Consider the following 72089-nt stretch of genomic DNA (forward strand, 5'->3'; position numbering starts at 1 on the left):
GGGTGGCTCATATTGATTATGGTTGTGAACCTATCTATCTATGCTATGTTCTAATGCTTGTGATGTGATTATACTTGTTGGCCATATATGGTTGGTGTTATGAAATATGTGTATAATGAATGTTTTATGACCAATCTAAATGCTCAAGGCCATGAATTAAATGTGTAATATGGAAATAAAAATGTGAAGGATTAAGGGTAACTTAAAGGCTTCGAAAATTGACTAAGTGTTGGCCACACGAGCTGAGACACGGTCGTATGTCTCAACCGTGTTGGGGACACGGCCTTAGCACACAAGCATGTGGCTTGGCCGTGTGGTCCAAATTATTCGCTGACGTCATTGTCACAGAGTTACACGGCCTGAGGACATGGGCGTGTCGAATGCACATGGGCGTGTCCCTGTGCCCAGACGGGCGTATGACCTTGTGTCATGGAAAATTTTTCTAAGTTTTCCCAAAACTTTCTAAAGTTTTCGGTTTAGTCCCTAACTATTTTCAATGCATGTTTAGGGCTTCGTAGGCCCGTGTACGGGACATTATGCATGTGTATGAAAAGTTTTGATATGAATGAAATTTTATGGTTCGGTTTTTACATGTTTGTGAATGATTAAGTCTGGTAATTGCTTTGTACCCTGTTTCGGCGTAGGAGACGAGTAAGGGGTGTTACATTTAGTGATATCAGAGCTATGGTTTAGTCGATTCTCGAACTAACCTAGCATGTGTAAGAGCCTAGCTATACATGCCACAAATTGGTAATAGTGTGATGTCTCCTGTCGCGAATAAGAACTATCTTGTTTAGATAAAGGTACTCTCCAATCAAGCTATACCGAGCACGTAGATAGTGATACTAAAGTATTCTAATAAAGTGCAGTTATGAGGAGTTAAAACTCGGAAAAGTACAAATAAGAATTCGTGAAATGTTTATGTAAATATTTGTGATATAAAAAAACATGAAATAGAATGTGTACATGGCATAATGAGCTTATATATGTGATCGCGTGGTTTTGTGATAGGTTTTAAATATTTATAATTAATCATTCTTGAAACTAACTATTATCGCAATGTAGGCAAGTGTACCTATCGAACAGTAGTATAGTTTTAGCAAGATCGGATTGTCGAACCCAAAGGAACTAAAAGTACTAGTAATGACTGTCTTTTTATTATCTAACCTAAAAATAAAGAGGTTTTGTTTTAATTAACTAATTATCTAAACAAAGAACTCATAGAGAATGAAATTGGGGAATTGATTTTTGGGAAAATCGATTGAATTAAGACAATACCTAAGGATAAATCCACCTAGACTGTACTTATTATTCTGGCTCTGAATCGGACGATTTATTCATTTAACTTGTTCCGTAGAGATCCCTAAGTTATGTTATTATCCCTATTCAAGACTAATAACGTCTAATCCCTAGATTGAATAGTTGAGACCTTTCTCTAATTAACACCCTAGGGTTGCATTAACTCGATCTATGGATCCCCCTATTAGGTTTCACCCTAATTTGGCAATATCTTGTCACCCTATGTCTAGGCGCGCAATCAACTCCGCTTAATTATGACAAATGTACTCTTAAACAGGGTCTATTCCTCCTCTAAGTAAGAGCTTATCTTGAATCAGTATCCTAGGATATCAACACAAGAATTAAGAACACATAATTAAGAACAAGTTAAATATTTAACATACAATTCAGAAAATAATAACAAGATTCGTCTTAGGTTTCATTCCTCTTAGGTATTTAGGGGTTTTAGTTCATAACTAAATAAGAAAACATCTCAGAATAATAAAGAATACAAAACATAAAGAAAACCCAAAACTCCTGAAGGGGGAATTGAGGCGGGATTTCAGTCTTGATGATGAATCCGGCTTCTGAGATGGATCAATCGGCTTCTTTGGAGTAATTCCTTACTCCCTCTTCTTCGTATCCCTTTTCCTCCTCCTCTAGGGTGTATTTATAGGCTTTGGAATGCCTAAGAACCCTCAAAATTAGCCTTTTCTGAATTGGACTCTATTTGGGCTCGGCAGGGGCACACCCGTGTGACACGCCTGTGTGAATCGTGCTTTGAAACTGCCAAATTGACACGACCATGTGGTTTGCCCATGTGAGGAGGTCCAGGCCGTGTTGATTTCGTATTTTGGCCCATTTTCTCAGTTTTTGGCCCATTACTCATCCCTTTTGCTCCCTTATGCTCTCCTGAGTATAAAACATGAAATTAAAGCATTAGGAGCATCGAATTCACCAATTCTAATAGGAAATCATCCATAAAATGCGTTAAGCCAGGGGTAAAAATATGTATAAATTACGGTTTATCAAATACCCCCACACTTAAGCATTTACTTGTCCTCAAGCAAAATTCTCAACTCACAATCAAAATAAATTCTTCTCAACTTATAATTTCTATCGATAATATCTCAAATTAATCCGTAGGTAATCATACATTGAGAATTCAACGAAAAGAACATAAAAGTTTCAAACATTCGAAGTTGAGCATTTATTCCAAAAACTTAGGTGTCTCCCCTCATCTAAGTAATTATCTTCGATTCAGAATATCACAGAGTTTCACATGCTCACTAAAGATTCACTCAAATCACTCGAGGTGTTTAAGGACAATAAATGAAACACTCAATAGCCAATAATGAAAAGTCATTACCATAGGCTTGTATGAAAATCAAATCTCCATCACTGTAATTTAAGATGATACATCAATCAGAAGGTCTTTAGAGGGTTGTAATGAGGGTTGGTTAGGGGGTGTGGTCGCAAGCTGAAAGAAAGGGTTAGAATCAAGATTGACTTGAAAAATTGCCTAACTAGAAAAGGAGTTAATCATCACTTGCGTACAACAGAGTTTCTTCTCGAATATGGAATTACTAATATGTATATATAGTTTTTTTTTGAAGAACAAGTTAACTAACATAGACTAACTATTAAGAACAAAACATAGATAATCAATTTATTCAACTCAAATCTCGACAAAAAAATAGGGATTAATTTAAGGGATTTCAACAATAATGGGTTAAGGGTTAATATTATGGGTAATTCAAGGAATGGCTTTGTTATGCTCAAGGGGGTTTACTAGGGGTTAATCATGGAGGTAGGCTTTTCATGGCATGAGTGGGTTAATCCTAAGTGCCTTAATCATTTTGACATATCAAATCAAATGGTGTGGTCTCGACATGCATAATCAAGCAAGTTCTAGAATAACAGTTCAATACTGACGCACTCAAAGCAATAATAAAGGTGAGCATGAAAGAATTAATAGATGCTCAAAAGTCTCAAAAGTCTCAAAAATCTCACAAAAATTATGGCTTTTTAATGTTTAAAACTTGTGAATTCTAACTCAAAGTAATACCTAAACTTTAGGTAAATAACCTAAGATTTTAAATTCTTAAAAATCAACTTATCCTGCTTGATTCTCTAATGTCTGGAGGTTTAAACAATCAGTGCAAAAATTCCTATGTTTTAATTCAATATATATCAACAAAAATCATAAATAAATCAAAATTTATCCTAAATATGATATGAGAGCTTTTTTAGAGAACAAGGCAGTTATTCAGGGATTTTTCTGATAATGAAATAAATATCCCCTCCACACCTAAGATGTACATTGCCCTCAATGTACAAAGGTAGATACTAGAGTATAAAAATAAGATAGGGGGAGAAGTGAAACTTCCTGTATGATGAATTCCTCGAACTGGAGTTTTGGAGAGTAATTGGTTCAAGAGTGGAGGAGGATACTCTGGCTGTCGTAGAGGTTCATTAGTCCATAAGTCCTGTGCCAAAAGAATATTATATCTAGTGGTAGCTATGGTCGTGGTCGATCAGGACATGGCAGTCATGGAGAACCTTTCCCGGTGAAGTTTTTAGTTCCTATGCCAAGATGAGCTTAAGAGCTCTATATAACTGTGATAAAATAAGGAACTTTTTAGGAGATATAAGGAAAATTAATTACTCATAAAGAGATAACTAAAATTGATAATTAAAAATAAAATTCTAAAATCTACTAAAAATAAAAATAAAAATAAAAATAAAAATAAAAATAGTTTTAATAAAAAATAAAAACATAAAATAATAAATAAATGTTTTTAAACATCTTCATCGCTGGATGGTTCGCGAGGTGGGACTGGCAATGAGATGTGGAGGTGCTGACAAATCTGCTATAGAGTAACATCAATGTTGTCAAATTGTTGAAAACACTGCGACTGGAATCGAGTGAGGCACTCAGAGATGTCAGCATATAAAGCCGCCGCATGAACTAGACGAGAGGGTGGTGGTGGCTGAGTCAGTGGGTCCTCGTGTTGTGGGGAGACATCATCAGGAATATCCTTGTAGGCCTCCTCCTTGGTAGATTGGGCGAGACGGTATTAGGGAGGGTAGGTTCCTCGGTGTCTCTCGATCATCCTCATGCTAAGCATGCTTGAGATGCCTTGTGGAGACATCGGGCCGATGAGGGTAAGGGATGATTCTTGGGCCGCGGAGTTGAGGAGCCCGAAGTGTCAAGCCAACCGAGTAACATAGGGGCCAATGGAGATGACCCCCTTCCTATGCCGCTCCGTCTGGTGTTGAATCGCGAGGGCGATGAAATAGGCAAGGTCGATGACGTGACCGTGTGACATACACCATAAAAAGTAGGCATCGTGAGTGTTAATGACGCCAGTGCTCTCTCACCTCCCTGTAATCGTGTGAGCCAAAATGGCGTGTAAGTACCTCAGGAAGGGAGGGAGAGCTGATGTCTTGGAGCGGCTGGGATTGTAGGTGGCCCCACCTGGTACTAGTACATTCCAGCACCGTGAATGAGAACGATGGATATGGCGGTTGAGAGTATCTAAGTCATTCTCCTCCATGAATTTCTCCGTATATAAACCCAGTGTAGCACCAAACTCTAGGATGCTGAGCTGGTGGACTAACCCGCCTAGGCGAAACTAGACCGTGCAGGGATCATCGTAGTTTGTCATTACAGTCTGAAGATGAAACGTTGAGCATAGTTCCATCGTGAGCTCGAGGTATGTTGGTTCGATGATCCCAAAGAACAGCTCCCAAGGGTCGGTGGTTAAGAGGGCCCGAATCATATCAGCCAACTGAACTTGTTCTACGGTAGCCCAGTCGATGCAGCGGCCCGTAATTAAAGGTCAGGCCCGAAGGATTTGGAAAAGTTCTTCTTGGGGCCCTCGGGGAAACTGAAGGAGAGGGTGACTAATTTTCGTGGTTGGACCCACGGAGGATGACGCTCCCTTCCTCTTCTTCAAAGCAGGGACAGCGGCCTTCTTTCCTCGTGAAGACAACATTAAAAGCTTGTAATATAAAGAATAATAATAATAGATAAACGAATAATGATAATAAGTAAATTAATTCAAAGAAGTAAAAAGTCATGAATTTGAACTAACTTATTTCGACCAAGACTACTGATATAAAGCAAACTCAACCATAATAACAATGAGAATGAGAATAGAAATGTAATGGGTACTTTCCTAATCTCGATTTAACACGGAATGTATGATAACTAATCTTAGGAATGTAAATTAAATGATAGACATTGGCATGGTAATAGCATGAGAATAAGCATAGTAATGTCATGACTAACCTAAGAATGCAAATTAAATGATAGAATAATGAGCAAAATGAAAAATAGTTCAAACGATATGAAGATTATGTTGATACTAAGCATTAGAAATAAGTAAAATAAAAGTGAAAGGAGTAAACAAACGCTAGGGGAGAGAGATTGAGCATCAAAAATGGAGTGGGAAGCGGCGCACGTGCATGGCAAGGAGGGCGTATGGACTTACAGCGGCTAGGTTTAGGGTTTTTGAATGGGGAAGAAAGTGAATAGTGCAGGGTATTTATAGATCTTGGGGCACACGGCTAGGGAACACGCCTGTGTTCCCCAATTTCAGCCTGTGTGATTCGTGAATTTTGAAATTGGGCGCGTCTGACATTTAATACACACCCGTGTTCCTTGGGCGTGTGGGTGCACACGGTCGTGTCGCACAGCCGTGTCTGGCATTGTTCGCTTCTCCCACGCCAGTGTCTAAAGACCCACGTCCATGTCAATCTAACAGGTTCGATCACGGGTGCTAGCCACGGGCGTGTCGTACGCCCGTGTTGTTTTGGCAGGCTCGACCATGGCCATGTCGCACGGCCGTGGCATTTTATCATAGCCCGTGTTTGGGGGAACCGTTGCCTTGTTTTCACAAGGCCATAAGCACGCCCTTGTGCTTGGCCATGTCTCTATGGAAAACCTATATTCAAGTGTTCTGTTAGTAAGTTAGATGTCAAATACTAAATTTTAAAGAATTTAATACAGTTAGTGCTCAGGTTACCTCCCGAGAACCGCTTATTTATAGTCTATGCTCGACTTACCTCTTCCTTGAATGATCATGGTGGTTTGAGGAGTTTATACTCCTTATTCTTGCTATCAATCTCATCAAAATAAGGTTTTAAACGTGTGTTGTTTACCTTAAAAGTGCCGAACTTGGGATGACTCACGTCGACCGTATCGAATGGGAAAATGTTGAGTACCGTAAGAGGGATTTCTTCATTTGGTGTGGTAGCGACAATGTGGGGATCTGCGGCATCGAATAAGACTCTATCTCCAACCTTAAGTTGATTTGGAAAGGTATTGAGCTCGTTCTGGGCCGTGGCATTTTATCATAGCCCGTGTTTGGGGGAACCGTTTCCCTGTTTTCACACGGCCATAAGCACGCCCTTGTGCTTGGCCGTGTCTCTGTGGAAAACCTATATTCAAGTGTTATATTAGTAAGTTAGATGTCGAATACTAAATTTTAAATAATTTAATACAGTTAGTGCTCGGGTTACCTCCCGAGAACTACTTATTTATAGTTTATGCTCGACTTACCTCTCCATTGAATGGTCATGGTGGTTTGAGGAGTTTACACTCCTTATTCTTACTATCAATCTCATCAAAATAAGGTTTTAAACGTGTGTTGTTTACCTTAAAAGTGTTGAACTTGGGATGACTCACCTCGACCGTACCGAATGGGAAAATGTTGAGTACTGTAAGAGGGATTTCTTCATTTGGTGCGGTAGCGACAATGTGGGGATCTGCGGCAGCGAATAAGACTCTATCTCCAACCTTAAGTTGATTTGGAAAGGTATTGAGCTCGTTCTGTCGTAGATTCAGTTTTTTGGGTGTTCTTGGTTTATGCGTCCGCCATTCATCTAGCTCCTTGATTTGTAATCTTCGATCTTCATGAACAGGTCCTTTACTATTTCTTGAGAATGACTCGTGCGCTTCCTTCAAACTCATTTCCTATAAAGTAGGTTGTACCATACTCTCAGTTTTAGGACAATGGGTTAAACGATCACCTTCAATTCCCGATGGGTTGCCAGAATTGAGAACTTGAAGGGTGATTGTTTCATCTCCCACACGGAGTGTGAGTTCACCTGTGCCAACATCAATAACCATTTTAGCAGTTTCTAAAATGGGCATTCCTAGAATTAAAGGAGTGTTGCTATCCTCCTCTATGTCTAGAACAATGAAGTCAACGGGAAATATGAATTTATCGATTTTAATTAGCGCATCTTCAATAATACCCCTAGGGAATCTTATAGTTTTATCTGCTAATTGAATGCTCATCCTAGTCTGTTTGGGTTTCCCGAGACCTAGTTGCTTAAACATTTTATAAAGCATGACGTTGATACTAGCCCCTAAATTAGCTAATGCATTATTAACATCTAAGCTACCAATTAAGCAAGGAATCGTAAAACTCCCTGGCTCTTTTAGTTTGTTCGGTAGCTTATTTTTCAGAATAGCTAAGCACACTGCGTTTAGCTCCACATGCGACACTTCGCCCAAATTCTGCTTATTTGCTAAAAGCTCTTTTAAAAATTTCATTGCGTTTGGCATCTACGATAGGGCCTCAATAAACTGTAAGTTAATATGTAATTTTTTTAAGAGTTTAAGGAATCTACCAAATTTTTCATCTGACCGGTCTTTCCTTGTTGCGTTGGGGTATGGCACACGAGGTTTATATTCGACATTCACTGATTTGTTTGTATTTTGATCTACCTCACCTTGACCTTTGCTTACCACAGTTTCTTGCCTCGGTTTTGGTTCAGGCTCCACAAATCCTTCTTCATCTTGAACATTAATCGTGTTGAGCTGTTCCCTTGGGTTGGGTTTAGTATTACTTGGCAAACTACCTCGTGGTCGTTCGGAGATTAGTTTGGAAAGCTGACCTATCTGAGTTTTGAGCCCTTGGATCGACACTTATTGATTTTTAAGTACTGTCTCGGTGTTCTGAAAAAGGGTTTCTGACACCGATAAAAACTTTGAGAGCATCACTTCAAGGTTCGGCTTATTTTCCTGTTGGTAGGGTGGTTGCTGAAAACCCGGAGGATGTTGTGGTCTTTGATTTCTTTGACCGCCCCACGAGAAATTGGGATGATTCCTCCAACCTGCATTGTAAGTGTTACTAGATGGACTGGTTTGAGGTCGAGGATTATTACCCATGTAATTTAATTGCTCGTTATCCATGTTGTGGCCGTAAGGTTGGTATTCTGAATGGCTTGTTCCACCTCCACTTGCTTCGCACTGCATCACTGGTTGAACCTGTGAAGAACTAAGAAAACCATCATTTTTCTTATTCAAGAGTTCTACCTGATTAGAGAGCATGGTGACCGAATCAACGTTATAAACGCTGACTATTTTCGTTGGCTTTGTCCTCATGACTTGCCACTAATAGTTATTCAGTAACATCTCTTCTATGAACTCATAAGCATCTTCAGGTGTTTTATTGTTGATGGTTCCGCCAGTAGCTGCGTCAACCATTTGCCGAGTCGAAGGATTCAGACCATTATGGAATTTTGAACTTGGAGCCAAAGTGGTAACCCATCGTGAAGGCACCTTCTCAGTAAGTCCTTGTATCTCTCCCATGCATCGTAGAGTGTTTCTAAATCCATCTGCACAAAAGAAGAGATATCGTTACGTAATTTAGCCGTTTTAGCCGGCAGAAAATATTTTAGTAAAAATTTTTCGATCATTTGTTCCCAAGTAGTAATTGACCCTCGTGGTAACGAGTTCAACCACTGTTTAGCTTTGTTCCTTAATGAAAAGGGAAACAACCGAAGACATATGGCATCATCAGAAATGCCATTGATTTTAAATGTATCGCATAGTTCTAAGAAGTTGGCTAAATGAGCGTTGGGATCCTCATCCTGCAAACCATCAAACTCAACAAGTTGCTGTATCATTTGAATAGTGTTAGGTTTCAGTTCAAAGGTATTTGCAACTATAGCAGGTCTAACTATGCTCGATTCAGTTCCTGTTAAAGAAGGTTTAGCATAATCATACATAGTGCCTGGAGTAGGATTTTGATTAACCGCAATTATAGGAGGTAGCTGATTGTCTTGGTTCTCAGCCATCTCTTCGGTTGGGGGTTGAGTATCATCCCCTTGCTCGTTCTCTGTGTATCTTAAGCTTCACCTTATTTCTCTTTGGTTTTTACGAACTGTGCAATCGATTTCTTCGTCAAAAAGTAGTGGTCCTGACGGGTTTCTTCTAGTCATAAACTATAAAAACCTGCCAAGAGAAGGAAAAATAAATTAATAAGTAATAATAAAATTAAATTAAATTGCAAGAAAAATAAATGGCTAAAGTAATAAAAATTGAGCGTTCCTAATATCTTAGTTCCCTGGCAACGGCGCCAAAAACTTGATCGCGTGATTTCGTGATAGGTTTTAAATAATTATAATTAATCGTTCTTGAAACTAACTATTATCGTGATGTAGGCAATGTACCTATCGAACAGTAGTATAGTTTTAGCAAGACCGGATTGTCGAACCCAAAGGAACTAAAAGTACTAGTAATGACTGTCTTTTTATTATCTAACCTAAAAATAAAGAGGTTTTGTTTTAATTAACTAATTATCTAAACTAAGAACTCACAGAGAATGAAATTGGGGAATTGCTTTTGGGAAAATCGATTGAATTAAGACAATATCTAAGGAAAAATCCACCTAGACTGTACTTGTTATTTTGGCTCCGAATCGGACGATTTATTCATTTAACTTGTTCTGTAGAGATCCCTAAGTTATGTTATTATCCCTATTCAAGATTAATAACGTCTAATCCCTAGATTGAACAATTGAGACCTTTCTCTAATTAACACCCTAGGGTTGCATTAACTCGATCTATGGATCCCACTATTAGGTTTCATCCTAATCCAGCAAAATCTTGTCACCCTATGTCTAGGCACGCAATCAACTCCGCTTAATTATGACAAATGTACTCTTAAACGGGTCTATTCCTCCTCTGAGTAAAAGCATATCTTGAATCAGTATCCTGGGATATCAACACAAGAATTAAGAACACATAATTAAGAACAAGTTAAATATTTATCATACAATTCAGAAAATAATAACAAGATTCATCTTAGGTTTCATTCCTTTTAGGTATTTAGGGGTTTTAGTTCATAACTAAATAAGACAACATTTTAGAATGATAAAGAATACAAAACATAAAGAAAACCCAAAACTCTTGAAGGGGGAATTGAGGAGAGATCTTTAGTCTTGATGATGAATCCGGCTTCTGAGATGGATCAATCGGCTTCCTTGGAGTAATTCCTTACTCCCTCTTCTCTGTCTCCCTTTTCCTCTTTCTCTAGGGTGTATTTATAGGCTTTGGAATGCCTAAGAGCCCTCTTCCAGGCCGTGTTGATTTCGTATTTTGGCTCATTTTCTCCATTTTTGGCCCGTTTCTTGTCCCTTTTGCTCTCCTATGCTATCCTAAGTATAAAACATGAAATTAAAGCATTAGGAGCATCGAATTCACCGATTCTAATAGGAAATCATCCATAAAATGTGTTAAGCATAGGGTAAAAATTTTTGTAAATTACAGTTTATCAATATGATGGATTGACAATCCCATGGTGTATATGATTGATTTGTTCGAGTGAATGCATGTGTTTAGATAACTTACTAAAAATACAGGCAGAAAGAATGTTCATGTATAATTATTTGAATGATTACGATTGGCAAGCTCCTATAACTTAAGTAAATGTGTTAAATTGTTCGGATAGTTTTATATGATTGTAATGACATGCATAAATCAAAGTTTCGATTGTAATGTATATTCATCCATGTTTGTTGGCCCTCATATGAGATGATGTGCTTAATATGTTTAATTAAGTGAATATGTGTAACACCCCTAACCCGTACCCGTCATCGGACAAGGTTTAAAGGCGTTACCAGACATATTGAAACATTTAATGTTCATTTCACAAACACCATAGCATTGAAGATCAAATATCAATAGAATGTCCCTTACATAGGTCATCGAGAGCTTAACATACTTTATAAAGGGGTCGGGACTAAACTGATCTCATACAAAATTTTTCAAAACTTAGGCATTTTTCAAAGTTGTACAGGTCACACGCCCATGTGAACAGGCCGTGTGCCTCACACGGCTTTAGACACGCCCGTGTGTCTAAGCCATGTCAAAACAGGGCATACATACTGACTTGTTCACACGGCCACAAGACACGTCCGTGTGCCTTGGCCGTAGTCGAAATTGACTTGGGTCACACGGCTAGCCACATGCCCGTGTGCCTTGGCTATGCTCAAGCTTGACTTAAAATCGTTGGGTAACCCAAGGGACACACGGCTGTGCAACATGACCGTGTGTCGCACACGGCTGAGACACAAGCCCGTGTCTCTTCCTGTGTGGACAAAAATAGGCCATCTGAAAAGCCAATTTGCCATCGATTTTTGGTCAAAACTATAATCATCAAACCAAGCACATTTGCATCATAATTTCAGCCAATTTCAATACCAAAACATACATTATTTATATCATTACATTATCAACAATTTCCATCTTCAATTCATCAACCAAATCATACCAAAAGTAAACCAAAATTATACCAAAGCATATGTTTCAATACTTCAACTTACATCATTCAATCTCATAACCAAAACTTACTATTTTCTCAAATAAACATATACCTTTACTTACTCAAAATGACCAATTTCTATAGCCATTCAAAACACATCATAATAATCATAATACATTACATATTTTATATCAAGAACTCATTCATATACACAACCATAATCAAGCCAAATCACATGGCTAGATATATACATCACAAAACATATCCAAATACTTCTAGCCTATACATGCCATATTCTAATATTCACAATGTCAAAAGGTACCAAAATAAGGTTTGATAGTGTGGTGACGATCCTTGATGGTCCTCGAGCTTCCGATAGCTACGATATCTATAAAACAATGCAAACACATGCAAAGTAAGATTTCAAAAGCTTAGTAAGCCATATACAAATAAACTTAACAATATAAACTTATAAGCATCATAACATACATATAATATTTAACAACATGCTATCACAAAACACATAGCTCAAATACATTTCACATATTCTTCATTCATTTGCTCATAATGCATATTTTCTTATACTTTTGTTACATATACTCAATTGATCATAAAGATACATATACTTACCTTTCAACATCAATATGATATACAACCACAAATGTACCTGAATCGGATACACATTTCATATTATCATTCATTTCTCGAAATGCCCGTTGAACCGTTTGGAATCATAAGGATACGTGGATAACTCGAAAGCTCGTACAATGCCAATGTCCTAGACGTGGTCTTACATGTAATCAAATATCGATGCCATTGTCCCAGACAGGGTCTTACACGAAATCAAGTATGATGCCAACGTCCCATACGCGGTGTTACACGTAAATCATAAGTCGATGCCAAAGTCCCAGACGTGGTCTTACATGATAACATATATTAGATCCTATGCCATGACATATGTATCTTAACTATTCCTAATGTTCGTACGGGGCTTTACAAACATCGGAACTTTGTCGATACTTTCTCGGATATCTCATATTCAAGGAATAAAGTCATTCATCATTGTTGAATAATGTATAAGCATAAATAAAACATTTCAAATACATTTATTTGTATATAGACTTACCTCGTACAAATTTGGACGAACAGAGTCGACTATTCAATGACTTTCGACTTTCCTAGTTCTAATTCCGTTTTCTTTGGTTCTTGATCTAAACATATTCAAAATTAACCATTTTATTCACCAAATCATTCAAATCAATCCAAAAACACATTTTTAGGTCATTTTACAAATTAGCCCTCACATTTTTATATTTTAACACTTTAGTCCCTATTTCACAAAATCACAAAATACACATAATTTCTTTATACACATGTCTAGCCAAATTTTCATATAGCTTATACAAGCCCACATATTTCATTTATTTCACATTTTAGTCCCTAAATTTACAAATTTCTCAATTTAGTCCAAATTACTCAAATTCATCAAAAATTCAAAGGCAAAACTTAGTAATCTAAAACATTTCTTTCATTTACTAACATCAAGCTTCATAAAGCTCACATTATCATCACTATCTCAACTCAAAATCATCAACATTTTAGAAATTGTGGCATGGGCATAGTAAAACACAAAGCAACGATCACAAAAACGTAGAAATTATCAAAAACGGAACAAAAACACATACCTAATTAGCCAAAATAAGTGCCGAAACCCTAAATGTATTTTTCCTCTTCTTTTACTTAGTAATTTTGGCAAGAGTGATGAATTAAAATACTAAATTCATGTTTTATTTCATTAATGTTAACATAATATACATTTTACCATAATAACCTTATTATATACATTTAAATTCCACTAACCTTTGGCATATATGTCCATTCAAACTTTCAATGGTCAAAAAACCACATAAGGACCTCACAATTAATAAGCCATATCAAATAGGCTCTTTTAACATATAATAGGCAACTTTTACATTTTATGCGATTAGGTCTTTTTTATCAAATTAAGCACAGAAATGATCAAATTTTCGTATGAAATTTTCACACATACTAATTCACATATTATAGGCACGTAAAATAATATTAAAATATTTTTTTGACTTAGATTTGTGGTCCCAAAACTACTATTTTGACTAGGGTCTAAATTGGACTGTTATAGTATGACGAGAAAAGTTATCTAGAATTCATAAAATGTGTGCATAAGTGAACTTGAGTGAATAAGATAATTCAAAAATTGTGAAATACAAATATCAATGATAATTTCCCTAAAATGAATGACATGATTTTGATGGTGTCACTATGATGATGAAAGTTTTGTCACATGCATATGTATATGAGAGTCGAGTTAAAGGCCTTACGACCTCACCCCCTTACCAGAGTGGTGTTTTGTAATGGAATTTCATGAAATTTGCGCTGAATAAACTCACAAGTGTGAAATCAAAGAGTTCAGTGGGGGAATAACCATAAACATGATTAGAGATTGGGAATGAGTTGATAAGTAAGCAGAGCTAGAAAAGTATTAGTTTGGCATAAGGATTATTTGAGATATACACTGCCACAGTTAGAGAAGAAATTTACTTTGGTGAATCAAATTACTCAGGGACGAGGTCAAAAAATGTAATGATTGTGACCTTTTCAGAACTGATCTTCTTTAGTGAAAAGAATAATATGGGATTTATGATGACAGAGATAGTTGGAGAAATAATATTTGAAAGATGATATGTCTGATTATGGTAATTACAGTGAACAGATGATGATGTCTCTCTTGATATATTCTAAAAGATCATTATTCTTGGAAGTGTTATAATAGCTATCTATCTTTTGAAGAAATTCTTGTTATATGAGAATGCTATCTGATCTAGATATCAAACGAAGGCATTGTCGGTCTGGCCTGTTTATAATCTATTTTGCTCTACTTCTCTCTGGTATTATGTTATATTCTGTCTGTTGGGAACTTATGAGAAAATGCATATGATGCTATGATTCTGTTTCCTTTAATTGTTGCATTTGATTCTAGTGGGATGAAAAGATGTTTTCTTCTGGACTTTTTCTCTCTGAGGAATTATCGAGGTCTTTCATATCTTCTATCTGAGGACTCATGTTTAAAGTGTGTTCTTTAGCTTGCGATAATCATGTCAAGTGTGACTATGCTCCTGATTTGATCATGGTAATGCAGTGATTTTAGTATTTGGATTTCTCTAATTTTCATGTAAGGATTTGACATGGGCAAAGGCATAAGTAGTGAAATTTTGAATTTCAATTGGTATGATGGATCTCATTTCTCAAGCAAGTTAATCAAAGCTAATGTCTTCAATTGAGATATATTGGTTATTTGAGCAAATACAAGTGAAATGGTCTTTGACTAGCATGATGAGTTAATTCTGAATGATTGTATGAAAAATTTTCGTCTTATGAAAGTCGAATGGCTTATTCCATGATTACCAAAACTTGGACAGAAGAGAATATTGTTAACAGAAGCATTTGAACTGGTCTAGTCTGCACTTGGGCAGAGACTTCTTAATTTTCAGTGATGCACTGTTGTATGAATTGTGATGTGTTTTAAGACAATAGGATAATGTGATAGCTTAGAGCTTCGATGCTACAGAAAGATCTGAATTGTTAATGGGGTTAGAACTGAGCATCAGGTTTTACCGGAGCTATCTTCTCCAGTGCTGATATCAGAATAGAAATGAGAAATGATTATTCTCGAGGCCATATCAGAATTATTTTCATCTTGGAAAGAGGAAAAATGTGATGTAGTTTATTGCTAAATGTTTGACGAGATCTGTGAATCATGCTGGTATGTACTGAATCTCCGCTTATCAGATTTATGAAATTTTGTGTCTATATGATTATTGGATTTCTTGGAATGCTAGTCTCCACTAATCGGACTGAGATTCGGGTTATATATTGTGATTTCTTGGGAAAACTAAAGGAGGCTTTGAAATTTAAAGGCAACTGAGAGTTGATTTGGTAATCAACCGAACAGTGTGCAATTATAGAGAGTGTAAGGTTAAGATGAACTGGCTAGTTTTATTATTCGAATTTGAAAAGATTCAAGTATGTGTGTATATGCGGCATGATGGCATAGATCAGACCATTGTGTATATGAAATCTAATATGGAGGTTGAAATTCAGCCGAGGTGGGGTTTAGCAATGGACCGCTTATGACACTGATATGAGAAAGAAAAGAGATAAGTATTAGAGGTGCAGTTGAGTGAAAGTTCTTTAGCAATGATTATGGGAAAGAAAAGTCTATGTGAATACCAAAACCACTTTTTTGGTAAGATTTTTGGGGACGAAAATCCCTAAAGGGGGGAGAATTGTAACAACCTGATTTTTGGCCTAGTTGGAACAGTGGTTTCAAAACCACTATTCTGAGGCCGGAGAAATTATTTTTAATATTATTTTGGCGTTATACATAAAAATTTTGGTGAACTAATTTTAGTGTTTGTGAGCTTAATTAAAAAAAAGGGACTAAATCGCATAAAAGGCAAAAGTTTTGTTTTACTAGCTAAGTGTGTTAAATAGCTAGAGAACCATAATTAGGGGTATTTAAATAGAAAATAGACCTTTAAGAAAGGCTTGGCCTGCCATAGAGATAAAGGAAATAGAAAAGTCAAAATTAGGTGAAGTTGGTGACCTATTTTGACTAGAAATAAGATTAAAATAAAACAAAGAACTTCATCTTTTTCCTTCCTTCTTCTCCACCAAAACTACCAGCAAAAATAAGGGTTTTGGAGCTTCAAAATATCAACAACTTATATCCCTTACAAGTAAGTGATTTTGATGGCCTTTCTTGATAATTTTTGTACTTTTGGAACCTTTGTAGCATAATCTAGCTAATGAGGGGACTATTTTGCAAAATGGTTGAAAGTATAGGGTTTTTACATGACAATATTCATGTTTTTTTGCTGAATTTTTATGGAATAAAATGTATCTTGGTTGTTAAATAAACAACTTTTGTGAAAGGATTTTCATGAAAACACCTAATATGGACCATTTTGTAAATTTTTTTAAATAGATGAGAATTGTGTGAAATAATTGGAATTTTTGAGTTGTTACAAGAGTAATAAAGGTTGGGCTAGGCTTGGCTAATGAGGAAATTTGATAAAAATCGTTTTACGAGCCTAGGGGCAAAATAGTCATTTTGTCAAAGTATGAATTGTGGAACGCTTAATTTAATGTGATGATTAAATGTGTAAATTTTATTATTTTAGATCAAGGAAAATCGAGATTTAGGATTAAATCGAGAAAGTACGTGGTTTAGGACAAAAAGGGAATAATTAGCCGTTTTTGCATTCAAGGTAAGTCCATGTGACTAAATAAGCATGTTATCCATGTTATTGTTAATAGGCTTGAAATTTATCTTGCTATGATTGTATTGAATTATATGTTGATGATATTGAGTATGAGAAAGTGATGCCAAATGTTAATAACATTTATGTGATGATTATAACAGTCTGATTTAGATCTTAGTCGGAACGGTGGTTTTGGGACCACGAATCCGAGTCAGAAAAATATTTAAAAATTATTTTCTGTGTTTATTATGTGTGAATTTATATGTGTGAAATTTTCGTGCTTTAATTTTGTTGTTTGAGTGCCCGATTAAATAAAAGGACTTAATCGCGTAAAATGAAAATTTGATGGTTATTTGTATAAAGGCCGAATTGCTATTATTTTATTAATTTGAAGTACCTAAGATGTAATTAGACCTTGGGAATATGGTGTGTACGGCAATAACCTTAGAATATGTGTTATGTTTATTTATTATTAAAAGGTAAAAATGTAAAATGGTTAATAATATATGTATAATACAACATAAAAATTTATAATATGGTTTTATATTATCATGTTCTTGCCGAAATAACAAAATAAGAAGAAAATAAAAAGAAACCTAGGTTCGACCACCTTTCAAGCTTGATTCAAGTTTCATTTTTACTCGGTTTTTGATAATTTTTACGTTTTTGAGATCGTTGTTAAGTTATCTACAAGACCCATGCTTGAATTTTTGATTTTGATGAATATTTTGAGTTATGAAATTGTTGAAAGCTTGTGATTTTTTTCGTTTGATGATGAAATATGAAAGATATGTTTTGGATTAACATGTTTTGTATTGGAGTTTTTGATGATTTTGAGTAATTAGGACTAAATTGCAAAAATAATAAATTGAGAGACTAAAATGTGAAATAAATGAAATATATGGACTTGTATGGACACTAGGAACATTCGGCCAAACATGGGTATATTGAAATTTTTCATATTTTCTGTTTTGTGCAATAGGGACTAAATTGTAAAAAGTGTAAAATATTACGGGTAAAATGGTAATTTTCCCATTTATGTGTTTTTGGACTAAATTGAATGAAAGTATGTTTGAATGAGTTTAATTTGAATATGTTTAGATAAAGAACCAAAGAAATCAGATTTGGATTGGGGGAAAATGAAAGTTGTCGACTAGTCGTCTCGTTCAGTTTTACATCGTCCGAGGTAAGTTTATAAGCAAATAGACGTACTTAATTTTAATCAAATGCAAATTACATATGCTGAAATGAAATATGCAAATTTATATTTACAATAGTCGTATGTATACAAGCTTGGATACTTTATTTTCGATTCATTTCGACCGAGTTACGACGTTCGGAAGCCCCGTATGAACCTTAGGAATAGCTAGGATACATATGTCATGACATACGATTCCGATATGTGATGTGCGAGTAAGACCATAAGATTCTGATATGTGATGTGTGAGTAAGACCATGGCGTCGATATCTGACTCCGATATATGTGTGCAAGTAAGACCCTGTCTGGGAAAGTGGCATCGATATGTAATTACATGTAAGACCACATCTGGGATGTTGGCATTGTACGATATATGTGTGATTATCCGAGTGTCCTATCCAATTCCGAATGGTTCATTAGGCAATGTTAACTGTGAATGAATGTGTAAATTGAGCTAAAATGATCAAGTATGAATTAGTTTATTTCCTACTTGAAATAAGGTAAGTAAGTTACTTGATACTTGTTGTAAGTCTTGTATGAAGTAATGAAAGAATGTATGTGAATATGGTAAGAGTATTTGGCTTTATGATTAAATGATATGAATATTATGGAATTGGTTCTTGGTTACGTGTAATTATGACCAGGTATATTCGGCCAAATAAGTAGTATATGTATATGATGTTATATTATGATTCTTGAGCTTGTGTGTAACACCCCATACCCGTAGCCCACGTCGGAGCGGAATACGAGGCATTACCTAACTCGATCTCATGCTCCCAAATGTCCACAAGTCACCAAGACTCGGTTCAGCTTAAACCTTTTTCAATTTCTACTTTAAACTACTTGTTATGAGCCTACGATCCCCAAATCGACCATTGAAAACTGTTCGGGATCAACCCGGTCCTTAAACCATCTATAGAAAATTTGACTTTGAAACAAGGCACACGCCCATGTGAAAGGGTAACAAGCCCGTGTGGCCATTTCAATATGGTCGTGTGATGGCCTCTGTGGCTCACACGGCTTAAGCAATATAGGGACACACTCGTGTGGAATTTATTCTAAATGCACACCTACAAGGGGTTTCACACAGCTTGGCACATGCTTGTGTGCTTGGCCCGTGTCCTTCATATAGCCATGACATGCCTGTGTCCTAGCCCATGTACAAAAACATGGACATTCTGTTTCTAACGTCAACATCCCCAAAATGACACACGGCCAAGGCACACACTCGTGTGCTAGGTTGTGTCCCTCACACGACTGAGACACACGCCTGTGTCTCTGCCCGTGTGTTTATTACCATGCATACTGACTTGAAATTTCCATGTACAGAGGACACACAGCCAGACCACACGTCCATAAGGCAGACCGTGTGTCACACATAGCCTAGACACACTCCCATGTGTCTACTCGTGTGGACAATTTAAGGTTATTTACCAAGCCTCTTTGCCACCCTTACTTACACAACATACACATTAGCAACCAAAGCCAATACAAGGCTAACTCATGCAAACAAATCAGCCACAATAAACTGCATTCCATGTGTGTATTTTACCCATTTATGAAGATAACATCCTTGTATATAAATCAAAATGAATATTAACCATCATTTGAGGCTTAATACAAAATGAGAGATTTATCCCAAGCCAACACATTTGGCCAAATTGAAAATGACACAAAACACAAGTCTAGTTCCCTATACATGCCATATTCAAAAATATAAATCAAACTATACCGAATGCTTCGATTCATAGTGTGATCGATATCTCTGATTCCCGTTGATCCTTGAGCTATAAGAAAATGAAAAGGAGAGGGAGTAAGCATAAAGCTCAGTAAGTTACACATAAATAAATATACAACATAACTTTATCATCCATAAACAAATATCATAATACACAAGTGGCATAAGCCAAACTTACTTATCAATATTCAATACACCTCACATAGCATATATTGAGCTCACATTTCATACATAACATATAGGTACCTGTACCACTCTCAACACGGTTATACTTTCCTTGTTAACTTGAAATCATACATTCATTGTTGAATCATTTGGAATATTATCGGATACTCATTTAGCCTCAAACATGGGTGCAGGTGCCGATGCCATGTCCCAGGCATGGTCTTACAAAAGCTCTAGCATATCTGTACTGATGCTATGTCCCAGACATGGTCTTACACTGACACATCTTGTAGTCGATGCATGTCCCAGACATGTCTTACACTAGCTTACGTCTCGAGGCCGATGCATGTCCCAAACATGTCTTACACTAGCACTCGTCTCAATGCCGATGCCATGTCCCAGACATAGTCTTACATTGGCTCTCATAATGTGGCCGATGCATGTTCCAGACATGTCTTACACTAGCTCACACAAGTGACCCAAACGTCATGGCATGAATATCCGATTTATTTCCTAAGTTCAAACAGGAACTCTATTATCTCTATTACCATCATGCTTTCCCAATTCCACAATCGAGCAATTCATGCTATATTAAATTCAACTACAACTCAACATATACATTAACATCGTATTTGTATTACTTACATACAACTTACCTCGGATTACAAAATGTGGCGACTATTCGATTTAATCGATTTGCTTGGCTTTCCCTCGGCTTAAGTTCGGATTTGGTGATTCTCGATCTATAATCGCAAAATGAACTTATTTCGTCACTAAATAAAAGTAAGAAATCAAAAATTCATATCTTTGGTAAAATGACCATTTTGGCCCTAGACTTTAACAAAATGACCATTTTACCCCTAGGCTCGAAAATTGATTTTTATCGAATTTCATCATATCTTAAGCCTAGTCGAACCCTTTTTACTTTTATAGCAACTTTAAATTCCCACTATTTCACATACTTAACATCTATTTTACAACTTATACAATATAGTCCTTTTAGTTGTTTTCATATTAACACCTTTCACAAAAGTTGTTCATAACACACCCAAGACTTATTTTCTTGCATAAAAACACAGCAAACATTACAAACCCTTTCATGGCAAAGCCCTACACCCGTGATCATTTTGCAAACTAGTACACTAATTTGAAAGCCCATGCTTTAAAGGTCTCAAAAGTACAAAAATATTCAAGAAAGGCCATTAAAATCACTTACTTGTGAAGACTTAAAGTTGCTAAAATTTCAAGCTCTTAAAACCCGATTTCTTTACTAAAAATTTTGGTGGTAAATAAGAAGATGAGAAGGTGATATCATCTATCTCTTATTTTATTTCTATTTTAATCAATTTAGCCACCAAACCCACCAAACTTGGACTTTTTGACCAAGTTTGTCTCCTATGGCCGGCCATGCCTCCTTAAAGGGTCTAATTGCCCTTTAAATACCCCAATTTAGGTTCTCTAGCTATTTGGAACTTTTATCTATCAAAATAGGACTTTTGCATTTTATGCGATTTAGTCCTTTTCACAATTGGGCTCAGAAACGTCACAATTAACTTACAAAATTTTTCATGCACTCTTAAAAACATGCTATAACATCTAAATAATTATATAATAATTTAGTCGACTCTGGATTTGTGGTCCTGAGACCACTATTCTAACTAGGCCCTTAATCGAGCTTTTACATTTTTTCCCCTTACGGATTTTCGTCCCCAAAAATCTTACCGACAAATAAGTTCGGGTACTGATCTCTCATAGTCTCCTCGAGTTCCCATGTGGCTTCCTCGAATCCATGTCTATGCCACAAAACTTTCATGATTTCAATACTCTTATTTCTTAACTGTTTGACCTCCCGAGCCAAAATCTTGACCAGCTCTTCCTCATAAGTCATGTCCAGATAAATCTCAACCTCTGTTGGCGCAATCACATGCGAAAGGTTCAATCTATAGCGGTGTAGCATGGATACGTGAAACATGTTGTGAATCTTTTCCAACTCAGGTGGCAAAGCCAATCGATAGGCAACTAGTCCTACTCTTTTGATAACCTCATAAGGTCCTATGAAACGAGGACTCAACTTGCCTCTTCTACCAAATCTAAGGACTTTCTTCCACAGGGATACTTTTAAAAATACCTTATTGCCGACTTGAAACTCAATTTCCTTTGGTTTGAAATTCCCGTAGGATTTATGTCTATCCGAGGCGGCCTTCAAGTAGTCACGAATCGCTTTAACTTTCTCTTTAGTCTCTTTGACTAAATCGACCTAGTGAATCTGACTTTCCCTGAGCTCAGTCCAATATAAGGGCGTTCGACACTTTCACCCATACAAAGCTTCATAAGGCGCCATTTTCAGACTTGTCTGATAACTTTTGTTGTAGACGAATTCAACTAATGGCAAGTACCTTTCCCTGCTACCTTGAAACTCGAGAACATAACACCGCAACATGTCTTCTAAAATTTGAATCACTCTTTCCGGGTGGCCATCGGTTTGCGAGTGAAATGATGTGCTAAAACTCAACTTTGTTCCCAATGCCTTTTGTAGTTTTTTCCAAAAGCTCGAGGTAAATCTAAGGTCTCTATCCGAAATAATCGACAAAGGCACTCTATGCAGCCTCACAATCTCAGAAATGTACAAGTCGGCCAGTTTCTCGAGAGAGTAACTGGTACGCACTGGTATAAAATGTGCCGAATTTGTTAGCCTATCAACAATAGCCCAAACAACATCCTTTTTCTCCGGGGTTATCGACAAACCCATCACAAAATCTATAGTAATCCGATCCCACTTCCACTCGGGGACCGTGATAGGTTGAAGTAAACCCGAAGGTACTTCGTGTTCGACCTTCACTTGCTGACACACAAGACATTTGGAAATGAATTCTAAAATGTCTCTTTTCATCCTCAACCACCAATACATTTTCTTCAGGTTGTTATACATTTTCACACTACCCGGGTGGACAGAAAAACACCCGCTATGTGCCTTATCTAAAATCTTCTGAATCAATTCATTGTTCTTGGGTACACAACCTCTATCTTTGAACATCAAACACCCATCAACACCAACACGAAACTCAGATTTATTTTCTATCTCACACTGAGCCATCTTAGCTTGCAACTCGTTATCACCTTTCTCAGCTTCGCTGACCTCTTGTAGAAATGTTGATCTAACTCTCAGCTTTGCTAGAATTGAACCATCATTAGATACAGTCAACTGAGTATTCATGGCTCTCAAGGCAAATAATGATTTTCTACTCAAAGCGTCGGTGGCTACATTCGCCTTTCCCGGGTGATAGTCAATTATCAGCTCAAAATCCTTTATTAGTTCTAACCACCTTTGTTGCCGTAGATTCAATTCCTTCTGCGTCAGTAAATACTTGAGACTTTTGTGATCAGTGAATATTCATCATTTCTTGCCATACAAATGGTGCCTCCAAATCTTCAATGCGAACACGATGGTAGCCAACTCTAGATCGTGTGTCGTGTAATTTTTTTCATGTGGCTTCATCTGGCTTGAGGCATAGGTGATAACCTTGCCTTCTTGCATTAGCACGCACCCCAAACCATTCAAGTAGGTGTCGCTAAAAATCACAAATTCCTTACCCGACTCCGATTGTACTAACACTAGGGCTTCAGTCAACAAAGCCTTTAATTGTTCGAAACTCTGTTGGCATTTTTCTGTCCATTCGAACTTGACATCTTTTTGCAACAATCTTGTCATCAGAGTAGCTATCATAGAAAATCCATTTACAAAACACCTATAGTACCCGACCAAACCCAAAAAGCTTTGAACCTTTGTCACATTCTTCGGCAGTTTCCATTCAACAATAGCCGAGATTTTTCTTCGGTCAACTCTAATCCCATCACCCGACACAATGTGTCCAAGAAATCCAACCTTCTTAAGACAAAATTCACTCTTACTAAACTTGGCGTACAATTTCTTGTCTCTCAATGTCTGTAACATAGTTCTCAAATGCTTCGCATGTTTATTCTCATCATGCGAGTAAATCAGTATGTTGTCGATAAAGACCACCATGAACTTTTCCAAATACGGCCGAAAAATGCGGTTCATCAAATCCATAAACACTGCTGGGGCATTAGTTAAACCAAAGGGCATGACAAGGAACTCATAATGCCCGTATCTTGTTCGAAATGCAGTCTTCGGTACTTCTTGCTCTTTCTGTAATATCCTGAATTAGGGCTTAATCGGAATAGTGGTTTCGTGACCACAAATCTGAGATAGAAATAATAATTTTATAATTATTTTGATGATTATGATATGATCGCATGATTGTGTGAAAATTTCGTGATGAAATTCTATGCCTAAAGTGCTTAAATTGAAAATAGGGACTAAATAGAATAAGTTGCAAAACTTGCATTCTAGAAGTTTTTAGTATGAAATTGTTTTGGAATATTAATGAGGAGGTCTTAAATATCAATTTGACCAATTTTAAGTTCATGGACAAAATTAGGACACGGAAGGAATTTTTGGAAAGTTTAGTAGTAAGGGTATTTTGGTCATTTAGTTATTAAAATGAATTAAAAACAAAATTAAAAGCCAATTTTTGTCCATCTTCTTCATTAGGCCGAAATTTCAAGGGTTCTCCATAGCTAGGGTTTGTTTCAAGCTTCCAAGCTCCATAGTAAGTGATTCCAAGCCCCGTTTTTAATGTTTTTTACGTTTTTGGAATCCCGGTAGCTCGATTAAGCTTATGTTAGCAATAATTCAACCTAGGGTTTATATTTGGAAAAATACCCATAGGTGAAATTTGTGTATTTTGATGTTTTATGATAGAATATGAGGTTTTAAATTATGTTAGACAACTTGTGCTACTCGGTTTTGAGTGAAAATGAGTAAAAGGGCTTAATCGACAAAAATACCTAATAGTCACAAGTATATGTTAGAGAGAGAATTTGATGTTGCCATAGAAGGGAAAAGTGATCAGCATGTTATAAAACATAAGAATAAGGAATAAATTTTAATTCCCGAGCCTAGGAGCAAAAGTGTAATTATGCAAAAATTTAGGGGCAAAAGTGTAATTTCTCCAAAGTTCGTATTAAATGCTGTTTTGATGAATGTATGTATTAAATAAGATTAATTTGGTATTATATATCAAGGAAAACGAGATTCAAGTCGCGATCGAGGAAAAGAAAAGATTGTGGACTAAATTGCAAAATCTTTATATTTTGGTACCAAGGTAAGTTCATGTGTAAATGTAGTAACATAATTGTCATTTTAAGCAATTTAATGTTGTTTATATGATATGATGCTGATTATTATCATGAAATATTATGCTTTGTGGTTATTGTTGAATAATATGTAATTATGTGAATTACTTGATGAGTATGAACTATCACCGAAGTACCGATTTCGATATTCCGTGGAAGACGGCAAAGATGTGTGATTAAGGAAAACGCCCTTTTGAACCTTAGGAATAGATTAGGATACAAGTGACATGTCACTAGGATGGTTGAGCATCCGAACTCGTTGAGTTGAGTCCGAGTTCACTTATGGATGCGAATGTCCGAACTCGTTGAGTTGAGTCCGAGTTCACTTATGGATGCGAATGCCTGAGCTCGTTGAGTTGAGTCTGAGTTCACTTATGGGCGGGTTACATGGTAGCTTGATTACATATGAGGCACTTATGTGCAAATTATCCGTGTATCCGAGTTGTATTCCGATGTGTTCAACGGGTGAAATTTCTAGTGAAATGGAAGAACACTTAAGATGCAAGCGACGTTTTGGTAATTGTTGTGAAATGGACACTTTGGACAGGTATGTTCTTAACCCTCGGGTTGAAAATAGATACAACAATGATAAGGTGGTAAGATGAGGAATGATGTTTAGAAATGTGATATATGTTTTGGTGATACCATGCTAAAGTTGTTTGGTATATTTGTATTGTTATGTTACTTGTTATTTACATATGAACTTACTAAGCATTTATGCTTACTCCCTCCTCTTTATTTACTGTAGTTTTGAACAAGCCAGCTCGGGAATTGGGACGGGTCGAAGGTTCGATCACACTATCCAAAGGACTTTCATCTGGGTAAATGGCTTGTAAAACTTAAGTATGACATGTATAGCAATATACTTATTTTGTGTAAATAATTTTATGATATGGCCATGTTTGGTTGAGAAAATGTTTGATATTGATAAGTCATGGTGATGGCTAATTTAGATCATGTTTGATACTATGGAAGTTTAATAGGTTATCTAGTTCATAAAAATTCATGGAAAGATGAAACTTGCCTTAAAATAGAATATTGCTGCAGCAATGACATGAATTTGAAAAATCACTAAAAATAGTATAAATGGAACTAAATGATGAGTAAGTTATGAAATTGAAGCTTAATGAGTCTATTTTCATGTGGATTGAACAAAACAGGCATATAAATTATATTTTATGAGATATTTAAACTTTTGTGAAATAGGGCCAGAGTAATTTCTGGATCCCCTATTCTGAATTTAAAAATTCATAATAAATTTTAAAAAAATAGTTAGAAGTTTTTCTTTATATGTACAGGTTCTTCATTGAGTCTAGTTTTAAGAGAAACAAACCTCATAGTCATTTAATTTCTTTATAGAGAAATATCTGATTCGTAATACACAGAGGTCAGAGCAGTCGAAACCTGAAACAGGGGAGACTTTAAATAATAAACTGTACTAATTGGCCCAACCAAAAATTCTAGAAAAAAATTAGTAAATATATATATGAGTTTAGATTTAGGAAAAATTTATGGATCTAGATTTTGAGTTTCGTAACTCGAGATATGATTTTTCTTGTAACTGTGACGCGGGTAGTTAGAAAGCTGTGAATGTAGAAATAAATGATTTGAAGTTCTTAATTTGATAAATATTGTTCGGTAACCCCTCAAGCTCGACTCCGGCGATGGTCTCGTGCATGGGGGCGTTACACTTTCACTCTTAACTGGTAGTATCTTGACCTCAAGTCAATCTTGGAAAATACAGTGGCTCCCTTTAACTGACCAAATAGGTCATCGATCCTTGGAAAAGGATACTTGTTCTTCACTGTTACCTTATTGAGCTGTTTATAGTCGATACATAACCTCATTGACCCATCTTTCTTTTTCACAAAGAGCATCGGAGCACCTCACGGTGAAAAGCTCAGTCTTGCAAAGCCCTTGTCAATTAACTCTTGTAATTGACCTTTCAACTCCTTTAACTCCATAGGACCCATCCTATACGGAGTAATTGAGATGAGTGTCGTATCGGGGACCAACTCGATTCCAAACTCAACTTCGCTCACTGGAGGTAACTCGGGTAATTCCTCTGGAAACATGTCTGTAAACTCACAAACCACTGGTACTAATTCTATCTTCAATTCATACACTTGAGTATTAAGCACAAAAGTGAGATAAGCTTCATATCCTTTCCCCAAATATTTCTCAGCAGTCAAAGACGATATTATCAAGGGTAAATTATCCGATTCATCTAGTCCAACTCGCAGAACATTCCCGTCTTCACATTTCAACTTAATAACTTTTCTCCCACAGTCCACTACAAGACTATGAGAAGTCAACCAATCTATCCCAAGGATTACATCAAATTCATTAAACGACAATAACATCAAGTTAGCCGAAAAACAATGATCTCTAATTGTCAAAGGACAATTTCTACATACTTGGTCCACTAGCACATGTCTGCCTAAAGGGTTGGACACTTTTACAACAAACTCAGTGGACTCTACTATCATGTTCATACTAGGTATCAATTCCATAAAAATATAAGAATGGGTAAACCCTAGTTCAATTAAAGCAACGAGAGATATATCATGGATAGAAAAGGTACCCGTGATCATGTCGGGAGACTCTGCCTCTTCACGAGTAGGAATAGCGTAAGTCCTTGTAGGCACTCTACCCTCGGACCTCATTGCAGCATCTCTTAGCGCACCTCTGCTAGCAGCCCCACTTCCAGAGTTCATTTGTGGTCTACCCCTCAATAGAGCACTACTTGCCTTCGCTTCTTGCTTTCTCTCTCTCTCTTCCATTTTAAAATAGTCTTGGATGAAATGTTCTAATGATCTACACTTAAAACAACCCCTTTCATTCCCCTGGCGCTCGCCGAAGTGACACCTACCACATTGTAAACATTCTGGCCTATTCGACCGAGCACTACCGACACTCGCAACGGAAATGGTCTAGGCTCTAGAAGTCGTATTTCACTGGTTCTTGTTTCTATTCAAAAACCCCACCAAAGCATTCGATTGGGTAGTGAATTCCTTAGACTTCTTAGATGATATTGATGTGATTTCCCCATCTGTCTTTTTCTTGAATCCCGCGACTGAATAGCAGCCTTTCTCCTCTCTTTAACCAATTCTTCTGCCTTGCATGCTCTTTCAACGAGCACCACAAATTCTCTTAGCTCTAAAATGCCAACAAATACTCGGATATCCTCATTTAGACTATCCTCAAACCTTTTACACATGGTATCTTCAGTGGATATGCACTCATGCGTATACTTGCTGAGTTTCATAAATTCACGTTCATACTCTGTCACAGTCTTACTACCTTACTTCAACTCTAGAAATTCCTTCCTTTTTTGGTCTATGAATCTCTGGCTAATATACTTCTTTTGAAACTCTTCCTGGAAGAATTTCTAAGTTACTCTCTCTTGGACCATAGACACGAGAGTGTTCCACCACTGGTAGGCCGAATCTCTCAAGAGTGATACTGCACACTTTACGCACTCTTCAGGCTTGCACAACAGTTCATAAAATACCCTGATGGTATTCTCTAACCAAAACTCAGCTTTCTCCGGATCGTCATCTAATTTAGCCCAAAATTCCTTGGCCCCTTGCTTCCTAATCTTGTCTACTGGTGGCTTCTCTCTCGTAATCAAGTTCGAGCCTTGCGGTATTACTAGGGCATACTGAGGAATCGGAGGAGGTGGGGGAGGTAGAGTGTTCAGATTCTCACAAATGAACTTTGTATATCAAGAATCCATCATTCAGAGGTAGGCTTCTCTAGCCCCTCCGTCTTGGCCTATAGTCACGGGCTCACTCTCAACTAGCGCGGTCCCTTCGGTGGGAGCCGACTCGTTACTCTCCACATCATCTGCCGTGGCGCTATCAGGATCCATCTACTATATAAAAATATAATTTATAGTCGTCAAAAGTCGTCACACTATCAATATAAAGTTATGGCATGTATAGCTAGACCCTTACTCTCGCTAGGTTAGTCCTAGAATCGATTAAACCATAGTTCTGATACCACTAAATGTAACACCCCATACCCATAGCCCACGCCGGAGCAAAATACGAGGCATTACCTAACTCGATCTCATGTACCCAAATGTCCACAAGTCACTAAGACTCGATCTAATTTAAAACTTTTTCAATTTCTACTTTAAATTACTTGTTATGAGCCTACGAGCCCTAAATCGACCATTGAAAACTGTTCAGGATCAACTCGAGTCCTTAAACCATCTACAAAAAATTTGACTTTGAAACAAGACACACACCCGTGTGAAAGGGTAACACGCCTGTGTGGCCATTTGGACATGGTCGTGTAATGGTCCCTGTGGCTCACACAGCCTAAGCAATATAGGGACTCACCCGTGTCCTCCACTCATGTTGAATTTATCTAAATGTACACCTACAGGGGTTTTCACATGGCTTGGCACACGCCGTGTGCTTGGCCCGTGTCCTTCACACAGCCATGACACGCCCGTGTCCTAGCTTGTGTGCAAAAACATGGAAATTCTGTTTCTGACTTCAGCATTTCCAAAATGACACATGGCCAAGGCACACGCCATGTGCTAGGTTATGTCCCTTACACGGCTGAGACACACGGCTATGTCTTTGCCCGTGTGTTTACTACCATGTATACTAACTTGAAATTTTCACGTACAAGGGACACACGGCCAGACCACACGTCCATAAGGTAGACCGTGTGTCACACACAGCCTAAACACACGCCCATGTGTCTACTCATGTGGAAAATTTAAGGCTGTTTACTAAGCCTCTTTGCCACCCTTACTTACACAACTTACACATTAGCAACCAAAGCCAATACAAGGCTATCTCATGCAACCAAATCAGCCACAATAAACCATATTCCATGTTTGCATTTTACTCATCTATGAAGATAACATCCTTGTATATAAATCAAAATGAATATTAACCATCATTCAAGGCTTAATACAAAATGAGAGATTTATCCCAAGCCAACACGTTTGGCCAAATTGAAAATGACACAAAACACAAGTCTAGTTCCCTATACATGCCATATTCAAAAATATAAATCAAACTATACTGAATGCTTCGATTGATAGTGTGATTGATATCTCTGATTCCCGTTGATCCTTGAGCTATAAGAAAATGAAAAGGAGAGGGAGTAATCATAAAGCTTAGTAAGTTGCACATAAATAAATATACAGCATAACTTTATCATCCATCAACAAATATCAAAATACACAAGTGGCATATGCCAAACTTACTTATCAATATTCAATAAACCTCACATAGCATATAATTAAGCTCACATTTCATACATAACATATAGGTACCTGTACCACTCACAACACAGTTATACTTTCCTTGTTCACTTGAAATCATACATTCACTGTTGAACCATTTAGAACATTATTGGATAATCATTTAGCCTCAAACATGGGTGCAGGTGCCGATGCCATGTCCTAGACATGGTCTTACACAAGCTTTAGCATATCTGTGTCGATGCTATGTCCCAGACATGGTCTTACACTGACACATCTCATAGCCGGTGCATGTCCTAGACATGTCTTACACTGGCTTACGTCTCGAAGCTGATGCATGTCCTAGACATGTCTTACACTAGCACTCGTCTCAATGCCGATGCCATGTCCCAGACATAGTCTTACACTGGCTCTCATAATGTGGCCGATACATGTCCCAGACATGTCTTATACTAGCTCACACAAGTGACCCAAACGTCATGGCATGAATATCTGATTTGTTTCCTAGGTTCAAACGGGAACTCTAATGTCTCTATTACCATCATGCTTTCCCAATTCCACAATCAAGCAATTCATGCTATATTAAATTCAAGTACAACTCAACACATAAGTTAACATTGTAGTTGTATTATTTACATACAACTTACCTTGGATTGGAAAATGTGGCGACTATTCGATTTAATCGATTTGCTTGGCTTTCCCTTGGCTTAAGTTTGGATTTGGTGATTCTTGATCTATAATAAAAAAATGCACTTATATAGTCACTAAATAAATTAAGAAATCGAAAATTCATATCTTTGGTAAAATGACCATTTTGGCCCAGACTTTAACAAAATGACCATTTTACCCCTAGGCTCGAAAATTAATTTTTATCGAATTTCATCATATCTTAAGCCTAGCCGAACCCTTTTTACTCTTATAACAACTCCAAATTCCCACTATTTCACATACTTAACATCTATTTTACAACTTATATAGTATAGTCCTTTGAAGTGTTTTTATTCTAACATCTTTCACAAAAGTTGTTCATAACACACCGAAGACTTATTTTCTTGCATAAAAAATCAGCAAACATTACAAACCCTTTCATGGCAAAGCCCTACACCCTTAATCATTTTGCGAACTAGTATCCTAATTTGAAAGCTCATGCTACAAGGGTCTCAAAAGTACAAAAATATTCAAGAAAAGCCATTAAAATCACTTACTTGTGAAGTGTGAAAGTTCCTGAAATTTCAAGCTCTTAAAATCCCATTTCTTTGCTGAAAATTTTGGTGGTAGAGAAGAAGATGAGAAGGTGATATCATCTTTCTCTTATTTTATTTCTCTTTTAATCAATTTAGCCACCAAACCCACCAAACTTGGCCTTTTTGACCAAGTTTGTCTCCTATGGCAGACCATGCCTCCATAATGGGTCTAATTTCCCTTTAAAGACCCCCAATTTAGGTTCTCTAGCTATTTGGAACTTTTAGCTATCAAAATAGTTCTTTTGCATTTTATGCGATTCAGTCCTTTTTCACAATTGGGCTCACAAACGTCACAATTAACTCACCATTTTTCATGCACTCTTAAAAACATGCTATAACATCTAAATAATTATAAAATAATTTACTCAGATCCCTAGACCACTATTTCGACTAGGCCCTAAATCGGGCTGTTACATTGTGTATACGAGTATATGTATATTAGGTTATGTAATGACATATTGGCTTTGAAAGTTGAATGATAATTGGCTAATTTGATATTGTGAGCATTCGGCCAAGGTAAAAATTGTGAATGTAAATGTATTATTTATGAAATTTGTTGAGACTAAGCATGGAAGTGATAATGTAATTTGGTTTAGTTTATTTGACTTGATGATATCATTTGGGTTGTTTATTTGCTTATGACTTACTAAGCTACAAAATCGTACTCTCTGTGTGTGTTTGATTCTGTTTTATAATGATGATAGTTTTATGAATCACTAAACTAGACTACAATCACGACTAAGGCAAGCACACCTATCTAATGGTAGTATAGCTACGGTGAGTCCAGAATATCGTATCCACAAGGACTAAAAGTACTAGTATTAACCATCTTTCCATTATTTAGCCTAAAATATAAGGGATTTGTTTCAATCTAAAATTAACTAACTAATTAACTATTGAACATGACAAAGAGCAAAATATGAAAAATACTTGAAGAAAACTTATAATGAGGACAATACCCAGGAAAGAATCCACCTAGACTTCACTTATTATTCTAACTCTAAATCAAAAGATTTATTTGCTTGTCTTGATCCGTAGAAATCCCTAAATTATGTTAATATCTCTTTCGAGACTAAGAACAACTGACTCTAGGTTGATTGATTGAAATCTCTTTCTAATTAAAACTCTTATCGTCACATTAACTCTATCTATGGATTCCCTATTAGATTTGGCTCTAATTTGGTAGATTTATGTCGTCCTATTCTAGGATTGCATGCAACTCCACTTAATTATGCTAGATCTACTCTTAAATAGGGACTTTTGCTCCACTGAATAAGCACATCAAACTTCGAATAATATCCTGAAAATATTAAAATAAGGATTAAAAACACATAATTAAGAACAAGAACAAGTATTTATCGTGTAATTTAGATAATTAAATTATAAGATCCTTCTTAGGTTTCTTCCTCCCTAGGTATTTAGGGAGTTTAGTTCATAATGTAAAAGGAAAACATCTCAAATTTAGAAAAACTACAAGACATAAAAAAACCAAATAAACTTCGAGAGAAATTTGAATGGAGATCTACAATCTTGAAGTGTATCTGCTTCTGAGATGATTCCAACGGCTTCCTTTAAGTAATTTCTACTTTCTGCTATGTGTGTCCCTTTAGGTCCTCTTTTAGTGTGTTTTTATAGACTTTAGAATGCTCAGAAACCCTACAATTTGGCTTTTTTCGTGTATTTGGGAAACAGGGAGCGATATCGACACGGGCTACCACATGGGCGTGTGGACAGCCCGTGTGGCTCACTCGGGCGTGTGCTCAGCCTGTGTGGAATTCATCTTGGCCGTGTGGATCTTTCAATCAGCCTCTTTCATCCGTTTTATGCTCCTTTTGTTCTCCTATGCTCACCTGAGTATAAAACATTAAATTAAGGGATTAAGAGCATCTAATTCACTAAATTACATGATAAACCATCCAAAAATATGCTAAGTATGGGATTAAAATGTGTTACTTTTATGGTTTATCAAGTATCCCCACACTTAAGCATTTGCTTGTCCTCAGGCACAATCCTCAACTCACAATTAAAATTAAACTCTCTCAATCCTTAATTCTCATTAATATTGTTTTATCATAATTTCACTAATAATCATACATTGATAATTCAACTAAAAGAGCACTAAATGCACAAACAATCAAAGTCTAGCATTTTAAACCATGAAAACATATGTATTCCCCCTTATCTAAATAATTACCTTTAATTCAAAAATCAACAATAATTGACATCCTCACTAAAGATTCACTCAAACTGTTTAAGGTTCAAAATTTAAGCACTCAAAAGTCAAACATGAAAAATTATTACCATAAGCTTGCATGAAAATCAAATCTCCACCACTATAAATGAGATGATACACAAATCAAAAGGTCTTTAAAGGGTTGTAACAGGGTTTGGGTTAATGGTGTGGATAAAGAAGGTTAGAATCGAGATCGAATTGACCAATTTCCTAACTAGAAAAATAAACTAACACTAAATACTTACATCAATCGAATTTATTAAAGATAAACATGAGCTTCTTCTCAGAATATGAAATTAACTACTTAAGATCAAGACAAAGAACTAATAATAATCAACATGTATGTATTTTTTTTCAACTTTTTTTTAAATGAATGAATGAATAATAAGGTAAAATTATACAACTAAAATAAAAGAACATAGTTAGGCATTTAACCAAATCAAATCTGGACAAAAAGGGAGTCAATAAAATAGGTAAATTTCTCAACGAATCAAAAAGTCTAATGTATGGTTTAATATTAAAAATAAATTAAGAAACAGTTTGTTAGGCTCAAAAGGGTTCACTAAGGGTTAATTTGTGAAGGTAGGCTTTTTGTGGGGTAAGTGAGTTAAAACCTAGGCGCCTTTATCATCTCAGTATATCAAATCAAAGGTGTGGTCTTGACATGTATAATCAAAGCAAGTTCTAGAATAACAATTCAATATTGACGCACTCATTACCAATAATAAAGTAAGCATGAAAAAAAGTATGCTCTATAGGCTCAAAATCTCACAAAAATTATGGCTTTTGATGTCAATCTTGCAAATTTTCAAACTTTAAGGTAATACCTCAATTTAGGGAAACATCCTAAAAATTTTAATTCTGAAAATAGACTTATCATGCTTGATTCTCTAGTGTCTCAAAGTTTAATGCACAAGTGTCTATGAATTTAATCTAAAACATATCAATGAAAATCACAAATTAATACGAGTTCATTCTAAAAGTAATATGAGAAAATTACTTAAACACAAGGCATAATTCAGGGATTTTCAAATAATCATATAAATAACCTCCCTATGCTTAATATGTACATTGTCCTCAATGTACAAACAAATATAAATCATAATACAAACAAAATATCAAAAGGTAGGGAGATAACTGAAACTACCCTGAATGGTAGATGAATCTCCCGGAATAGTGAAAAGAAGAATTGTAGATAAATGTAGGGGTAGAGAAAAATTCTGATCAACTGATAAGAAAATAAACACAATTCTAAAGAAGATTAAAGGGTTACTCATTAAGAAACAACCATAATAATTAAAATAAAGTTCAAAATAGGAAAACAAAATAAAAATAAAAATAAAAATAAAAATAAAAATAAAAATAAAAATAAAAATAAAAATAAAATAGAAATAGAAATAGAAATAGAAATAGAAATAGAAATAGAAATAGAAATAGAAATAGAAATAGAAATAGAAATAGAAATAGAAATAGAAATAGAAATAGAAATAGAAATAGAAATAGAAATAGAAATAGAAATAGAAATAGAAATAGAAATAGAAATAAATATAAATATAAAGATAAATGGACTCAATGGTCCTCATCATTAGATGTGTGCATCGTCGGCGTTGGAGGAGTAATATGTAAATGCTGACAGATCTGCTGCAAAGTCACATCAAGACTATCAAACCGCTCAGTACAGTACTGACAGAAACTCATGAACTCTTCATAGGACACTCCTCGAGAGCTAGCAGTGGAGGGAACATGTCGGTGACTCGATGGTGGAGGCTGTGGTGGGTCCTTGTGATAGGGAGAAACATCATCAGTGAAGTCCTCTGTGTCATGTTGAATGTCAGACTGGACTAGTTTGTACTGAGGAGAGTCCACTCCACGTTGCCGCTCAATCATCCTCATATGTATCATGCTCGAGATGCCTTGAGGGAACATCTGACTGACTAAGGTAAGTGTTGAGGATTTCTCCGGTGTGTCGAGTAAAAAAAAAGTGTCGAGCGAGACGAGTCACATAAGGGTCGAGAAAGATGGGGCCCTTCTTATGGCGTTTAGTCTGATTATGGCACGCGAGTGCGATGAAATATGCTAAATCAAACATATGTCTGGTAGTCATGCTTCACAGGAAATAGGCGTCATAAGTACTAACCACACCTGTGCTCTCTCTCTGACCTGTCAAAGTGTGAGCTAGGAGGGCGTGAATATACTATAGGGCTGGAGAGAGGTGTGTCGCCTTTGAGCGACTCGCATCATAGTTAGTCAGGCCGCCTGTGAGTTTAACCCAACATCGCGAGGGCGAGTAATGAATATGTCGGTGAAGGTGGAGAAAGTCCTCGGCGGTCATGAACTCCTCTGTGTAAAGTCTCAAAGTAGCACCAAACTCTAGGACACTCATGTGTCGCACTAACCTTCCAAGGAAAAAGGAAATGGTGCCTGGCTCATCATGGACCCACATGACTTGCTGGACCAAAAATGTGGCGCTAACTCTAAGGTGAGCTTTGAGTAGGTGGGCTTGAAGATGGTGAAGAACCTATCCCACGGGGCTGTGGTAATAATTTTGCGCACATCATCAGCCAAACGGACCTACTCTAATACATCCCAATCAATGCAGTGACCCATACCGAGGGGTCGTACTCGATGAAGCTAGTATAGTTCCTCTTGAGGGCCTGCTGAAAATCAAAGAAAAGGGTGGCGAGCCTCAGTAGATGTGCTTGGGATGAGGTTCCACCGGGGCCTTTCCACTTTTTCGAAGTGGGGACAGCAACCTTAGATTTGCCTCGTGTGTTTGTTATGGTGTACCTGAAAAAGAGCGATTAAAATGTCGAATTGTCATAAAGGGAATAGGCGAGGGTGTACCAATAGCTAAGTTAAACTTGAACAATAAAAATAACATGCTTTTAACATGATAAAACAAAATCTTAGTACTAAACCAATAACCTAATAATGAACAGGAAGAACCAGAATCGTAATGATAAAATAAAAAAATCAAATTACTAAAACAAGAGACATGAGCAATACTGCTAAGTAGCTTTAGAGTAACACAATTAATAGAGATGTCTAAAATATCAAGAACTAACAAAGAAACGACAATAAAGAATCAATAACAGTAAAACTAATAGAATAAAAATAACTAAAAAGACTAATAATGACAATAATAATAATAATAATAATAATAATAATTGGAAAGGGAATGTGCGGTGGAAGAAACCGATAGTGGTATGGTGGTGGTTAGTGGAAAAGGTTGAATGTGCGGTGGTGGTGGTCAGACGGAACAGGGATGGACGGTGCGAAGGGAATGGAGGGTGAGTTGTAGCGAGTACGGGTTTGGGGGGTAAGAAAGGAGAAGGAAGAGGGGAGAGTGGAGAGTGGAGGGTGTTTGGGAAAAGGGGGTTGGTGGGGATGGGGGGTTGTGCGTCGTGGGGAAGAAAAAAACAGCTAAGAGGGCAAAGGGGATACAATAGCCAGAAATGTAGGGGCTAGGTCAGAGGCGGCTGGTGTTTGGGAGAGGTTTGGAGAAGAAGACAAGAAATAGAATATTAGGGTTTGTGGGTTAAAAAGGGGCACAGTTGTGTAACGGTCCGTGTTGGGCCACACGACCGTGTCACACGCCCGTGTGGCTCAACTTCCAGCCCGTGTGCCTTGCCTGTGGAGCTCTCTGACTTGTTTAAAATTCAAAACATTTAGCTCTAGTTTTCACATGGCCTAGGACACACCCGTGTGTCCAGGCCATGTGGTATACATGGCCATGTCACACGCCCGTGTGGCCTCTTTTAAGCCCGTGCCTCTGTTGATTTTTGGGGATTTAAGCTTCAGGGCTCACACGTCCCAGGACACTCCCGTGTGTCCAGGCTATGTGGCTTACACGACCGTGTCACCAGGCCATGTACCTCTCTGTCAATTTTCTTGTAATATAAAAACTAACTCCCAAAGTCCACACGGCCATAGACACGTCCGTGTGTCACGGCCATGTGGGTCACATGGCCATATCGCACGGTCGTGTATGTCATTATTTCCTTATATTAAGCCACACGGCCTAGGACACGGCTGTGTGTCCAGGCCATGTGAATAAAAAAACCTGCATAATATGAAGTAAAAAAATAAGAAAATTAATGGGGTTAGTACTCAGTTTGCCTTTCGTGAAGCGCTTATTTAAAGTCTAAGCTAGACTTACCTCGTATTCTCATGGTCACGGTGGATCACAGAGTCGAAACTCCTCTTTCTCGCTGTCAATTCCTTTATTTAAATAAGGTTTAAGTCGAGTACTGTTTACCTTAAAAGTGCCAAAATACGAATGGGTCACCTCGACTGTACTGTATGGAAAGACTTTGAGTATCGTAAAAGGAGTCGCTCCGTTAACGTTGAGTTCTGTGGTGGTAATTTGAGAGTCCATTTTATCTAACCAGGCTTGGTCCCCAACCTTGAATTGATTGGTTCTCTCATTAGACTCGACATGGTGTTGCTTCTGCACCTCCTTGTCATAAGTCCGCCATTCGTCTAGTTCATCTATCTGTAGCATTCGTCGTTCATGGATGGCTCTATTGTTAATGCATGAACTAGGATGTAGCTCATTTATGTTTCTTGAAAGTGTTTCCTGCAAAGGGGATCGGACTACATGATTAGCCTTATTAACTGGATTTATAAGGTCATCTTCATTACTTGACATTTTAATCGAATCACGAGCCTGAAGAGTAACCATTTCATCACTTGCACGAAGCATTAGTTCACTTGTACCAACATTTATGATAGTTCTGGCAGTTGCTAAAAAGGGTCGCCCTAATATTAAAAGAATGTCACCGTCCTCTTCTATGTCTAAAACAACAAAGTCTACTGGGAATATGAATTCATCAATTTTTACTAGTACATCTTCAATGATACCCCTTGGAAATCTAATAGTTTTATCTTCCAGTTGAATACTCATCCTAGTTTGTTTGGGCTTCCCAAGACCTCATTGCTTAAACATTTTATAGGGCATGACGTTAATACTTGCCCCTAAGTCAGCCAAAGCATTATTAACAGCAAAACTATCAATTAAATAAAGAATAGTAAAACTCACTGGATCTTTCAATTTACTGGGCAGTTTATTCTGCAGAATGGTCGAGCAAACTGTATTCAACTTCACATGCGACGAATCATCTAACTTCCGTTTGTTTGCCAAAAGCTCCTTTAAAAATTTAACCAAGTTGGGCATCTGTGAAAAAGCTTCAATAAACGGTAAGTTAATATGTAACTTTTTTAAAATGTTAAGAAATTTACCAAATTTTTCGTTTGTGCGGTCTTTCTTGGTAGCTTTAGGTATGGCATGCGAGGTGTATATTCTCTGCTTACCGGTCTTTGTTTGTTCTGGCTTTCATCCACCTTATCTTGACTTACCATAGTTTCTTGCCTCGGTTCTGGTTCGGACTCATCTAACCCTTCTTCATATTGAATAGTAATCGCATGAAGTTGCTCTCCTGGGTTAGTCTCGGTGTTGCTAGGCAAGCTACCATGTAATCTTTCTGAGATCAGCTTAGCAAGCTGACCTATTTGAGTCTCGAGACCTTGAATCGATGCTTGCTGATTTTTAAACACTGTTTCAGTGTTTTGGAAACGTGTTTTTGACACCGAGATGAATTTTGTTAGCTTCTCCTCAACGTTCGGCTTCTTGTCCTGTTGGTAAGGTGGTTGAAAGCTTGGAGGGGGTTGTGGTCTTTGATTGCCTTGACCACCCCAAGAGAAATTGGGATGGTTCCTCCAACCTACATTGTAAGTATTACTATAGGGGTTATTCTGAGGACTAGAATTGTTACACATATAGCTGACTTGTTCGTTAGTAGTGCTAGGGTCGTAAGCTAGGCATTCTGTATTGTTCATTCCCCCTCTACTTATGTTACACTGCATCACCGGATGTACTTGCATAGAGACACATAAACGATCAATCTTTTTATTTAAAAGCTCTACCTGGTTTGATAACATAATGACCGTGTCGAGGTTGAAAACACCGCTGCTTTATTAGGCTTTGCCCTCATGACTTGCCACTGATAGTTATTCAGTGACATCTCTTCAATAAATTCATAAGCTTCCTCAGGTGCTTTGTTACTTAGGGTTCCACCGGTGGCTGCATCGATTAACTACATAGTTGAGGGGTTCAAACCGTTGTAAAAAGTTTGAACCTATAGCCGTAAAGGTAACCCATGGTGAGGGCACCTTCTCAATAAGTCCTTATACCTCTCCCATACGTCGTATAAAGTATCTAAATTCATCTGTACAAAGGAAGAGATATCATTCCTCAATTTGGCTATCTTAGCCGATGGAAAGTACTTTAGTAGAAACTTCTTGATAATCTGTTCCCAAGTAGTGATGGAACCTCGTGGTAACGAGTTCAACCACTGTTTAGCTTTATTCTTCAATGAAAAGGGAAATAACCGAAGGCGAATGGCATCATCAGAAACGCCATTTATTTTGAAAGTATAACAGAACTCTAAGAAGTTGACCAAATGAGTATTTGGGTCTTCATCCTGCAAACCATCAAACTGAACAAACTGTTGAATAGTTTGTATAGTGTTAGGTTTTAGGTAAAAATTATTTGCAGCAATTGCAGGTCTAACAATACTCAATTCAGCCCCTGCTTGTAATAGCCTAATTTTGGGACTAGTCGAAACAGTGGTTTCGGAACCACTATTCTGAGGCCGGAGAAAATTATTTTGATGTTATTTTATGTGATATAGCATGTTTGATAAACACCAAATTATACATAGTTTTACCCCCAAATACTTAGCATATTTATGGATGTTTACTACTAGATTTGTGGATTTTGGTGCTCTTAATCCGGTTATTTCATGTTTTGTACTCAGGAGAGCACCAATAGTCAAAAGGAGCCAAAAACGAGCTAAAAAGGGACAAAACAGACCAAATCGAGAAGATCACACGACCTAAGCCTTGCCGCACAGGCATCTCACACGGCCGTGGCCTTCAGGGGTGTCGACCAAGGTTTACACGATTCACAAGGCCTGGCCATTGAGCCCACACGGCCATGGAAATTTAACGGATTGAACACAGCCTGGTAATCACGTCACATGGCCATGGCACACTGGCGTGTCCCTTTTTCAAAGAGTTATATTTTACAGGGAAAAGGGTACTTAGGGAGGAAGAAAGCCAATCCAAAGCCTATACAAACACCCTAAGTATGACCCATAGAGGGGGGCCTCTTCTAGAACTTTTCTGGAATACAGAACCACATGCCAGGAATTACTTGAAGGAAGCTAGACGATCCATCACAAAAGCCGGAGCTACTCCAAGACTGAAGATCTCTTTTAGAATTCCTTCAGGGGTTTTAGAGTTTTCTTCATGTTTTATTATTTTTATACTTTTGAGATGTACTCTTATTTTATTATGAACTAAACCCCTTAGATACCTAAGGGGGATAAAACCTATGATGGATCTTGTTATTATTATCTGAATTGTATGATAAAACTTGATTTGTTCTTAATTCTGTGTTCTTAATGCTTGAGTTAATATTCCGGGTATTAATTCATGATTTGATGTGCTTATGCAGAGGAGGAATAGACCCTGCCTAAGAGTAGATTTGACATAATTAAGCGGAGTTGATCGAACGCCTAGAAATAGGGCTACGAGATTTTGCCGGATTAGGGTGAAACCTAATATGGGAGTCCATAGAGTGATTTACTGCTTCCCTAGGGATTTTAATTAAGATAGAAATTTTGACTAATTCAACTGATGGTTAGGCGTTATTAGTCTCAAAAGGGATAATAACATAGGTTAGAGAGTCTCACGGATCAAGTCAAGTGAATAAATCGCTCGGTTCAGAGTCAGATAACAAGTGAAATCTAGGTGGATTCCTCATTAGGTGTCGTCTTTATCAATTGCTTTTCTTCAAGTCTTTTTTCAAATTTTCTGAGTTGTTGTGGAAGAATATGAGTCTTAGATGAGTTATAAACAACTTTTATGAAGGAAATTTGCTTGAAAACACCTAAAAAGGGTTATTTTGCAAGTTATAAACAACTTTTATGAAGGAAATTTGCTTGAAAACACCTAAAAAGGGTTATTTTGCAAAGTTGTAAAATAAGTGTAAATGTGTGAATAATTGAATTTGTGAGTTTCTATAGTGATGAAAATAAATTTTCTAGGATTACTGAGTAATAAAATGTGATAAAAATCATTTTACGAGCCTAGGGGCAATTTGGTAATTTTGGCAAAGTATAGGGGCAAAATTGTAAATTTTTCCAAAAATGTGTCATTGGACTAATTTGATTAGTATATTGTTTTAATAAGTTAAATGTGATGTTATAGATGATGAAAAATGAGATTCGGGCTTAGAACGAGGAAAAATGAGAAATTGATGTTTAGGCATCTTTTACCAATTTGGTGTCGAAGTAAGTTGTATGAAAACAATGCAACGAGCTGTTATTATTATATGTCTAATGTTTAAATATTGCATGAAATGGATATGTACATTTATTTTTCTTTATAAAATGGATTCACGATGTCTCGATGACATTCGATAAAGTTTCAATATGAGATTCCATGTAAGACCATGTTTGAGACATGACATTGGCATCGATATGTGTGATCCCATGTAAGACCATGTCTGAGACATGGCATTGGCATCGATATGTGTGAACCCATTTAAGACCATATCTGGGATATGACATTGGCATCTTACTGTGTGTACGAATTTCCCCGAGTATCCTTTAGTATTCCAAGTGGTTCAACGGGAAATTCAAAGATTATAACAAAGCTATGATAAGGAATGATTATGTCATGAAGTATTACAGGTATGTACGAAAAAATCGTGAGAAATGATTCAGTCTATGATGCACCTTTGGTAAGGATGCAAATAAGTAAGTCATGTTTATGAGAATGATTTTGTAATGACCTTATGGTTATGGGTCTATGTTCATGATGTATATAGTAATTGGTGAATACTATGAAATTGGCATGATTTGGAATAAGTCTTTGATACTTGATGACATTGAGATTATGGGTCCATGCTTACGATGCAGAGCTTTTTTTTCTTACCATGATAGATGATATGATGTTGTATTAATTTGGTGAACAATAATTGTGAATGAGTAAATTAGCCTGGACAGTTTTGGGCTACTGCAATGGTGTAACTTTGAAAATACACTAAAAATATTGAAACATGAGTTCGAGGCTTAGTAAAAGATGGGATTAAATCTTATTGAGTCTATCTTATAAAAGAAACCTTGTAAGCAAAACAATTTTCTATAATGAGATATTTGAATTTGTGTGAGACAGAGTCAGAATGACTTTGAAATCCCCTATTCTGATTTTAGAAAATCATTATAAATTGTAAAAAATTATTTATGAGTTATAATTTATATTTTTAGAATCCTTAATGAGTCTGTTTTCATGAGAAATAGATGTAAACATTATTCGATCCCTGTGCTATGAGATAATTAAACTTTAGTACAAAAGGGTCAGAACTATTAGACAGTGAATCAGGGGTAATTTTGAGAAATAAACTATACTAATTGGCCTAAACCAAAAATTCTAGAAATTGTATCGTGGAAAGATAAATGAGTCTAGTTTCAAGGAAAATTAATGAAACTAAATTTTGAGTTTCGTAGCTTCAGATATAAATATTTTATTGACTATTGTACAAGAAGACAACTTATCATGAACTTGAGAATATGTTGAGAACATTGATAAAAACATGTTAATGAGTTACTTATTTTTTTCATATGAACTTACTAAGCGTAAAGCTTACCCCCTTTCTTTCCCATGTTCTCTAGTGTTGCCAGGTTAGCTTGGGTTGGCATTCGTCGGAGATATTATCACACTATCAATCTATCACTATTGTGGTAAGTGATTCTATATGCTTCGAGTTTATGGCATATGTAGGGCTTAAATATTTGAGTATGTGATATTATGTTTTAGCCAAATGTATTGGTTTACATTAACTATTGAGGTTGTAAACCTAGTTATATATGCATGCATGTGCTATGGTCGTATGTGATGAGTTTATAATGATTATGGCATGAATGTGGTAAAGACGTGAGTAAAATCTATGATATCTATTGCATGCGAAATTGACATGATCATAACATGCTTATGGATGTTTAAGTGCTCATTTATGCCATGTTGTATGCTCTTGTATAAGTATGTGTGCATGTGTTGTGAGGGTGACAAAATGACTTGGAAAATAGCCTTGTGATTGCCCACACTGGAAGGCACGCGGGCGTGTGTCTAGGCCGTGTGTGACACACGGTCTTCCCCATAGGTGTGTGACCTGGCCGTGTGTCCCTTGCACCTTGGAAATTCAAGTCAGTATGCATGGTAGTAAACACACAGGTAGAGACACGGCCGTGTGTCTCAACTGTATGGTGGACACAGCCTAGCACACGGGCATGTGCCTTGGCCGTGTGTCTTCTTTAGTTCATGACCAAATGTACAGAGAGTTACACGAGTGAGGGACATAGGCGTGTCCTGATAAACACTAGGCTGTGTGGTGCACACGGGCAACCAAAACGGCCATGTCAAAATGATCACACGGGTGTGTGCCATATACACACATGGGCGTGTGGAGCTTTAAAGCATGAATGTTCTAAGTTGTTCTTAAGTTCTCATTTTGATCCTGAACCACCCCGAATGTATGTTTTGGGCCTTGTAAGCCTGCATAAGGGATAGTATACATGTGAAATGAAAAGTTTTAAATTGATTAAAATTTTACTGCCCAGTTTTTATATAGTTGGTTGAGTTTAAGTTCGGTAGCACCTCGAACCCTGTCCCAGTGTCAGATACGGGCGAGGGGTGTTACATTTAGTGGTATCAAGGCCACGTTTAGTCGGTTCTTGGACTAACATAGCATAAGTGAGTCTAGCTATACATGCCATAGTACTACTCGTGATAGTGTGATATCTCTCGTTTCTAACGAAACCATTTGCTAAGACAGGAAAGACTCTCAACCGAGCAAATCTTGATAACCATAAGAGTAATATTGAGATGATTGAATCATGCTTGTGATATGTCGAGTTTAGGAAAGGTATGAAAGGAAATTCATGATTTTTACATGAATTAATACTCCATATGTGATAATTATAAGTTAAAGAATGTGGAAATGTGGAATGAGACGAAAGATAAGTCTTGATAAGCTTTTCCATGCATGTTAGTATTCATACGATGTTATGTGCCTAACTCTTTTGGCCAAGTGATTATGAAAACAAAAATTTACTCGAAATGACAAAATGTGTGTATAAGTGCTTCTATTGAATGATTTGTAATCAGTATGTACATGTAATTGACATTTATGTTTAAATTTCTGAATTAAAGATGTCATAAATGTTATGATAGCATGAAAACTGAAATGAAAGATCAAATTGAGTAGAACGCTAGAATTGAGTATGATCATTCGATTATGAATTGACGGATAAGAACATGGTTGGACCATGGCAGTGCAAGTGATATGTGTGCTAGTGTAAGACATGTCTGGAACATGCATCAGCCTCGAGATATGTGTGCTAGTGTAAGACAAGTCTAGGACATGTATCAGCCACATCGTGAAAGCTAGTGTAAGAGCATGTCTGGAACATGGCATCGGCTTGATATGTGTCAGTTTAAGACCTGTCTGGGACACGACATCGACACAGATGGATGAGAGCTAGTATAAGACCATAGTTGGACTATGGCATAATTGAATGATGTACTCAAAACCGTAAGACGTTCTCTAATTTGGTAAATGTTGGTAGGTAAAATAAGGCTAAGTGTTGAAACTTGATTAGACATCAATGATGATTCGAGTAAAAGAAATGAAAATTTGTATTGCGATAAATTCACTAACTTTATTTCATCTTCCATAACCGTTTGCTTCATGAGTAATCACTACATGCATTCAATTCTCCATCAAAGAAGCTGGTGTCTTTTCGGTTGCTCATGGAGACTTCAAAAGACTTTGAAAGCAACTTAATTGAAGAAGTAAATCACATTGAAGGTTAGAGTTACTTGGAATAGAATTTCTATAGTTTTGACTTTTCATTAGGCCTCATTATTAGCTTCATTAAAAGTGACCTTTCAGCTAGCTTTCCTTTTAACACTATAAATTCATGTAACCAGCCTTTCGAGAGAACACTTTGGAATATTTTTTGTTAATGATATATTGCCAAATTTTTTAAGCAAACTTTTCTCTGTTTTCGTTCAAAGATTTGTTGGCTACCTAGTGTTCTAGTTGTGTCATCCATTTTCTTTGTTGAAAACTGAACTTATCACTAATCGTAGTGTGGCGTTCAAACATACCGAGGTTCCTATCTTGCTAGATAGTGGGTCGAGGTCACCTTAACCACTCTTAACTGAACTAAAGGGCTTATAAGCAACGGGTCATTACCAAATCGGTATTGGTTCTTGTTTGCACTTTTGGTTCAATCCATTTTCTTTTCTTACCATTTCGAACTAAAATAAATTCCTTCTTTCACATCTTACCCTTTTTCATATCATATTCTTAAACCAACTACTAATTTGTCAAACAACTTTATTCCATACCAATTTCACTAAACTAAATTGCCAATTACTTCTCGTAGACGATTGGGCATTTTTCATACTACTCGACTCACCTCGAGGCGGATCATATTATTTGGTATCAAAGCTGCAAAAACGAGGAGTACGAGCATTCAAAATTACTCCCGGGATAGTCTGTGACTTATCAAGTAAGTTAAAAAAATCGAAAAAAATTCAAAAAAAATTTGAAAAAAAATTTGAAAAAAAAATTTGAACATTGTTTTACTTCTTCTCCATTTTTTGATCCTGAAACTCTTACCCTCTCATCTACTTCCATCTTTGACCTTTTCGCCACACTATACCTGATTTTTTTTCTTATAAGCCTACCCTGTATTAAATGACATCATCCCTTGTTACCCATTTGAAACCGACCACCTCGACTAAGGTTAAGCCTCAGCAAATCTGCTTACAAAATCACGAGAAAGGTAAAGAGAGGTAAAAGGCACGAGAGTTGTGAGCGCAATAGAGTGGGGATAAAAGCCTATTCTCGAGCGTAAAACACGAGTGTGAGTGCCAATAAAATTTTCTTGTGAGTGACTAGTGAGGTTTGTGGTGAGGTATTCATTTTCTGTTTTGTTTTATTCACTTTTCTTTTCATCTATTAATCATGTCTCGAGAAGAGTTTTCAGCCTTTGAATTTCAATATTTGCTAAAAGAGATGGAGTGCATGCTCGATCGAAAAATCAAGCCTATCCAAGAGAAGCTAAACCATCGAGCAAGAGATGAACGGAAGAAAAATTCACCAACTCAGAAAACAAAGTCAAGAACATCACGGAGATACACATCTAATGACTACTCGAGAAGAGATTTCTATCGTGATACCTATTTGACAAGAAATTCGAGTAGAAAGAAAGAAAGCTTCGAGTCTAAGTTCTTTCAAGATAACGAACGAGGGAGCCCAAGTAATTCTTCATATGCATCCATGAAGACTCATTCACGAAGAATTGATCGTGAACTTTATCTAAATGATTTCACATCTTTCAAACAAAATACTTATCATGCTGATTCACTTGTATTATCTTCAAGTTGTAAAGAAAAACTGAGAGAAAAAAAATAAAAGAGAGGCAAGAGGTGAGTAAGAGAGAAAATGAAAGATTCTTGAAAGAGATCGAGAAAGTCATTGAAAAAGCCGTTGAAAAAGAAAAGGAACAAAAAGAGAGTGAAAGAAAAGAGAGGCAAAAGATGATCATGAGAGAAAACAAGTGGATTCTAAAAGAAATCGAGAGAAGCAAAAAAGAAGTCGAAAAAGAAAAAGAGTGTGTGCAAGAAAGTAAAGTTGAAAAAGAGAGTGAGAAAAAAGAAAGTGTGGAAGAAACGATTGTTCTTGAAGAAAAAGAAATGAAAGAAAAAGTTGATAGAGAGCATGAAAAAGATAGTGTTGTTTCCACTAACCAATCTATGAGTTCTTCTTGTCTTACCTCTTCTTTTCAGGTTCCTAACAATCCGTGTGACGAACTTCAACTTCAATACTTTCCCGATGAGAGATGCTTTCGTATGATCAAAAAAGGAAAGGTTGAAGATAAAATCCATCCGCAAGTATTCAAAGATAAGGAATCTTTAGAAATCGAGCCACGGCAAACAGGTTTGAAAGTTGTTGGTAAAAGTTTTGATGGCTTAATTTATAAAAGATTCCCTTATTTTGATTTAATTAGCCCTTATTGTTTATGTGTGGTTGATAAGTCCATTCTAAGTGGAAGTATGAAGGGGTGTTCTTTTGACTTGTTTTGTGGTGAAAAACTTGTTGATGATGTTCAATTAAATCGGCAAGCACATAATATCATCTTATATGGTAACGATTCTTCACAAAAGACATTTAAGTTTGATTGTGGTGATTATGTGAATCAACTACTGCCTTGTGCAAAATCTTTAAATTTGTGCCCATCTGTCCTGATGAATGTAAGGAATTTTGATTGTTTGTTTTCATATATGCACAAATTCTTTTGGATCAGCATGTTTGAAATCATGACACGCATGAAACCTTTGTTGTATTTTCTAGCAAGTGAACAAAATTATGTGTTTAAACTTGGAATTTGTTATTTTGGTTCGATATGTGGAAAATTCAAGCATTCCAAATTTTGTGCGACCAATTTTTGTTTGATTAATGCTTGGCTTTTGACTAAGGGAGCGAATTTTAAAAATTCTGAATACAATATAAAATCGTTCCTTGATCATTTTATTTGGCTATCCATAAATTTCTTGTGTCATTTTAAAAAGGTAAGGCCAACTCATATTTTTTATCCTGGCATCGATTCAGCATGTCCCTTAAAGTTGAACATCTACAGTGTCACTAACCCTTTTACTTTTCGTGAAGGTGATACTTTGAGAGATGCGAGTTGTTCTTGTATTTCTCCTACATTTTAGGTTAGTTCGAGTAAAGAGCTACGACTTTACTATCTTTCCGAAGAGAGGAGGTTTACGTTGATTGAAAAAGGTACTGCTCAAACTGATCCACATTCATTCATTCATATTGGAAAACAAGGTGAGTTTTCTGAATCTTTTAAGATTCAACCACCCCCTTTGAATGTTGATGGAAACATTTTTTATGTTTTGGTTTCTGAAATGCATTCGTACCTTGATGAGGTTTATTGTTCTTTTTTGATTAGTAATGGATGGTTTGAAAATGATGAGAACATTACTAACAAAGGTTGTGTCCTTGATGTGCATTCTTCGATCGATGGAGAAACCACATGTTTAAACAAGGCTGTGCACATAAAACTTGTAATGTATGAGTGTTTTATTTATATGCATGCCTTATTACTGAATTTGGATATCCAACTTGCAAAGGTAAAACTTGTCAATTATTTTGAATTCGAAAATCAATCAAGTGCTCAAGTATGCACCAAGACTTCGAAAAGGAATTGTTCATTCTTGATTCATCATTTTATTAATCCTTGTCTTTATGACGATAACAATATTTTCTTGTGTCAAGCTGTGAATAAAATCTCGAAAAGTTCCTCCTGGTTTAACCTTCATTGTATCACTAACTTGTTTTATTCTTTTGTAGGTGACAATGTAAGGTGGTACCCTCTTAAAGAGGGAGGGCTGATTTGTGATCAACTAACACTTATGCATCATTTAATCCAGCAACTAGTTTAATTAATAGAAGCATTATTAAATGAACTTTAACTCATGCATCACTAAATTATCCTAGTAACTAGTTTATTTAAAGAAGCATCTATTAAATCAAGTTCATAAAAAACTCAATTCATTGAACTAAGATGAATTGAATTAATGACCATCAACTCATTATTAAACTAAGATGCTTAAATGCATGGTTTAAAATGCAAACTAAATGAACAAATGAGTTACTTAATGCAAGACTTAATTTAATGAAGCTGACTTAAACTAACATGGGAGTCACATAATGCATGACTTTATTAAATGCAGAACACATAATGCATGTCATAATTAAAATATGTATTTAACAAATAAGACATAATTAAAGACTAAAGTAACTAAAATAAATCAAGTCCTTATTCCAACAGCATAAATGAATTTAAATGTCTCATTTTGCATTTGGGCCCCTCGAGTTTAGGCCAATCTCGATGTCGTCGAGATGTACCGAAACATGATGCGACTGGGATTGCATCAGTATTCATATGAAATAAAGTTGCATGTGTTGCTAAGATATGTGAAAGTGTGTTCATAACAAGTTGTAAATTTGAGATGTTTGAATCAGATGTGCATGATACTGTGTTGTTGTTAAGTGTGTATATGTAACATCCCGAAATAGGGCCTAAACGGAACAGTGGTTGCGAAAACAAAAATCCGAGGTAGAAAAAAATTATTTTATTATTATTTTGAGGTTCATGATATGATTGCATGATTGTGTGAAAATTTCGTGATGAAATTCTATGCATAAAGTGCTTAAGTTGAGATTAGGGACTAAATCGAATAATTTGCAAAACTTGCATTCTAGAAGTTTTTAGTATGAAATTGCTTTGGAATATTAATTAGGAGGGTTTAAATAACAATTTGACCAATTTCTAAGTTTATGGACAAAATAGGACATGGATGGAATTTTTGAAAGTTTAATAAGGAAGGGCATTTTGGTCATTTGGATATTAAATGAAATAAAAAGGGAAAAATAACACAAAATTCATCATCTTCTTCATTAGCACGAAATTTCAAGGGTTCTCCATATCTAGGGTTTGTTTCAAGTTTTCAAGCTCCATAGTAAGTGATTCTAAGCCTCGTTTTTAATGTTCTTTACGTTTTCGGAGTCCCGGTAGCTCGATAAAGCTTATGCTAGCAATAATTTAAGTTAGGGTTCATATTTGGAAAAATACCCATAGGTGAAAAGTGTTTATTTTGATGTTTTATGATAGAATATGAGGTCTTAGATTATGTTAGACAACTTGTGCTACTCGGTTTTAGGTAAAAACGAGTAAAAAAGGGTTTAATCGGTAAAAATACCTAATAGTCATAAGTATATGTTAGAGTGAGAATTTGATTTTGCTATAGAAGGGAAAAACGATGAGTATGTCATAAAACATAAGAAAATAGGCTGAAGTTTAATTTATGAGATTTGGGGAAAAAGTGTAAATATGCAAAAGTTTAGGGGCAAAAATGTAATTTTTGCAAAGTTTGAGTAAAGGACGGTTTTGATAAATGTGAATATTAAATAAGTTAAATTTGCTATTATAGATCAAGAAGAGCGAAATTCGGGAGTAGATCGGGGAAAAGAAAAAGTAAAGGACTAAATTGTAAAGTTTATTCACATTTTGTATTGAGGTAAGTTTATAGTAAATAAATGCAATATTCTTTTATTTTACATTATTATTGTCAATTTCCAGCATTTATATACTTATTTTTTTGAGAATATTTAAAGTCAAATTAAATGCGAAGTGACAGAGAAAAAGCATTAGAAAGCCCCGTTTGAACCTTAGGAATGTTAGGATATTGGGGTTGACAGGACAGGACAGGACAGAAATGAGCCATGTAAGTCCATATCAGATATATGGCTTTTGTAACGCCCCATACCCGAGACCGTTGCCGGAGTCGAACACGAGGTATTTACGGACTTATTTCATTTACTTACACAGTTCATTTTTAAATTTCCAGACATGCTGGTTAACTGCATCACAATCACTTTAAAAATAATATCTTGAGTTCCGAGACTCAAAAACTGATTCTGTAAATTTTTCCTCAAACTATACTCATATATCTATCTACAAATGTTTTTCTAGAATTTTCGGTTGGGCCAATTAGTACAGTTTATTAGTTAAAGTCTCCCCTATTTCAGGGTTTGACTACTCTGACCTTCATGCATTACGACTTAGATATCTCCCTGTACAGGGACTTCAATACTTATGTCGTTTATTTCTAATGAAACTAGACTCGAAGAGGAATCTGTACATATAGGACATGACTTCTAATTATCTCTGGTTAATTTATAGTGAATTTACAAAGTCAGATCAGGGGATCCAGAAATCGCTCTGGCCCTGTTTCACGAAAACTTAAACATCCCTTAAATTACGACTCATATGATCATTTCGTTTCTTCCATATGAAAATATACTCATCAAGGTTCGATTACATAATTTATTCACAATTTAATTCCATTCCTAATATTTTTAGTGATTTTTCAAATTCACATCACTGCTGCTGTCGGTATCTGTTTTTAAGGTAGACTTTACCTATTTCATAATTTCCATGATTCAACTAGCCCTTTAACAAACATAGCACAAAAATATGATCATGATTAACCATTCCAATGGCTAATCATTGCCAAGCATTTCCACACCTCTCAATAACCATATATATACAAAATGATTATAACGCTATGCTCAAAATATATAAGCCATTTTCGCATGGCTATCCAAATATATACAATACCAAAGTACTTGACTAACAACAAAAGGGCAGCCCTATACATGCCATTATCAGAGTTCAACTAAAAGAGTACCAAAAGGGCTTTGATAGTGTGGGCGACTTCGACTTTGACACTCCCAAGTTCGATAGCTGACGAACCAAAATCTATAAAACAGAGAATCAAAGAAACAGAATAAGCATTTAATGCTTAGTAAGTTTTGAGCAATGAAATTAGGCACAACTGAAGTATTGCATTCATATGACTAAACGGATAATTTCATATACACATATTCTCAAAATCATACATACTTCACATTTCCAACCCTTATATTCATACATAAGGGATCAACTAAACCAAAGGCTGGAAGCTTATTAATCGACTGAGCGAATACTATTTAAAAGGAATCAACTATTCCAATGCGTATATGAAACATACCTCATCGTTGGGATTTTACGAGCGTATAATTGAAATTATTACAGCAAGATCGCTCATTCCCAAACCAAGTACCTTCAGGATTTAGCCGGATATAGCTACTCGTTCAACTGCCTTCGGGACTTAGCCCGGATATAGTAACTCGCACAAATGCCTTCGGGACTTAGCCCGGATATAGTGACTCGCACAAATGCCTTCGGGACTTAGCCCGAATATAGCAACTCGCACAAATGCCTTCGGGACTTAGCCCGGTTGTCATCCGAATATTCATGCACATATATCAATAAATCATATCACATCTATATTTCATTTTCATCACTAGAACTCAAACACAAGACACTTATCAATCATTCCCAATTTCGGCTCAATAGCCACATACAAATAGCATAAATTGATTTGCTTTATGACATGATATCTATGCACATTCGGCTACTCGTCATAGGTATAAACTAATTATCTCTACATATAATTCAAGTAAAATCATTATATCACTGTTTATTTGTTATGCTTATACGTCATAACTTAATCAAATCATAAACTAAGTTCCATTACTCAAAGACTTACCTCAGATGTTGTCGAACGATTTCGATGGCTATTCAATCACTTTTTCCTTCCCCTTATCCAACTTTGATCCTCTAGGCTCTTGAGCTAAATCAAACAATTTACTTCCCAAATCAAACATAGTCATATGACATCCATATACATTTTATACTAGCCGAAATGTACTATCAAGATACACTTTACTCAAATAATTTACTTTGGCCGAACATGTATAATGTTTTGTAGCTTAATAAATTTAACATTCACCATGTATTCATAATATTTTTGCAGCCAACTATCCATAGTCATGCACACAATCAAAAATAAATACCCAAAATTTTCATATCCTTATGCCCTAAGCCGAATACACTTGTCATGTTCACCTACATTTTTTTCAAGTACAACATTCCCATATTTGGCATTAGTATCAAGCATAATAGCCAATTCTTCCCACTTTGAATCTATGCATCCATTTAATCATAGTTTGTTCAAGAACTCATACAACAAGACACATCCATATGACTAAAAATTCTAAGTTTAAACACAATACAACATTTTAGCACCATGGCCGAATACTTCATGAAGTTGTTAAGACCCATCCTTATCAAATTCTCACACACACTCACATTCAATCCTTTTTATTAAGCACTCAAATTCAATCATCTTCATGCCTCATCACCATAACATCAAACACCAACCAAGAAGGCAACACCCATGGCCGAGTATCATCTCCATCACATAGCAAAGATTTAAACCATGGGCTAGGTAGAACTCAAGCTAACAACTAAAAATTATGCATGAATCTCATGGAACAACATCAAACATACCTTAACCTAGTTACAAGCATGGCCGAACCTCTTCAACCTTTCTTCCTTTCTTTCCTTTGATTTTTCGGTCAAGAAGAACAAAATGAGAACCTTTTTTTCTTTTTCTTTTTTCATCACCCCCCAATTTTCATTATTTTATTACTAACCCTTTTTATTTTATTATTTCTAACATAAAGCATTAACACAACATGTTTATAATAGGCTTTAACCCATAGCATGGTCGGCCACTAGTTCAAATTTTGGGTAATTTGACATGCAAACCCATCATCTTTATAACATGCATTAATAGGCCACTTACATTTGCCTAGCACATTTCTAAATTTTCTCACATAAGTCCTATTAACTAAATTCACATGCAATCGACTAAATCAAAGCTTAAAACTTTCACACATTCATATTCACATATTCTAGAAAATAAATATCACATTCAAGTACTTCAGTGACTCGGTTTAGCGGTCCCGAAACCACTTCCCGACTAGGGTCAATTTGGGGCTGTCACAGCTTTGGAGACAGTAATGAGCCATGTAAGCCCATATTAGATATATATATATGGCATTGGAGACAGAAATAATTCATGTAAGTCCATGTCGAAGACATGGCATTGGCAGGATATTGATAGACAGGAACGACCCTAGTATCTTTAGTATTCCGAGTGGTTCAACGGGTCATTGTACATGTTAAGTTACAGTGAATTATCAGCAAAAGGGAAGGTAGATTATATTTATGAATAGTGAAAGGTCAGGTAAGAAAGAAGGTAAGTGAGTAAAGAAGAAGGTAGAAAATGAGAAGTAAAGAAAGTTTATGAGGCTAGGTGACATTATGTATAATTATTCATTATGTTGAATGTTGTAATTTATTTGCTTGTAAGCTTACTAAGCCTAGTGCTTACTCTCTTTATTTTCTTTTTCTTATAGTTTTTATCAAGCCACTCGGGAATCGAAGGAAACGTCGGAGACCCGATCACACTATCGAAGAAATCACATTGGTATAGTTAGACGTTTCGTTTTGTGTATGGCATGTATAGGAACTTGGTTTCTTTTGATATGATATGATCAATGAATGATGTGTAAATACTTGCTAGTGATTAACTAATAGAATGGCTGATGATATACATGTTTAATAGTATGATTAAGTAGTAACTATCACATGAAAGCTAAGAAAAATGTGAAAGTAACTTAAAAACAGATTCAAGTATCAGAAATAATGTGATTTTGAAAAATCACAATAAATTGTAGAGACATGGGTTGGTGGTGAATAATATATGAAATTAAATCTCATTGTGTCTATTTTCATATGGACTAAGCAAAACAGGTAAAGGTTTTTTATTTTATAAGATATCTGAGTTTTGGTGAAATAGGGCCAGAGCAATTTCTGGATTCCCTGTTCCAAATTTATAAATTCACCATAAATTTTAAAAAATAATTAGGTGGTTTAATTTATATGGTTAGAATCCTTATTTAATCTAGTTTTAATAGAAACAAACGGTATAGTCATATAAGTTTTGTACAGAGAGAAAAGTGTTTCGTAGTAAGTAGAGGCCAGTGTAGTCAAATTCTGAAACAGGGGTAACTTTAACTAATAAACTGTACTAATTGGATAAGTAAAAAATTCTATAAAAAAATTAGTAGATAGATATAGGAGTCTAGTTTCAGGAAAAATTTACGGATCTTAATTTTGAGTTTTGAAACTTGAGAAATGAATTTTTAAGCAACCATGATGCAGAAAAATAGTTTATTCCGAAAATTAAAATAAGTGGTTTAGAGTTGTTTAAAAGGTAAGATAAGTTTAGTAACACCTCAAGCTTGACTCCGGTGACGGTTTCGGGCGTGGGGGTGTTACAGTATATGTGTGAGAGTCAAAAAATTTAGAGGCTTTACAATCTTCACCCCCTTACCAGAATAAAGTTATATGATAAATTTTACGAGAGATAGGTTGCATAAGCTTGCAAATGTAAAACTAAAGAGTGCAATAATGGAGTATTATGGAATTTGTGATGACAGAATTAATCAGAGGAATGATATCGGATTTGCAAAGATGTCTGAGTATGACAGATTCAATTAAGTAAAAATTATGGCTATCTCTCTCTTCTGAGTATTCTGTATTTTCCTCTATCCTTGGGAATATGTATGGTTGTCCATTCCTAGTGAAAATTTTATTGTATGAGAATGTTAGCAATTATGATATTAGATGGAAAGCTCTGTTAATTTGGTTAGTTATGGCCAACATTTCTTATCTCTTTGGAATTCTTTTCTGATATGCCGGAATGAAGTCGATGGTGAAAATTCAGGTGAGACCATTCTGATGTTTCTATTGATTATGGTTTTGCATATATATATATATGCGGGAAATATATTATCTCTATTATGATGGAATTCCAGAGCATATAGGCGATAGTTTCTTTCTGGTTTTCTCTGAGGGATTTTTTTCAAACATTCCTCATTATATTCTTCTGTGTTATATTCTCAGATTTCTAATATGGTATTATATCTTGGAATTCTTTATCTTGGTTTTTCCTATCGTTCTTATTTTGAGAATTATATTCTTTGACTTGCAATAACAATGTCCATTATGATTATGCTACTGGTTCGATTATGGAAGTGTAGGAATTCTAGTATTTGGATTTCTCTAATTTTTGCGTAAAGGATTATTATCAGCAAAGGTAAATTAAGTCATGTGCATTAAGTTTATTCTCTGGTTCAGGAATAATGTTGTGCAATTATGGGTAAATAGACGTACAGCTTGAGATGAAGAAATTTTATTCTTAAAGATATGATACAGAAACATATTAGTTGGATTTCTCTTATTCGAGAGATGTTGTTATAAGTAAAGTTGTCCTGATTAATAAAGAGACCACATCTATGAAGTTGGAATCCTTTTATTCGTGTTAGTAAAGTCTAAATAGTAGATGGTCTGAGCATAGAGATGTGACTATAAATTATAAATTAGGCTAGTACAACATGATTCAACTTTCAATTTGGAATTTCAGGGAGGATCTAATTTCTGGTTTGTGTTATTATTATTTCCGAGTAAGATTCGAGTACCGAAAAACTCTGGGTTATGCAGAGAATTGAGTAGAGAGCTTACAGTAGCATCTTGCCTATTCTTCCAAAGGATATTGAATTGCCTACAGGGAAAAGCCAAATATCAAATGTATTCGAGATTATTATTGTTGGCGATGACATTGAAAAGAAAATGAGAAAAGACTGTTATGAATTTCGTATCGGGATATCTCTCATTTCCGAGAAAAGGAGAGATGCCAATTGGTTTGTGTTAGATTGATGATGGAAGTCCGCATGATTAATTTTAGTATGTGCAGATATATTATTCGACAGATGTGATTGAGTTATATGTTTCTGAGTTTATAGTTCCAAGAATGTCAGCCTCCAGTATTTTGAATTGAGCTCCGAGGTTTATACCGCAATTATGGAAAGGCAGAGAATCCTAAGTATGAGACTGAGATGAATTATAAATTATGAGAAAAAGGTGAAAGTGACTCGTGAAAGTTGAAAGCAACTTCTTCAGGTAAGATTTTTGGGGACGAAATCTCTAAAGGGGGAAGAATTGTAACAGCCCGATTTTGGGCCTAGTCGGAATAGTAGTTTGGGAACCACTATTCTAAGGCCGAAGAAAATTATTTTTATGTTATTTTATGTGATATAGCATGTTTATAAAGGTGCATGAAAATTTTGGTAATTTTATTTTAGCGATTTCTAGCTTAATTTCGAAAAGGGACTAAATCGAGTAAAAGGTAAAAGTTGTATTTTAGTATCTAAATGTGTCTAATAGCTAGATAATTAAAATTGGGGGCCTTTAAAGTGCAATAAGACCCTTAAATAAAGCATGGCTGGCCATGGGAGACAAAATTGTTGAAAAGTCAAAATTAGGTTAAATTTGTTCACCAATTTTGACTAGTTTTATTATTAACAAATCAAAAAGAAAAAGGCTATCACTTTTTCTCTTCTCCTCCACTGAAATATGCAGCAAAGAAAGAGTTTTGAAGCTAGAAAATTTTAGCAAAGAAACTCCCATGCTAGTAAGTGATTTTTAATGTCTTTCTTGATAGTTTTTGCATTTTTGGAACCCCTAAAGCATGAGCTTTCAAATGAGGGGATTATTTTGCAAAATGATTAAGAGTCTAGGGTTTTGCCATAAAATCATATGTTTTGTTTTCTGAGTTGTTGTGGAAGAATATGAGTCTTAGATGAGTTATAAACAACTTTTATGAAGGAAATTTGCTTGAAAACACCTAAAAAGGGTTATTTTGCAAGTTATAAACAACTTTTATGAAGGAAATTTGCTTGAAAACACCTAAAAAGGGTTATTTTGCAAAGTTGTAAAATAAGTGTAAATGTGTGAATAATTGAATTTGTGAGTTTCTATAGTGATGAAAATAAATTTTCTAGGATTACTGAGTAATAAAATGTGATAAAAATCATTTTACGAGCCTAGGGGCAATTTGGTAATTTTGGCAAAGTATAGGGGCAAAATTGTAAATTTTTCCAAAAATGTGTCATTGGACTAATTTGATTAGTATATTGTTTTAATAAGTTAAATGTGATGTTATAGATGATGAAAAATGAGATTCGGGCTTAGAACGAGGAAAAATGAGAAATTGATGTTTAGGCATCTTTTACCAATTTGGTGTCGAAGTAAGTTGTATGAAAACAATGCAACGAGCTGTTATTATTATATGTCTAATGTTTAAATATTGCATGAAATGGATATGTACATTTATTTTTCTTTATAAAATGGATTCACGATGTCTCGATGACATTCGATAAAGTTTCAATATGAGATTCCATGTAAGACCATGTTTGAGACATGACATTGGCATCGATATGTGTGATCCCATGTAAGACCATGTCTGGGACATGGCATTGGCATCGATATGTGTGAACCCATTTAAGACCATATCTGGGATATGACATTGGCATCTTACTGTGTGTACGAATTTCCCCGAGTATCCTTTAGTATTCCAAGTGGTTCAACGGGAAATTCAAAGATTATAACAAAGCTATGATAAGGAATGATTATGTCATGAAGTATTACAAGTATGTACAAAAAAATCGTGAGAAATGATTCGGTCTATGATGCACCTTTGGTAAGGATGCAAATAAGTAAGTCATGTTTATGAGAATGATTTTGTAATGACCTTATGGTTATGGGTCTATGTTCATGATGTATATAGTAATTGGTGAATACTATGAAATTGGCATGATTTGGAATAAGTCTTTGATACTTGATGACATTGAGATTACGGGTCCATGCTTACGATGCAGAGCTTTTTTTTCTTATCATGATAGATGATATGATGTTGTATTAATTTGGTGAACAATAATTGTGAATGAGTAAATTAGCCTGGACAGTTTTGGGCTACTGCAGTGGTGTAACTTTGAAAATACACTAAAAATATTGAAACATGAGTTCGAGGCTTAGTAAAAGATGGGATTAAATCTTATTAAGTCTAGTTTCTTATAAAAGAAACCTTGTAAGCAAAACAATTTTCTATAATGAGATATTTGAAGTTGTGTGAGACAGAGTCAGAATGACTTTGAAATCCCCTGTTCTGATTTTAGAAAATCATTATAAATTGTAAAAAATTATTTATGAGTTATAATTTATATTTTTAGAATCCTTAATGAGTCTATTTTCAAGAGAAATAGACGTAAACATTATTCGATCCCTGTGCTATGAGATAATTAAACTTTAGTACAAAAGGGTCAGAACTATCAGATAGTGAATCAGGGGTAACTTTGAGGAATAAAATATACTAATTGGCCTAAACCAAAAATTTTGGAAATTGTATCGTAGAAAGATACATGAGTCTAGTTTCAACGAAATTGAATGAAACTAAATTTTGAGTTTCGTAGCTTCAGATATAAATATTTTATTGACTATTGTACAAGAGGACAACTTATCATGAACTTGAGAATATGTTGAGAACATTGATAAAAACATGTTAATGAGTTGCTTATTTTTTTCATATGAACTTACTAAGCGTAAAGCTTACCCCCTTTCTTTCCCATGTTCTCTAGTGTTGCCAGGTTAGCTTGGGTTGGAGTTCGTCGGAGATATTATCACACTGTTAATCTATCGCTATTATGGTAAGTGATTCTATATGCTTCGAGTTTATGGCATATGTAGGGCTTAAATATTTGAGTATGTGATATTATGTTTTAGCCAAATGTATTGGTTTACATTAACTATTGAGGTTGTAAACCTAGTTATATATGCATGCATGTGCTATGGTCGTATGTGATGAGTTTATAATGATTATGGCATGAATGTGGTAAAGACGTGAGTAAAATCTATGATATCTATTGCATGCGAAATTGACATGATCATAACATGCTTATGGATGTTTAAGTGCTCATTTATGCCATGTTGTATGCTCTTGTATAAGTATGTGTGCATGTGTTGTGAGGGTGACAAAATGACTTGGAAAATAGCCTTGTGATTGCCCACACTGGTAGGCACGCGGGCGTGTGTCTAGGCCGTGTGTGACACACGGTCTTCCCCATGGGTGTGTGACCCGGTCGTGTGTCCCCTGCACCTTGAAAATTCAAGTCAGTATGCATGGTAGTAAACACACAGGTAGAGACACGACCGTGTGTCTCAACTATGTGGTGGACACGGCCTAGCACACGAACGTGTGCCTTGGCCGTGTGCCTTCTTTTGTTCATGACCAAATGGACAGAGAGTTACACGAGTGAGGGACACGGGCATGTCCCGATAAACACTAGGCCGTATGGTGCACACGGGCAACTGAAACGGCCATGTCAAAATGATCACACGGGCGTGTGGAGCTTTAAAGCATGAATGTTCCAAGTTGTTCTTAAGTTCTCGGTTTGATCCCGAACCACCCCGAATGTATGTTTTGGGCCTTGTAACCCGCATAAGGGACAGTATACATGTGAAATGAAAAGTTTTAAATTGATTAAAATTTTACGGCCTGGTTTTTATATAGTTGGTTGAGTTTAATTCCGGTAGCACCTCGAACCCTGTCCCGGCGTCGAATACGGGCGAGGAGTGTTACATCGCTAAATTAGGCTTAGCATAATCGTACATAGTACGAGGAGTTGGATTCTGATTTACAGGATTTGCGGCAACCACAAGAGGTAGCGGATTATTTAGATTTTCAGCCTTCTCCTCCTTAGTATTGGTATCTTCCTTGTGCTCTTCCTCTATATACTGTAGACTTCGCCTTATTTCTCTATGATTTCTGCGAGTTGTGCTTACGAACTTACCTCGATTATGAAAATGGCAAAATGAGTCAATTACTTGATAATCTTGCCTTTCCCTGATCTAATTTCGGATTTCTCTTTTCTTGATTTAAATATATTCAAAATTAACTTCTTTAATCAACCACTCATTCAATTTAGTCCAAAACATACATTTAGGCCTATTTGCACTTTAGCCCTTAAACTTTTACACTTTTAACAATTTAGTCCCTATTTCACAAATACACAAAATTCACATATTTTCAATAAACCCAAGCTTAGCCAAATTACCATAGTGCCCCTAGCATCCCATAACTTTCATTTATTTCACATTTTAACCACTCAATTTGTACATTTCATAATTTAACCCCTATTATGCATTTTCATCAAAAATCACTTTACAAAACATGAAAATCAATCATCAAAAATTCATATTTCATCTTCAAACATCAAAGAACACATAAAATCATCAATGGAAACTCTTAATATCTTTAACAGTTACGAAATTAAAGGTACGGGCTAGCTAGATTGAGCTGCAACGATTACAAAACATAAAAATCATCAAAAATTAAGCTAAAACCGTATTTAATTGGCAATTATAGCATAGCTGAATGTAAACCCTAAAAATGATATATTTTTCTATTGAATTTTAGTGATGGGAGATGAAATAAGGTTTTATTTATTTTAACATAATTAACTAATTTACCTTTTTAACCTTAGTAAAAAACCATCAAAATACTTTAATACATGTCTATAAAAGTCCAATAATATTTAAAATGGTCTAATTACCATTTAAGGCCATCATATTTCAAAGCCAAATCTATTTGAAACCTTTAACAAATAGAATGCAACTTTTGCATTTTATGCGATTTAGTCCTTTTTCTCAAATTGACTATTCAAACAATAAAATTAACTTACGAAATTTTCACACATATCAAATAATATGCCGTAAATATCAAAAATAATATTAAAATAATTTCCCAACATCAGATCTATAGTTTCGAAACCACTATTCTGATTTAGCTAAAATTGGGCTGTTACAACTCTCCCCCCTTAAGGATTTTCGTGCCCGAAAATCATACCACTGAATAGGTTAGGGTATTGTTTTCTCATAGCATCCTCAAGTTCCCATGTAGCTTCTTCAACCCCGTGTCGATGCCATAATACTTTCCCTAATGCGATTTTCTTATTTCTTAACTTTTTGATCTCACGAGCTAAAATTCAAATTGGTTCTTCAGCATATGACATATCAGACTGAATTTCAACCTTGGTCGGGGAAATGACATGTGAAGGGTCAGATCGGTATCATCGAAGCATCGATACATGAAACACATTATGTATTTTCTCTAACTTAGATGGAAAAGATAGTCGATATGCCACTGGCCCAACTCGCTCAGTAATATCATAAGGTGCGATGAATTGCGGACTCAATTTCCCTTTCCGACCAAACCGCAATATCTTTTTCCACGGTGACACTTTCAAAAACACTTTATCCCCGATTTGGAACTCAATATCTTTCCGTTTCAAGTCTGCATATGATTTCTATCGATCCGAAGCTACTTTCAAACTATCGCGAATTATTTTCACTTTTTCTTCAATCTCTCTGATTAGATCAACCACGTGAATCTTATGCTCGCTAAGCTCAGTCCAATACAACGGTGTTCTACATTTATGACTTTATAAAGCTTCATACGGTGCCATCTTTATACTCAATTGGAAAATATTATTGTAAGCAAATTCAATCAATGGTAGATATTTCTTCCAGCTACCTTCAAACTCAATAATGCAACAACGCAAGATATCCTCAAGTATCTGAATAACTCCTTCAGATTGACCATCCGTTTGCAGGTGAAACGCGGTGCTGAATGTAGCTTTGTACCTAAACCTTCTTACAATTTCTTCCAAAATCACGAAGTGAATATCATATCTCTATCAGAAACAATAGATAGTGGTACTCTATGGAATCGAAGAATCTCTGAGATATATAGCTCAACCAATTTATCAAGGGAGAAATTTGTATGTACCGGAATGAAATGAGCTGATTTCGTCAATCTGTCAACAATGACCCAGATCACATCTTTCTTTCTCAGAGATAAGGGTAAACCTAATACAAAATCCATTGTTACTCTATCCGACTTCCACTTAGGAATCATAATAGGCTATAATAATCCTAACGACACTTGATGCTCAGCTTTGACTTGCTAACAAATCAAATATTTCAAAACAAATTCTGAGATATCTCATTTCATGCCGTGCCACCAACAAAGCTATTTCAAATCATTATACATTTTCGTGCTTCCCGGATGTACTGATAAACAACTACTGTGTGCTTCATTTAGAATCTTTTGAATGAGTTCAGAATTTCTTGGTACACATATTCTATTACGAAACATCAAACAGCCATCAGGCCCTATTCGAAACTCTGAATCAGAATTCGACTCACACTGAGCTCATTTTGCTTGCAATTCATTATCAAATTTTTGAGCCTCACAAATCTACTGTAGAAATAACGGTCTCACTTTCAACTCGGCTACTATCGAACCATCGTCAAACAAAGCTAACTGTGTGTTCAAAGTACATAAAGCAAATAAGGACTTTCGACTCAACGTAAAGCAAATAAGGACTTTCGACTCAAAGCATCAACAACTATGTTCGCTTTCCCTAGATGATTGTCAATCACTACTTCATAGTCTTTTAACCATTCTAACCATCTCTGATGTCTCAAATTCAAATCTTTTTTAGTCATCAAATATTTCAAGCTTTTTTGGTTGGTATAAGTATGGCATTTCTCACCAAACTAGTAATGACGCCAAATTTTCAATGCAAACACTATCGCGGCTAACTCTAGATTGTGCGCTGGATAATTCTTTTCGTGTGGCTTCAATTGTCTCGAGGCATAAGCTACAGCTTTGCCTTCTTGCATCAAAATACAACCCAGGCCATTTAACGATGCATCACTAAAAACTACGAATTCTTTACCTGACTCAGGCTGAACTAACACTGGTGCCTCTGTCAATAATGCTTTCAACTGTTCGAAGCTCTGCTGACACTTTTTGACCACTAAAATTTAACATCTTTTTGAAGTAATCTTGTCATAGAAATCGCAATCATCGAGAAGCCTTTCAAAAATCATCTATAATAGTCGGCTAGTCTCAGAAAACTGCGGACTTCGGATACATTTCTCGAAGGCTTCCAATCTATAATCGTGAAAATTTTGCTCAGGTCAACTCAGATACCTGCGGCTGAAACTATATGTCCCAGAAAGCTAACCTCTCATAGCTAAAACTCATATTTGCTGAACTTTGGAAACAACTGCTTATCTCTCGAAGTTTGTAACATGATTCTCAAATGCTCATCATGCTCATCTCAAGAGTAAATTAAAATGTCATCAATAAACACAACTACAAATAGGTCTAAATACGGCCTGAAAATCTGGTTTATCAAGTCCATAAAACTAGCAGGTGCATTTGTTAGTCCAAAAGACATAACAAGAAATTCGTAGTGTCCGTACCTCATTCTAAATGCAGTCTTTGGCACATCTGAGTCTTTAACTCTCAACTGGTAATAACCCGATCTCAAATCAATTTTTGAAAACATTGTTGCCCTTTTTAACTGATCAAACAAATCATCTATTCGTGGCAAAGGGTATTTATTCTTGATCGTCACTTTGTTGAGCTGTTGATAGTCTATACACATTCTCATCGTTCCATCTTTCTTTTTCACAAATAATATCAGTGCATCCCAGTGAGAGAAACTCGGTCTAGCAAAACCTCTATTTGTCAACTCTTGCAACTAGGCTTTCAATTCTTTTAACACTATCGAAGCCATTCTGTATAGAGCTATTGATACTGACATTGTTCCCGATACTAATTCAATACCAAACTCAACTTCTTTGTTAGGTGGTAAACCCGGTAACTCTTCGAGAAATACATCTGGATTCTTGCACACAACTAGAACTAATTCAAGTTTTGTTTCTGTCACTTTCGTATCAAGTACATAAGCAATGTAAGCTTCACACCCTTTTCTCACAAACTTCTGAGCTAACATGGATGAGATCACAGCTGGCAAACTATTCAGATCATCAGATTCAATTTTAATAGTCTCATTATTCGGACATTTCAATTCAACCGTCTTTCGTCTACAATTCACTGTAGCATCATGCATCGCTAGCCAATTCATACCTAAAATTACATCAAATTCATCGAATGGCAACAACATTAGATTAGCCAGAAAACAGAAGTCCTAATTCATTAACGGACAATTTTTGCAGACTTTGTCAACCAAAACACATTTGCCTAAGGGGTTCGATACTCTAATCACAAATTCAGTAGACTCTACAGGCAAAGTCTTACTAGATACTAAACTCATACATATATAAGAATGAGTTGATCCTGGATCTATCAATGCAATCACATTAGTATCATAAAGAGTGAAAGTACCGGTGATAACATCTAGAGATGACACTTCTTCGCGAGCGCGAATAACATAGGCTCTAGCAAGTGCTCTGGCTTTAGACCTCACAGCTAAATCCTTTGTCACCCCTCTACTACAATTTCTGGCAACTCTAGGTGGTCTACCTCTATTCGACGTGTTACTTGATCTCACATTCTGAACTTTATCTTTCTCATCTAGCTTAGGGCAATCTCTGATGAAGTGATCTAGTGAACCACATTTGTAACAAGCTTTATTATTTTTATTCCAGCATTCTCTATAATGTCGCCTCCCACACTGCTCACACTCAGGTTTGTTGTTTCTCACACTGCCAATACTCGCTACTGATGTAGCTTGAGCTTTAGAACCTGGGTATTGTTTTCTACAATCTCTGTTCAAATATTCATTTAAAATATTTGGGCGAGCATATGAATCTCTGAATTTCTTTGATGAAGAATGATACTGCTTACTTATCGATCTTTTTCTCAAGTCTTTAGCCTCTAAATCTGCTTTTCTTTACTAAGATCCTTGGCTTTACAAGCACTTTCAACCAGAACGAAAAATTCTTTCAACTCTAGAATTCCAACTAGAAGTTTTATATCTTCGCTCAGCCCATCAACAAACCGCTTGCACATTATTTCTTCAGTAGACACATACTCTCAAGCATACTTGCTTAACCGTACGAATTCTCTTTCATACTCAGTAACAGTAATTTGATATTGTTTTAACTCTAGAAACTCTTTATGCTTTTGATCAAGGAATCGCTGACTTATATATTTCTTTCGGAACTCTGTCTGAAAGAATTTCTAGGTAACCCATTTTTTCGAAACTACTGATATCAACGTTTTCCACCATTGATACGTGGTGTCTCTCAGCAAAGATACAACACATTTAATAGATTCATCAAAAGTACAAGATAATTCATCGAATACTCAAATTATATTTTTGAGCCAGAACTCAACTCTCTCAGCATCATCATCAACAGTGGCCCAAAACTCATCAGCCCTATGTTTACGAATCTTATCTACTGGCATGAGAGCCTCTAAAATCAGCAAAACTTCTTTGAACCCTTGGTGCAGCAGACTCAACCAATTGAGCACTAGTCTCATCTCCTTCCATTTTCTCTTATTCTTCTTCTCCTTCTCTTCCTCTTGTTCTTATTCTTCTTCTTCTCCTCCTCTTCTTTTTCTTTTCTGTTTCTTCTCTTGTTCTTTTTTTCTCTTCTTCTTCTACTGCCTAGGGGTGTTTAGGGTTAAAAATGACTGTTAAAATGATAGTTAACCACTGTTAAATGCCATGTCATCTTTCTATCACGTCTGTAATGAAAAATGGTTAAAAGGACTGTTTTGTAACTTTTTGAAAGTTGAGTGACTGAAATGAAACCTAGGTGACTATTTTGTCAGCTACCCCAAAGTTGAGTGACTGTTGGTGTAATTTACCTTTAAAAAATATATTTTATGGATTGAGGGAGTGAGAGAGGTGGCACTAGTATCCAAGTTTTAATTAAAACCGGTAATAAAAGATGTTATATGGTAAGGTGGGGTGGAGGAGGAGAGATAGGCAACACCATTGTCCTAACCGCCTATGACGATAAGACCGATCACTGGTCACGGCTTGGGAAAGGGAAAAATGAGGCTTGGGAAAGGGAGAAATAACCAAGTTGGGAAATGGAAAAAAATAAAGAGTTGAGTTTTAGGGAAAAAATGGTATTTGTTTCAGCATATATATGTATGTGTTGTGTGGGGTTGGGGTTGGGGAACGAATTTTTATTTTATTTGTAGAACAGGAAGAAAGAAAGGAGAAGGGGACTAAGGTTATGACTTTTATTTTATTTTTTGTTTTTGATTTATAGGTTATGAATGTTATTTTTTTTATTTTAAAAGTAGTTTTTTGTGTTGATTTTTATTGAGATTTTGATCTTATTTTAATTTATTTTACATAGGGGAAGAAAGAAAGAAAGGGTGTTTGAAAGAAACCCAGTCGGTATGTTTTTGTTTTGTTTTCTTTAATATTTGTTTATTTTTATGTTTTATACTAGATGCAAATAACATATGATCCCATTGAGTTTATTTATTTTTTGATAGTTCCTATTTTTGTTTTAACATTTTTTTTTGTTTTTCATGAACTTAATAAATGGTCCCATTGTGTTGAAATTTTTTAGAGTTTTTTTATTTATTTACTCAACTAGTATAAAAAAGATTATTAAGTCAAAAAACGTGATGTTGTATAATTTTTATTTGCAAATATTATGTATTTGTTTGTTGGTTTTTTATCCCAAAAAAAAAACTCAAATGGCATGCCCAATAGATTATTGATCAAAATGGTACGTTTGCTACAAATAAATACTGAAATGGGTTATTTGCTTCAAATTTGTGCATTGACCAATTTTGGTATTTAATTATTATTTTTTGGATTATTGTGGTAAAAAAACTCAAATATGCCAGAAATTTAGTATGGTAAGAAAATTAATTTATATATCTTACATTAAATTGATTGAATACTAATTAATTGAACTGGATTGTCTTTACAAATTTTTACAGTTTAAAAATGTTTAATATTTGCTGCGTAATAAAAAAATTTATTGGGATAAAAATGGTTTTGAAAAAATAAATGAAATGGTTTTGAAAAAAATAAATGATCGACTTTTATTATTGTACCCCAAATTACGTTGTTTTTGATTTGTTTATATGAGTAAAAATATTATTAAATCTTCAAAAAGTAACAAAAGGTACAATATTCATTTTTGTTATTTATTTAGGCGATGATTAATTTTTTTACTTGAAACTGTTATATCAAAATGACTTTTTTTTATATCATAGAAATGAATCACACATCAAATACGATTAATGTGTTGGTAATAAAATTGTTATTTGTTATTCAGGTATCAAGTTATAAAATTCCACATAATTTTTTATTTAATTGATATATATTAACTATTACGGTTGAATATCTGGTTTAGGGTCCATATCATGTACTGAGGGGTTGTGTCAATGATGTAGGCTATCTACTAGATGAATGTCATATGCCATACTTGGAGGCATCCGGATTCGGATAGGCAACATTGATCCGCATGTTTGATTTGAAGTACGACTTGATGTCTCATTTGGTCGAGCAGTGGCGCCAAGAGACCCACACATTTCATTTGTCGTGTGGGGAGTGCACCATCACTCTGGAAGATGTTGCATTGCAACTTAGGCTCCCAATAGACAACATTGTGGTCACGGGTTTTAGTACATTGTTTGATCCGGAGACCCTTTGCTATGACTTACTAAGATGCTCACCTGATGATGGTGACTATAAATTAACAACTCATGGTTGAAGAAAAAATTCGAGTATTTATTGAGTACTACCATTGAGCGAGAGGTGATGTGCACTGCTCGAGTGTATTTAATGCATATAATAGTGAGTGTACTCACGTTAGATGAAAATAACAATAAGGTCCACTTGATTTATTTGCCCCTGTTATCTGATTTATACGTTGTCCGTTTGTACAGATGGGGCTTCATAGTACTAGCTACATTATATCGCGAGCTTTGTCGGACGGCGAAGCGTCATGCCGTGGATATAGGCCAGTGCCTAGTATTGCTGCAGTCATGGGCATTTTACAAGATGTCATTTTTGGTGTTAGTTACTCACCAAACATATGTCTAATCACTCGTGACTTAATTTTATTATAGCAAATGTTTAACTTAATTTTATTTGACTTAATTTTCAAGTTTGTATTAATTTAATTATAGCAAATATTTGGCTTAATTTTCAAGTTTGTATTAATTTAATTATAGAAAATGTTTGACTTAATTTTATTTGAAAGCAATATACATGTCAAAATATAAATATGAAAATTTCATCATAGTCATAAATTTTTTTTATTACAAGATTGAAAATGGAGTACATTAATTCATATTTCACCCGATCACGACGATTGTTCAATACGATAGGTTCGATGCGGGCATTTAGTCCGGTTACAACCAGCTACTTTGCACATGCCACAAAGTTTGTCGTTGGTATTCTCCCTCATGTTCATTTCATTATGGATCATGGTGACTTGCGGGCAAATTTTTAGGTTCCTACATAACCCCTTGTCCAGGACAAGCTCGAAAGTCAACGGAGGCTCTTCCCATGTTGATAGATCATGTAGGATAGGGAACTCGTTTCCCCAAATACGCAATGTGCGCTCGAGAGTGTACAGCACATTGATATATTGTTCAGTATTGATCGGGCCTCAAGCATAACCTGTAACGATGTGTGCACAGGGGTAATAAAATGACTGGAACTTCCCGCAATCTCACCATCTATTTTGGAGATCAACTCCGTAGGACCTAGGTGGGATATCGGGTCATTTTCTGATGGACTCTCTAACTCGAAATGTTTCTAACTATCGAGAATATGTTTCTACATTCATCGACCTCGATCTTTAATGGTTCACATCTATTACCTTCCTAACATTTTCAACAAACACATGTCTTGCCTCCATTTGGTTGACTAGTTTCAGCCTCATTATTGGTATCACGGTTGCCAGCTTGTAGAATGTAGCTGAAAAAATAGATGAAATTGAAAGATGTTGTGTTCACCTCAACATGGAGTTAACCTTCTCTGCTATGTTGGTGGTCATATGATCATATCAAGCCTCGTCGTCAAAACTTTAAGCTCGTGGCCACGGCTCCGTAGTATCTAACCACTCTCAGAAAAAAGCATTCGTTTCACCTTGCATGTCACCCTCAAGTTCAGTCATCATTTGCTTGAAAAGGAGTGACTCTAGCTCATATGTTGTGTATTTTTTAATAAAATACATGTTACAATCTCGAATTAATTTGTTGAAGTATTAAGAACATTTAAAACATATGTTGAAACTATATTTTACCCATTTTCAGAACTTGTTTCTGCCAATCTGCATTCTTGTAGTCTTGGTGGAAGTTAGCCGCAATGTGCTAGATGCAATAAACAAATCTCTATGGAATGTCGGAACGCCTAATCGCGGCAGTTATTCCCTTCGCTCTACCTAATATGATGCAAATATTGTCATCCCTAACAATATACGTCCACAAGTTCGTCAGGAATAACTCCCATGATTCGATGTTCTCCTTGTCCACAATGACAAACACTATTGGCAGTAAGTTCTGGTTGTAACGACTCAAAATTTACAGGTATTGAAAATTTAAATTTTTAGGTCATAATTTTCGCAAAATGAATTTGTAAATATTTATTAGAAATATTTACGAAGCTAGTAGTGTAGTTAATTAGACTTTGGTTAAGTGAATTAGATTAAATAAGGCTAATTTAGTGAAAGGACTAGATTGAATATAGTGTAAAAGTTTAATTGTAGAACAAAGAAAAGTCAAAGGACTAAATTAGTAAATAAGCCTTATGTGACAAGTGTGTGGTAAGTATAAATACATGTGTATTATTTTAATTGGTACAAATGTATGTATATATATGTATTCATTTATTATTTAAGAAATAATAATTATAATTAAAAATATAATATAATATAATAAAGAAATTAAAAGAATTAAAGTAATAAAATAGAAAAAGAAAGAACAAGGAATTGAAAACTAAATAGGAAAGAAAAAGAAAGGAGAAAAGAAAAAGGAAAAATTAGGGTTTTGATGCTTGAAGCTTAATTTGGTAAGTCAATTTGATCTCTTTTCTTGTAATTTTGATATTTTTGGAATCCTAGAACAAAGCCCTACTTGAATTATGTTAAAATTTAGAAAGTTAGTGAATTTTTAGTTGTTAATTAAGTTGAATAAATAGATGAATTATGAGATAAAATGATAGAAATTCAAGTTAGAAGTGGGAGAAGGATTGAATTGTAAAGAGAGATATAAGTTTTGCAATAGTAGGGATTGAATTGAGAGGATTCTATAATTAATGTTTTATGCTGTAAAATTTAAGAATTGGAATAGTTTAAAGTGATAATTGAATAAAAATATAGGATTTATTTTGAAGAGAAAGAATGGTTATGGTGATAGGACTAAATTGGAATTTAAACAAAAGTTACATGGAAAATAGAAGACTGTATTATTTAATATATATATTAATGATTTTAAATGTTCATTTTTCTGTAGCTAATGTAGCACCGGAAACGTCATCGAAAAAGGGAAAGGAGAAAGTGAACGAGGATATCGAGTAAACTCGAGAATTACGGTTTGTATTTCTATAA

General features: G+C 35.7%; 2 non-coding genes across 2 annotated transcripts; both read left to right on the top strand.

Annotated features, from left to right (window-relative positions):
- The first annotated feature begins 8839 nt into the window (after positions 1-8839).
- LOC121203868 (small nucleolar RNA R71) lies at positions 8840-8946 on the top strand. Its single transcript, XR_005898802.1, has one exon. It is a non-coding gene; the product is annotated as a small nucleolar RNA R71 (small nucleolar RNA).
- A 31374-nt stretch (positions 8947-40320) lies between these two features.
- On the top strand, positions 40321-40427 carry LOC121204067 (small nucleolar RNA R71). The gene has a single exon (XR_005898995.1). It is a non-coding gene; the product is annotated as a small nucleolar RNA R71 (small nucleolar RNA).
- Positions 40428-72089: the final 31662 nt, after the last annotated feature.

This window comes from Gossypium hirsutum, chromosome A07 (genome assembly GCF_007990345.1).
Source record: "Gossypium hirsutum isolate 1008001.06 chromosome A07, Gossypium_hirsutum_v2.1, whole genome shotgun sequence".
NCBI lineage: Eukaryota > Viridiplantae > Streptophyta > Magnoliopsida > Malvales > Malvaceae > Gossypium > Gossypium hirsutum.